This window comes from Papaver somniferum, chromosome 3, assembly GCF_003573695.1.
Source record: "Papaver somniferum cultivar HN1 chromosome 3, ASM357369v1, whole genome shotgun sequence".
NCBI lineage: Eukaryota > Viridiplantae > Streptophyta > Magnoliopsida > Ranunculales > Papaveraceae > Papaver > Papaver somniferum.
In genome coordinates this window covers 211,944,899-212,016,987 of record NC_039360.1, presented here as the reverse complement: position 1 = coordinate 212,016,987, position 72,089 = coordinate 211,944,899, and the positions used below count along the sequence as shown (strand labels likewise).

The following is a 72,089-nucleotide window of genomic DNA, read 5'->3' as shown; positions in this document are numbered from 1 at the left end:
GTTTGTTTCACGCGATTCTCCAAAACAAAAACACATTTTCCCCAAACGAGGATTCCAAAAGAAAAAGAAAAGAGGGTGCTCCACCAAACACGTAAGAACACCAGTGTAGTCCTTGTTACTCTCCGTAGAAACTCCAAGATTCCTTCCATTGGGTAGCGGCACTGACTTGAGATTACTTTCAAGTAAGTATTGGAATTCCCTTAAGTGTATACTCTTTACTTCAATCACTAATTGATTCTTCTGTTGTTTGCTAAACTAACTCTCTAGGTTTTATCCCATTTAACCTAGTGAATTGCAAGATTTTGGAAAAATCTGTTCAGGAATTATCAAGTTTACATTTATTTATTTTTCAGCTCCGAGCTTACAATGGAAGTAACAAATAAGTTAGAGAGTGGTAACTATGCCGCTGATATATCATCGATAAAAGAAGCTCAACAACGGATCAACCCTTTTATACATAAAACTTCAGTTCTCTCTTCCGATACTTTAAATTCAATCTCCGGAAGGAAACTATTTTTCAAATGTGAATGTTTTCAGAAGGGGTGAGAATGATGTTCATTAGAGGTGAAGGGTAAAAAAGAATTTGACTTCTGTTGCTAGCAAATTTATGACGTTTTCGTGATTATTCTTTTCGTTAACAGAAACAACAATTACAATTAAGTAACTAAGGCTATTGTGACTGAACAGCGGAGCTTTTAAATTCAGAGGTGCCTGCAATGCTATATTTTCACTCAAGGATGAGCAAGCAGCTAATGGGGTGGTAACACACAGCAGGTTTGATCTAAGCTCTTTGATACTGCTAAACTACTCATGTTTGTTTGTTAAAAAAGACCTCTAATTATACGTTCCACATTTTTAGTGGAAACCATGCTGCTGCAGTGTCTTTGGCTGCAAAGTTACGTGGGATTCCTGCCCATATTGTTATACCAAAAAATGCTCCAAAATGTAAGGTTGAGAATGTCAGGCGTTATGGTGGGAACGTCATTTGGAGTGATGCCACAATGCAATCAAGAGAGTCTGTTGCTAATAACGTCCTGCAAGAAACCGGAGCTGTTCTTGTTCATCCGTTTAACGATGGGCGCATCATAAGGTAATTTCTGGACTTTTTATTGTATATTCTGTGTTTTGGCATATGATAGCTCAAGTACAAATTCCTAGCTTCTTCACTATCACACTTCTGTGGGTGTAAATGTAACCTTTACAAAAAACTTTCATATAATGCTCCAATGTTTTCCAGATAGAGCTGATAAAAATCTATTAAATTCTGCATTTTAGGTTCTTTTCGCCAACTGAAGAATGGCGAAATTACTAATTCCTTTACCATATTTAAATATAATTGTTCATTTTTTTTATGTCTTATGTTCTAGTAGCACATGGTAACCAATTATTCTTGTCCTTCTATCGAAGCTCTGATTTACCAATGGGCATCGGCGACTAATCCTTCTAAATAACTCTTAGAGAATTCAAGTAAGAAAGCTGGGTGTAAATTTCCTTAAGTTAGCTATAAATCTTTCAACTGTGCAAAATCTTCAGAAACTTATTTTCTTTTATCACCAGGCACTTGGTCTATGTAACAAGGGTGGAGCACATCTTGTTGCTTCCAGAGTGATGGCCTTTGTGTTCCATTTTTGAATAAGTAATGTGTCTGCGCACCACTGACTGTTTTCTCAGTGGCAATGTTTTCTTTCACATTTCACATCTTGCATGTCTCATTCCCAAATAATTTCATATCAGTCATAAACCCCGGATCCAAATCTGACTAATATTATGCATGCATGTTTAAGGAATCTTTGGTTGCTCAAAAATATTTCTCTTAACCTTTTTAATTTTCTTCATTAAGACTCTGTGAATTAGTTTTAGGCTTTTACGCTTGATATTCTGTTTCCTAGAATACTGAACCTACTCCAGGGCGCAAAACTGCACCTGGTAAGGCAGATACATCAAAATAAATTTTCTTTGCCATAAGTACGAGTTCAGAATTTTTTTTTTGAGGTATTTCGAGGCTTCTTACTACTTCTTTCAGTTTCTATTTTCACTTTGGTATCTGCCTGCCCCATAGTTAGCTGGATGATCGTTATTCGTTACCCGAAATTGATTATCTGGACCAAGGAAAACCAAACAGTTCTCCCACTATTACTACAGTCAAGAATTACGTTATGACAGTATTTATGTGTTTTGGTAGTGGGCAGGGAACGATATCATTGGAGCTGCTGGAGCAGATCCCTCAGATTGACACCATAATTGTCCCTATAAGCGGTCAGTAAATCTGTTTCTAAAGTTCAGATTGTCGTCACAATTTTTTTATTATTATTTTTATTATTTTTTTTTTCTTAAATTTTGCATAATGTTGTTTCTTTCTAAATTCTTTCTGAAATCATCAAAATTTGTTTAGGAGGTGGTCTGATATCAGGAGTTGCATTGGCTGCCAAGTCGATCAACCCTAAGATTCGGATTTTGGCTGCTGAACCAAGGGGTGCCAATGATGCTGCTCTGTCCATGGCAGCTGGCGAGATTGTAACACTTCCTCAGACCAACACCATTGCCGACGGATTGCGAGCTTTTCTTGGTGATCTGACATGGTAAGTCTCTGATCCATAGATCTCTCAATAAATAGGTCAGAAAATCCTAGGTCAGAAAACCCTAAGCTTAGCTAGTTAGCTGAATTCGCTAGCTGCTTGAGGACTTAATTCTCACTGTTTTCCAACATGATTACTCTTGGCACTCATTGTAACGTACTGATGAAAAAGCTATCTGTACTAGATAGTACCATTATCCAGACCTTGTCATAAGTTCTTAATTCTTGTTTTTTCTCATGCCCCTGATAATATTGATGAGACTAGCTATCTAATTACCATACATCAACTCTTTCAAAACAGCGTTTATACCATCACCATTTGATTTGGTTTCATACATATCCAAAGTAGTGAAAGTAATTTTTTGATTTTTCCTGTTATTGCATTAAAAGCCATCTTGGGTTCTTTGCTCTTACAACTATTATTTTTTAGGAAAAACTTCTTGGCTGATCAGGTGTACATGGAGTTTTAAAAACATTGGAACCAAGTGACTCTAAATTCTTAGGATTAGAATTTTTGGGTGCTTAAGCACAGCTGAAACTATTGAATTTTGCTTGTTGCGGCAATAATGTTCTGCGTAGCAGGGTTATTTATTTGCATGTGAGGTTACACATCTTTTACATCATAAAGATTAGTTACTTTAAGAGCATCTCCTGTTAGGCACATTGGAGAATTGGATTAACAGTTGTTTGAACAGACCAAGTTTAGGCGTGTTGGCCCATGCTCTTGCGAACTAAGGGTCTAACCATCCTTATTCCTTCACATAATTAGCAAATTTTGGTCATTTAGTAGTCTGTTGAGCCCTTTTGACCTCTTTGAACTATTTTGTGTTAGTGAGTCACAAACAAGACAATGAAGGAGGGGTTAGGGTGGCAAAGACCACAACACATCAACCATAGTTTGTTGCACGGCTAAAATTTTTGTTTTTCATTTTTCGTTTTAGCATATCATGTAGAAATCAGACTTAGAGTAGGTGTAACAATCTCTCACTTTCTGCCATAGGAATGTATAGCTATCTCGATGGGTTTGGTTTAACCAAGTTACAAATGCAGGGTCAGGCCCCAAATGCTTGTTATTTTTCGTCTTGAATTTGCCAATCCTCACGGAACTTGTTAGTTACAGCTCAAGTAACAGCTTCATATGCATTATGCATGCACTGGATGTCCTTACTGACCGACTAATTTAGGCTGAAAACATTACACATGTGGTTAGGATTATCTATTTTATCGTGCAGTTACGAGTAAAATAGTGGTACATAGTTAATACAGTTTACCAATAGTGGGTCTAACATGGTAAGCTGTAGGGTCATGGAAGCGGGAAAACCTAGCAGAGCCTTAAGTTGAAATATGGAATTGGAAACATGGAGTTTAGGGATAAAATGCCTACAGGTCCTATAATCTCTTTGAATAGAAACCCTAAAATTTCCCTCTTTGTAAAAAATATGTGTGAAGTCCTCTAAGCTCCCAACCACGAGACACGTATTTCTTCGTTGGTGGGAATCAGTGAGCATCCCCCAGCCACCCCTAAAATTCTATATCCAACCCAAAAGTTAAATTTTGAAAGGGATTTTTGGGGATTTTTTTAGCCCATCCTACTGTTTTAGGTCACTTAACCTTAGATCCTACTTCCGTCGCTGGTGGGAATGTTTCTGGAATGGATTTTGTTAGGGACATGGAAGGTTCTGTCTTCTAAGGATTTAGAAATTTAAATCATCTGGGCTAAAGGTGTACATACTGCTCTGACTGAGGAAATATCATCAGAGCAAGGTGGGGAGTTTTGATTGGCCACCTCCACAGGGCTATATAGATGTTTTCTGGATTGAGGAAAGTTCGGTTTGTAACATTATATCTTTTAAATGCTGTAAACGATGCTAGTGATTAGCTACTGCGTGACGACAAGAATGCATTTCCATTAATTAGTATTGGCACGGAGAATTTGTGTCAGAATGGCTTTTGCATGTTTTCTGCTTCTTCGGAATTCACTAGTTTTAAGATTTTGTTGTTTTGGATAATTGACATTGCTGAAAAAAGGGACTTTTAATAGTCTGTAAGTTCTTCGGCTGAGTCATTGTGATGCATAGAATAATTTTAAATGGATAGTTATGTATTCATATTATTATGCTCTTTCTGGACAATGCAGGCCAATAATCAGAGATTTTGTGGATGATGTGATTACGGTGGAGGACAAAGATATAATTGAAGCCATGAGAATGTGTTATGAGATTCTGAAAGTTGCAGTGGAGCCCAGTGGAGCTATTGGCCTTGCAGCCGTCCTTTCTGCCACTTTCTTGGAAAATCCGGCCTGGAAGGACTGCAATAATGTAGCGATTATACTTTCAGGAGGTAATGTTGATCTTGGTGTTCTTTGGGAGTCTTTTAATAAATGAAGGTTAAACAAATGCGACTGTTCTTTTGGAATCTTTTAATAATAAGGGTTAAACAAATGCTACTTTTCTGAATGTTGTTGGTCAACCTATTTTTATCTGGCTAAAAAACCGAGGCATGCTGATGCCGTTTTTGTTGGTGAAAACCTTGATAGCTGGTGTCTTGTGTTTATTTTTTGCTTTTTTCCCGAGGTCAGAGCTCAATTGTTGTAGTTCTTCTGTAAAATTTCATAGGTATTGATTCTGATTTGTGATAGTCATTGGTCCCAGTTCCTAAAATCAGAGAAAAATTGAAACAACCAAATACATAAAGTCTAGCAACCTTCTTATTTGAGAACAGAAAAGATAAGTCCTATTTTCCCAAGTAGAATGGAAAGATGTTTTGGGTAGAGATGCCCTACCCAGCATGTGAAGCATCTTCACGGTATGTGTATTCAAGGATCAGGCCTAGGCTGCTCGGCCTGGAAAAATAAATTGGCCCAGCCTTGATAGCTGTTGTCAAGAGTCAGATTTTGTGGTGCAAACATACTATGACTTGAGATCAGATATATTAGTTACAATGCAAATTTCTCAGCACTTGGTAGATTTACATTTTGGACAATGCAAATTTGGAGTCGCGAGACATTTCCGTTATAGGGAAAAGTAAGAGGTAAAAGTATGACTTTCGGTCATGGGTGTCATACTTTGGGGTTCAATGATGGATTTAGGGCAGTTTTTGGAGGGTCATAAAACAAAAATTTAGCCCCAGTAACAGATATCAGGTTACGAGATAATTTTTGGGTTCAGGTTAAATTTTTTTGATCACAATGCATCTTTCAGGTCAAAAATGCAGTTTTGGATCAAAGAGCAGTTTTAGGCTCACAAGTCACTTTTTCAGTTGGGGCAATTTCTAGATTAAGCAGTTAGTTGGAAAATTTTAAACTAAAGTGCAGGCAGAGTAGTCTCCTGGTGCCAAATTCTTGGTCACGATGTAGATTCTGGCAATGGGACGGATTTTAGGCCACAGTGGCATTTAGGTAGAATTTGGAAAATACATAAATGATGTGAGAAGGTGATGGCAATCTTTCTGAATTAATCACAAATTTAACCAAAAATTTAAAAATTACAGGCAGAATCGGAAAACATGAAGAAGTAAAGGCACAACAAACGACCATTGGGAAAACACACATCTAAACAAACGAAGCGAAAGGTTGGAACCAGGGAAACAAAGAAGCAATAAGCGGATAAGAGGCCAGCATTTATCAGTTCATGCCAGTGTATAGAAAAAATTATGCGCATTGGAAACCATATGGAACTTTCTTGCCACAAGTATTTAGAAGTAAACTGAGGGCCACGGAAACGTCAAGGTTGATTCCCAAAACCTGAGCTCTAAGGGCGGTGCATAAACAAACTGCAGCTTCAAGATCAACCAAACCATTAATGAGGCTGCAACAAGGAGTGTTAGGTGGTGTTCCAACAATAAGGTGTACAACACCATTTAACACATCAGCGCAAGCAGCCAGTTTTAAGGTATCCCTTGGGCAAAGAATAGGCTTTGTCGATGGTACTGGGAATTTCGGGGATGGGTTGGTTTTTGGTGGTGTATAAGTTGGAGGTCGTTTAGGTATTGTACTCTTTGGTGGTGGTGGGCATGAAGCATAAGCTGAAGTCACCAAAGTAAAGAACAGTAGGTTTAGAGACAAGAAGAGCACAGTTGATGTTAAAGCCGCCATTTGCTGATATATGTAGTACGATTCTAAAGCTGGTAATCTTAGTGCGTACTGTGAGATAAGCTGTGCAGACGAGGATTTAAGAAAATTGTGTGTTTTTGATGTGGTAAAGCACTGGAGGAGCTAAGGTATTTATAGATGCAAAAAAAAAAAAAAAACATATACAGAAAGTTATCCATGTGAACACCCTGTGTTTACCCGATCCATAACATGGCTGGCAATTGATGCTACATGTAAATCCTTGGGGTTTTAAAACTGATTTGGCATTTTGTTTAGTTTGTCAGATGCGTATTATTGAAAGAATTCCCCCCAACTTGTTCTAATTTTCTGTGATGCCAGACTCAAGTGATGGGCACTACGTCCACTCGTCCAGATAATGTAGAGTCTGGCCTGTCTTGTTTCTGAAACTTAGGTAGCGTTTAAAATCCAAAACTTGATGCTCTGAATTATGCTCGTACATGCACAACTGCATCGGACACAATTTTAAGAGATAAATGGTTTAAGGTCATCCACGTTGTGTTAATTGCTAGTTATATAAGAGGGAAAAAAGTTCAAAATGTACGACTGCGTGACAAGAAAGCAATTATCATCAAGAGCTTATGCACAGGTACAATTAGTGTATAAAGTATAGAGCCTGACCTGTTTCTCTCAGGAAGTTGACCACATATTTTTTAGGCTTTTGGTGTTAATGCATAAGCCTTGGATAATGTTTCTCCTGCAATTCGGTTAGTTAAGTTCATGAACAGGTATTGCACCACTGATCAGTTGTTGGTCCATATTATGATATAAAAGCTGTACAATAAAATATCATTGCCATTGCTGGTCGTTTATTCTGCTTGTCTTGTAAAGACAAATAATATAGAGTTATAAATGTTATCTGAAAAAACGTGGATAGTATTACACGTGAATTCATGTCTAACCAATTATCTTTACCCTAACTTGTCATGCAATTCTATCACGTCCAGCTGCCCGTTGTATTAGTCTTGCCCGAATGCAATGGATACGCGGCAGGTGTACGCTTGTTAGTTAACCATCTTGCTTGCCCGTTGTCTGTCTTGCTTGCTCATTGTCATGTCCATTCTATGTTAGCAAGCTGCCAAGCTATACCAGTTGTTTTGGGCTCAAGTGCCTATATTCATTTGTTTCGAGAAAGAGTTGGTGGAAGGATACACATGGCGAAGAGACACAATTAAGTTAGCACTTGCTCAGACCGACACCATTGTTGATGGGTTGCGAGCTTTTCTAGGGATCTCTTGATAAATAGGTCAAAAGAACCTAACCTTAGCTGGTTTGCTGAATTCGCTAGCTGCTTGAGGACTTGGTTCTCCAAGTTTCCAGTAATCAATGAAAAAGCTCTCTCTACTAGATACCGGAGTTACCAGACATCAGCACTCTTTTAAACAGCACTTAACCGTCATCATTTGATTGGGTTTCATACAAATGCAAAGAAGTAGTAAAAGTCATTTTTCCTGTTATTGCATTAACGGCCATCCTGGGTTGTTTTCTCTTACAATTATGACTACAGTTTGTTGCTAACGGCCACCTTGTCTTTACAATTATGATTATCTAGGAAATACTTAGTGGCTAATGAGGTTTACGTTGGACATTTTAATAAATATTGGACCCAAGTGATTTTAAATTCCTAGGATTACAGTATTGTGGTTATTTTGTTCAATGAATAGAGTGTTAACATGCACAAGCAAGTGAATCATGATGGTGAAAGCACCATCTCCTTAGGAAAGCTGCATGCATGTCTTGTTTGAGTTAAGAGTACTTGAGAGAATTTAAGAGTAAATATTGGTGGTCATTCAACAGTTTGTTGAGCCCTTTTGACCTCTTTTAACTATTTAACATTGATGACAAGACACATGCAAGGAGGGGCCCTAGGGTGGAAAAAATCACAAATCAACCATATAGTTTGTTGCACATGGTTTTTCATTTTTTCTTTTTTTAGCATATCATGTAAAAATCACAATAAAAGCAAGCTCACCTACTCTGATAGGGATGTGCAAATGAACAGCTTCATTCATCAGTTGGAACTACACAACTTCTGGCTTAACAATTCAATCATCTCTAATGAGTTTATCATAGTCCTTTGGGATGTTACACCATAATTCTAAAGTCTAAAGTCTTTCGAGTGATAACTGAAGATATTTAGTCTAAAAGGTTCCGTTGAAGTGGTGAACCAATCTTGTGCCACAACCAACTTCCTTCTGATGTTCAGGTTTAGGCCAAAGGTGTTATCTTAGTTGGTTATCTTGGATCAGGTGCATCCGGTCTGTCTGGCCCATCGGTTCCGCCATGTCTTCAGGTGTAACTCTTTTCGTGTGACTTGTCAATGCATTTATATTGTTCCATGTGCAGTTTGGATAAATGTGCGGGATGCATTTCTACTTTGTCCGTAAGTACAAACAAGCAGAAAGTACTACCAATAAATCACATGATGTCCCACATTATCACCATTTATGTATAATCAACCAAGAGTCCGAGAAAAATTCAAGATCATTTCATCTCATATGGAAATCTTTTGAGTAGGTATAGAGAAATTAGCTGGCTGCCCAAAAGAGAACCAGCATCATGCATGTAGACTATTTCTAGGTGTTTCAGAACAATTATATACAGACTAGGTGTTTCAAAACAACGTTTTATGGACTGTTCTTGGAATAGTAGAAGGTTGTTTTTTCATATGAAATTAATGGGTATGGAATTATTGGGCAGGCGCAAGACAGGATTACGTATATATTGGGCAGTTGGTGGGAAATACTTCCGCTAAATTCAAGGAAAATTGTGAGTAATGATCATTACTTCTGTTAGATATATAATACGTGTATGAATTCTTTGATGTTGCATGTTGATCACTTAACATCAGTTACTTCTGTTCGTTGTCCAGAGTCTCTAGACTGAGAGAACGACAACGGCGATGGGAAAACTATACACAGTAGCTGCTATTCTGATTTTTGCTTCATCAGCTTTCGCTGTGAGGGAGCTACGGCCTAATGTAGAGGTAAAATTAGGAAATACCACAATAATAATATATTTTGTTAAGAAATGGGATTTCTTTTTTGGCTTTTTCGAGTTTCTTTAATAAACCTATTTATATTTTGAAATTAAAAGTATGCTAATATACAAAGAAATCATAGGTAAATTTATTTTAAATGTTAAGAAGTTTAGAAAAGATGGAAAAATAATTTACCGACTGTTTTCTTTTTCTTTTATCGTCAAAATAAAGTAAAACTCTTAAAAACTGTTAAGTTTTGCTTCAAAAAAAATAAAAACCGTTAAGTTTAAAAATAAAAAATAAATAAATTCTGGTTTTGGTTTGTCTGTGTCCAGTCCTGAATCTCTTTGTTTTTACTTTACAACAGTTGGTGTGATTTGGGAAAAAAAAAAGAAAAAGAAAAAAAGAGTTGTAACTCCAATTGAAGTGGGTAATCAGAACTGATCTTTGTCTTGACAGTTAGGGTTACATCTATCAAAATCTTTCTGATCGATGGGTTTTATCCATCTTTAGCTGGCTAGATATCCATGATATTTCATCACGATCAATTGAACGAACATATCCTAAGAGAAAATCAATATAAATTGATTTGATGAAAAATCATTAGAAATTAATTCAATATTCTGAATCATGGGTAAAGCATTAAGCACCCTTGAATCAAAAAGTAAAAAAAAAAAGGGAAATGCTTAGAGAGAAACACTAATTAACTTGGCTAATCAATTGTCAAAACACAGTTCACCCATCAATGATGTTGAAAAACGTCTATAAGAAAGAATAGATACGATGATAAGGGTTGAGTTTAACTTGCCCACAGTTCACCCATCAATGATGTTGAAAAACGTCTATAAGAAAGAATAGATACGATGATAAGGGTTTGAGTTTAACTTACCCACCTAAACTGGGTTTACAAATACTTTAGCTTTGTAGAAATTGACGTTTAGTCTCAAAGTTACTAGGCTTGGGACGCTTTAGTCCTCTCATCTCAGGCCTAGTACTCTCTAGTCCAAAAAAGCCCCGTCTCAAACAATTTAACCCAAATATGGACGAGTTAGTCCAAAATTGTGACAGATCCCGATTTTCCTGTATTTCCAATATCCCGTAACTACCCTTGAGACCATTCCATACATAAAACGAGGATTTGAAATCGAAAATTTCAGATCTCAAACATGAGTTCAAAACAGGGAGCCGGACAGAGAAGAAATTCGTAGGAGATTTAACAGTTTCAGAGAGAAATTGGTTGCGATTCAACTTCAGATTACTGGTAAAGTGTAGTTGCGGGATTATTTTTGGACTAGAGATTTGAATTCACGTCAGATTTCAGAGATAGATGATCCAGAATTCAACTTTACAAGTAACAACGATTTAACAGTTGCATAGAGGTTATGTTGGATTTCACGAATTCCTGATATTTAACGGAATTCAAATTCAGGTTAGTTCTGTTTTTGCTTCACCGTTGAATCTCTTTTCTGATATTTAGTTTTTTTTTTTTGATTTTATCAGTTGATGATATGAATTCAATCTGTTACATCTTATTGTTTGTATGTTATTGATTTGATTTTTGGTGTATTTTAGCTTTTGATTTTCGGGGAATGATTTGGATTACTGTTTTTTGGTATTTGGTGTTATGATGCATGATATGAAATCGAACTGATATTAGATCATATGCTTTTGGTTTATTCAATTATGTGTTCTAGTAAGATTCTGAAGCTTTTGTTATATCTTCGATTAATCGATGGAATAGTTTTGATTTGAAGTTTACTGTTATTTGATTTTTTCCTTCGATTAAATGTGTACTTTCCTGTACACTCTTCAAGTTTTAGGTTATGCGAATCTGAAATTATTATTATATCTTTTGTTATATGTAGGTGTATCAAATATGTCTGAGAAGTTTGTTCATGCTGTTTTGAATCATGGTGAACATTCTTCTGCATTTCGTGTTAATACTTTAATCACCGTTGATGAATTGAAGAATTTTGCTTGTAAGCAGTGGAGGTCTTTGTCCCCTTTGAGTATACGTTTTTCCTATACGGATACTAATCAAGTAGTTTTTATACAAGGTGATATACAACTTCAAGAGTTAGTTGCTCTTGTTATTCAGATGAATAATGAAGATTTCTATTTGAATGTTGATGTGATTCCGAAGCATACTGGTTGTATCACTAGTTCAAGGTCTTTGTCTCGTTCTAATTCTGGTTGTAGCGGTAGTTCTGGTGCTAGTACTTCAAACTCTTGTGTAAGTGAAAGTCCTAAGCTTGTAAGGGTGGTCGATCATGACGCGGACAAGGCCAAGCCTCTCATTATCGATGAATGGTGTTATGTTTTTGACAATATTGGTAGAGAATTTGTGGGTGGTGTTAAAGCTGTAAGGATTGCTGTTGATCAATACAAGATGTGTACTGGTTACAAGATTCTTATTCTTAAAAACGACAAGACTCGTTTTACTGCGAAGTGCGAAGAAGATGGTTGTGGTTGGAGTATTCACTTTGGGCCTGTGAATGGTGACATTTCTCGGTTTGTGCTGAAAGATTCTAACGTTATTCACAGGTTAGTGGTGTTCACTTGTTTTTTTGATCCATGTTATTGATTTTTAGGTTTTAATATGTAGACTTGTTTTAGGTGTACATTGTGGTGCACATTACTTATTGTAGGCTTTTTGGGTGACACTTGTGGTGTAAATTTCATATTCTTGCTTGGTATGTGCTTTCTTTTTGCATGTGTGTTGTTGTTTTTGAGATTTTATTAAATGTGCAATGTGGTGCACATTACTTATTCCAGATTTTTTTTTGTAGCTGTGGTGTTGGTTTGAGGTTGAAGAGTCCTGTGGTGACAACCAAGTTAGTTAAGCATTTGATCGCTGATAGTATACAGGGTGATCCCACTTTAAAACCCAAACATATCATGTCACTCTTTAAGAAGACTTATAGGTCCAATATTAAGTATCATCATGCCCGTAGAGGGAAAGAAGCTGTATTTGAAGATCAATATGGTGACGACGAGAAGTCGTATAGCGATTTAAATTGGTATGTAAAAGCCATTGAGAAAACTAATCCTGATAGCTTTGTGAAACTTGAAGTTGATGAAGAAACTGGAAGATTTAAGCGGATTTTCATCTGTTTCGGTGCTTGCAAGCATAACTATAAGTATCTCAGGCCCATGATTTACTTGGATGCTACTTTCCTCATTGGTAAATCAGGGGTACTTTGATGGCTGCAACATGTGTCAATGGAAATGATGGTTTTTACCCATATGCCTTTGCTATTGTTTTATCTGAAAACAAAGACAATTGGTTTTGGTTTCTGGATAATCTTCAACAAGTGGTCGATGATCGTCCGATTGTTTTCCTTAGTGATCGTCACGAAGGACTTCTGCAGGACATTCCAAGAGCATTTCCTGGTTCATATCACAGCTATTGCTTTTACCATATCAAGTGCAATCTCCCTATTGGAAAAGGTGATGCGAATTACAATGTCGTTATTGATTTGTTTTACAAAGCTGCTTACTCTTACACAACAACGAACTTTGAAGAAGCTTTGCGGGGCATGCATGCAATTGGTTGTGGACATGTTGCTAATTATCTCAGGAGCATTCCAAAGGAGAAATGGGCAAATGCATTTTTCCCTGTATGCAGATATGCTGCTCACTCTTCATCTATTGCCGAGTCATTCAATAACTGGATTCTTGAGTTCAAAAAGCTGTCTGCTTTTGCTCTTATCGATGCGATACGGTGAGTTTTATGTTTACTGTTTCATTCATTTATTTTTTACTGTCGCACACATGGATTTGCTTGATGTGTACATACTTGTACACATGTTATATCTATGATTCTGCAACTGTGTGTACATTGTTGTACACATGTTTTATTGTATTTATTCTATATCATGTTTTGATTTTATGTTCTGTGTTTTTATTATCTTAGTTTGAAGGTTATGCAGATGAATTCTAAGATAAGGGTAGAAGGTATTGAAAATTTTAACACTAGGCTCACTCCCGTATACGAGGATTTACTAAACGAGAACATCAACATTGGTCGTACTTGTACTGTTGTTGATTCTATGGAAAGATTGTATGAATTCAGGTCTCCCCGCACTCATTCTGTAGATCTGTTGGAGAGAACTTGTACGTGTCACAGGTGGCAAGTAAATGGTTTTCCCTGCGCACATGCTTGTGCTTCCATTCAATCTACAAGGGAGGACATCTATTCATTTGTTGAGCCATACTTCACCACTGAATGGTACAACATGACATACCAAGAGATCATCTTGCCAATCCCCAATTATGACAAGCCGCAGTCTTATGATCCTAGTGATAGGATTATTATTCCTATTCCTGTGCCTCCACCCGGTAGACGAAGAGAACAGTGTTTCAAGAAGTCTTGCGAGAAGCAAAAGAGGCCTATGATGTGCACAAAGTGATTCACTCTTGGTCACCACAACAGAGCTACCTGCCCCATGCCTTGATGCTTTTTATTATGTTTGATTTTTTTGAAAGATTCTATGTTTTTTGGTTTTTACTTTTGGTAATGTCTTTTCATTGTTCTATTCATGGATAATTAGTGTCAGGATCTGTGTACCATTATGTACACCTTCCTGTGCACTTCACTTTTCTTACCTGTCTTTTTACATGTGTAGCATTATGTACACCTTGTTGTACAATGAATGCTACTAGTTTATTTTGTTTAGTAATATTCATTTTCTTTTAGTTCTAATGCAGTAATTAGTTTTTATTTTTGCTTTTTAATGATTGATACTAGGTTATTACTTTTTCTATTTTATGTTTCTGTTAGTACATGTGTACCATTATGTACACCTTCATGCACCATTGCCTGTCAGATTTTCTACTATGTCAGAAACTATGCACAATCATGTACACCTTAATATTTCATAACCTGTAATACATACTTTAGTACTGACACAAGTCTATTTTCAAAACATCAATATTGAAACTAATAAAAAACATTAATTCAAGGTCTTTATAATAGTGACAAGTCTTAAACAGAAAGTTGAAAACTTAAATTTGTCTGAAGATTAAAAATGTTTAGAAGAAATTCAGAAAGTGATCTTGAATGAAGATTAAAAACTCTTCTTCCTCTTAAATGGTTTCTTTCCTGTAGTCTTGCGCCACTGATTATGCTCCTCGTCTTTCGCTATATCACACACCTTTTCATACCATACGACTTTTGTCAACATCTTGGCCACTAATTTTGATCTCATTTGCTGACAAATGTCTTCGGCCCTCTACCGACCTTTTTCTATACCTTTTGTTGTCTTCATACTTCGTTTCATAAAGTAACAAGTATATATTAGACAGTCCGGGTTGATTCCTTGTGAAGGGCATGTCATGATGTTTAATTCGTGCTCTTCTATAGGTGGATGACCCTTCAATGCTCTCTTCTTATTGAGTTCCACTTGTACCACATCTGCTAGTTTCTTTGCATCGTCTTTATATGAATGCTCATTTTCTGAGTGTAACGAGTTATACCAGTTCCATTCCTTAGCTTCGAAATCAAAATTCAAAAGCGACCAGTGCAATCCCATCCTCGTTTGATCTGTAGAGTGATTGATAGGGATTACAAGAACTTCCAGATTCTCAGGCATGTCTCGTATGAAATCAACCACAAGCTTTTGCACCTCGCTGGTGACATTATACTTGATATAGTACTGCAATTAATAATTTGTTAGAAAACAAAATTAATTAGGCTCACCTTAATCAGAAAACTAACAAGCATGTACACTACTACAGAAAACTAACAAATCAAACATTGTAGGCCTGAAAACGGACCGTATATCCATGTATGATATACAGGTGTACACCTATGTACACACCTATATAAATATAACAATCAAGAATTAGCAAACCATGTGTCAATCATAGATGCATATTGGTGTACATCTATGTACATAGCTAAATAAATCTAACAATCAACACTTAACAGACCTTATGTCAATCATATATTCATATTGGTGTATATCAATGTACACAGCTAAAGAAATCTAAAAACACATAGAACACGCCATGTCAATTAGGTGTACAACTATGTACACAATATTAAAGTAACTATATATGACATTTCTTATTTGTTTTGAGAAACTTACACATGCAGTAGGACTCATAATTTCACAGCTCAGGTACTTTTTGTCATCTGGATGACGAATGCTATCTCTGGCAAGTGCTCTTCTACGTCGATGGATGTAGAACTGGAGTACCTCTTGGTCCAGATATTTGTTGAACATCAGTTCACGAAGTACTCTTCCAACAATCAAAATATCTTCCTTGACTGTTGGATCATCCAGTCTTGTTAGTTGCCAAGATACAGAGCCGCAGAAACATAAAGGAAATGTTAACATGGTGTATAAAGTTGTGCACATAATTTTTTTTATAAGATTCAATCATGGTGTTTTGTGAACTTACTCCATGCTTGCATAGTCGAAGAATTTTTGTACCCTTTTTTTGTCCTATCCTGGTTGCATAGCATGGTATAGTGGTGATAGACGAACATCTGGCAATGGATTGTGAGGACGATATACATCTCCCTTTCTATTTATTGGGGCGGGATAGCCTGGTTCTTGTCCCACTTTGATCCCCTTGCCTTTTGGATCTGCTTTTATCATAACTCGTTTGGTTTTACCCTCGACAGTGAATTCAGGATCTAGCTTTCTTTTTGCATTTCTCTTTTGTGGTGTCTTGGACAACTTGCCAGCGGCTTGTGTCTTCAACATCTCTGCTTCCTTCATCCTCCCTGCTCTTGTCCTCACTGGAGTGGTCTTCTCTTCTTCTACCTCTTGTCTGCTAAAAAATTCACTAGGATTTTGTTTAATGAACTGCACTGCTTATTCAATGATCCTTTCTCGTACATCTTCATTGGATAATGATTTTTGCGACGACTCTTCTTTTGGATCTTCTTGGCTCAATAATGCAAAGCTTGGACAATCGTGGCGGATCAGGGTTGCCATCTTTTCCTTCACTTCAGATGGTGCTGTTCTGTAACAACCTTTTTCAAGCTTTACGAATACAGTTTCAGACAAGTTATCTAGAAGGTCCTCAATTGATGTATAAGTCTCATTCTGTGATTCTTCTCCTTGTGTGAGTAAAAGGACTTCTTTAGGATCCAACTGACATATGGCTTTAACTGCAATTATAGTAGCTTCATCAATTTCAGCTGTTCGAGTGCCATCCATCACATTCTGGTCATCAAGGTTCACTTGGTCTTGTTTATCTTCATTGATTATACTTGTCTTTGGCATAGAAGTACTGAAAAATGAAATTTTTATGAGAATTTTCAATGGTGTAGAGAGTTTTACACCAATGTATAGGTATGTACACAAATTCAGAAGAAGTCATAAAGGTGTACATCCTTGTACACACATACTGGAAACAAAACAAAATAAAATATATAAGCTGAGATCATTTTCTTTATACCTTTGCTTGTTAGCAGCTTCACACCCAGCTACTTTGTCAATTTCATCAGTTTGAGCAGTATCCTGGTCATTAAGGTTCATATGCTCTTCTTGACTTTCAGGGATTTCAACTTCCTTTGGCAGAAGAGTGCTGGAAAAAAGGCAATTTTTTTAGAAAATGAGAAATAACTAAGGTGTACATATTGGTACACATATATAGAAAATGAGAAGAGTCATTTTCTTCTCTTTTTGTTTCATCTTCCTCAAGGTTTCTATTCACAAAGTCACTGAAGGCATGAAAACTTGACCTATATGGTTTGTTGGTATCTACGAAAATGAACCAAGAAGAATAATACATTCACTATACTCATACAAGTACAAATCATATCACTGCACGCATAAATAGGACCATATCATACAGGTGTATAGCTGTGTACACTCCTACAGAAAACTAACTAAAGCAACATTTGTTCCCACACAACATGCCATAAATCAATGTGCGTGTACAAATATTTACACTCATACAGAAATCTATCAAAAACAGCTTTAAAACACACACAACAGGCAAAATAAAGGTGAAATAGCATGCTGGTGCAAAGATGTGTACACCAGCACCAAAAACGATGGGATAATATGTTGAGAACATACACATTAGTCCATATGAAGATGAAATAGCATGTTGGTGCAAAGATATGTACACCAGTAAACACAAGTGACGGCACAACAGGTTGACAACACACACAACATGTACAAGAAATTGAATAAAAATTGCTCAAAAATAGACATAACTAGACTTGAATTGTTACCTTTTTTTTGAGATAACAGATGTTGAAGGCTTTGAAGACTTTGGAGGCTTTGGAGGATTTGAAGGCTTTGATTTCTTCTTAGCTGGTGATGTTTTTGAAGTTTCTGGTACTGAAATTGATGTTGAATCTTCTGGTGATGTTTTTGAAGTTTCTGGTACTGAATAGCATGTTGGTGCAAAGATATGTACACCAGTAAACACAAGTGACGGCACAACAGGTTGACAACACACACAACATGTACAAGAAATTGAATAAAAATTGCTCAAAAATAGACATAACTAGACTTGAATTGTTACCTTTTTTTTGAGATAACAGATGTTAAAGGCTTTGAAGACTTTGGAGACTTTGGAGGATTTGAAGGCTTTGATTTCTTCTTAGCTGGTGATGTTTTTGAAGTTTCTGGTACTGAAATTGATGTTGAATCTTCTAATGATCTCTTCAATCTCGTTTTTGGTCCTGTTGATTTCCGAATCTCTTCTGCAGCAACTGATGGAGTTGGGGATGAAATTGGTGTTGAATCTTTTAATGCTGACTTTGATCTCGTTCTTGGTGATGTTGATTTTTGAATTTCTTCTACCGCAACTGATGGAATTTCTTCTTCAGTTGATGTTGAATCTTCCACTGTTGGTGGTGTTTTTCTTTGAAACAACTTTTTTTCCTTTCAACATGATGTTTCTGATTGTTCAACCATCTAGTTGTTTTGATTAGTAAGATGTTAGAGTTTTTGATTGAAAGTTTCTGTGAATTGAAAATTTTCTAGGGTTCAAAATGTTGAGGTATGAGTAGTTTTGATTTTTTTCTTCTGCTATTCAGTCTTCAAAAGAAAAAGAAAGAATAAATGATTTGTCCGTTACGCCGTTTAATTCAGTTTTTAATTCAGCTTTTTTTTCCAAGCTACGTGTCACAACTACGTTTATGGTGTCAGTTATAAAACTGTATCCATTCGCTGCACGTGTGCTTTATTAAAAGCGTGCGAAGGATATCAGCGTCTTTATACATTTTTGGACTAATCTGTTCCTAGTTGGACCGGAGTGGACTAATCAGTTATTTTTTGTGCGGTTTTGGACTGAACCGTTTTTTTCTCTTTAGCTTTTGAGTGTGAGTTGCATTTAGCTTTTTAATAGGTTGCATTTAAGAAAAAAAATCGAATACCTAAAAAAAATATAAAAAAGAAAATACAAATATTTCCTTTAACGGTTTAAACGACCGATCCTTATCTGATCAAAAGAACAGAAAAAAATAAAAAATACTCCCTCCGTTCTTTTTTAATAGGCTGGTTTTGTTTTTAGCGATATTTAAGGAAATTAAGAGATTTAATCATTGAAAGTGGTCCTCATGACACTTGTCAATAAAAGAAGTGAAGTGAAATGGTCCTCGTGACACTTGTTAGCAAAAAAAGTAAACTGAAGTGGTCCACATGACACTTGTCATGAAAAAAAGTTAAGAGAAAAGTAGTCCCAAAAAATTAAAGTAACATTTGACTTTCCCAATTAGGAAACTGACCTATTTTTTTGAAACTTTTATATATAGAAACTGGCCTATTAAAAAGAAACGGAGGAAGTAATATTTAGTTTCCTGTTAAAGTAATTTTTCAATCCAATTACTGCATCCCTCACCGTTCCCTTTCCCTTCATGGATTATTGGGCCCTATGATCGGCCCGACGTGGCAGATCATGGGTTACCCACTTGGGTTTGGGACCTTTGGGTGCTTGTCGGCCTCGGCAGTTTCATTCTCCTCGGAGTCTTTGGTTTCTTGGGTGTCCGGACAGGAGCAGAGTTGCGACGAGCATCACCATCAGCTTCCTTACACTCGGCATTGAATGCGACGTTACAGTCATCAGCTTCATTACACTCGGCATCTCCAGCCGCACTACAATCATCCTCATCCGTTGGTTCGAATACTACTCCCCAGTCACCAGTTGGTCCAGGTATGCACGCATTTGTTACTTTTAGAAAGTTTCGTAATTTAGTCATAATTTATTGTTGACGTCATCGTCATGTGTCTATCATTGCTACAGAAGTTTATTGTTGACGTCATGGGTCATCATGATTTCCCTTTTTTTTTTTTCCTTTCTTTGAAGCTGTGAGTCTCCTAACTACAGAGTTAACTAATTGTAGGATTATTTTTTTGATGCAGGTATCGTTTCATAATGCACGATTCATCTTGAAGAATGTTAATTTATAAGTTACAGTGGTATGAACTTTGTTTACACAATGATACAAACTTGTGTGATTTTTCTAATTTATTAGGGTTACTTTTGTATTGTAAATGGAAATACAGAGACCGACTTAACTGATGTAAACTTGCTGTGCTTAAACAATTCTATGATACTTGCACCTTTATGTATCGGTACCCAGTTTTCTCTTGATAACTCTCTATCAAAGTAGCACCTTTATATGATTGAAATGTCTCTCGATAACTCTATCAAAGTAGCACCTTTATATGATTGAAATGACTTGATTAACCGTCGGCGATGGGTAGTTCGTTATAATGATCCCATTGGTGCTGTTGTTTTTCGACTTTCAAAAAGTTCTACTGAAGTTTTGGTTTCAATTAAAATGGAGAAAATGGGCCAAATGGACCGAAAACTAATGAATCTGGTCAAAGTGGACGAGTAAAATTTAGGACGAATGAAATGGATGGGTAAAAATTAAAATACCTGTTTTGGGGCATATTGATTTTTTTTGAGGCATACTGAGTAATGCCAAAATAGAGTCACTAAATAAAAAATACCAACACCCCTTATCTAACCTTTTTGATAATGGCGTAACTACCCATATTTAATTAGTGTTAATAATGTATAATTAATCAATAATGTTAATGATTGATTAAGTTAAGTTGTGAGTGCTATATTAATTGAAAAAATCTGATTTTTGAGTGAGAGTGGGGTTTTTGAGAGAGGAAGAAGAAGTGAAAAAAAAAACAATTAGGGTTTTTGAGATTTCGGAGATTTTTGTGATTCAAAATGGATGATCCGGGAGAATCTTCATCTCGTAAAAACGATATAATACACATCAACTACAACAATGATCCGGATTTGGCCATTTTTTTGGATTATGAGAATGATTTACTTTAACTTTAACTCAACCTCAACCTAAAACTCAAGATGATGGTTTTTATGAGCCAAATCTAGAGAACGAATACATTGATGAAGAACCTTCTCCTAATAATACACGTGTATATTCGTATACGACATCTAATCTCTTTTTTTTCGCTTTAATTCTCCAAAAAATTGAATTTTTACAAACTTTTTCGAAGTTCAGTATTGGTTTGGCTGACATATAAGAGCCGAACTTTGCAACAGGGAAGAACGGTTCTCCTTGTTCGATCCCTTTCATTAGATAACCGAACCTATCGTTGTTCTTTTCCGAGTTACAGTGTAATGTTCGGCTCAAATTATGTCAGCCGAACATTACAGTGCAACTTCAATTTCTACACAAGTCCAAAATTCGGCTCTAAGTGTACATCCATCGAATTAGCCGAACTTCCGAAAGCTTAAGGTTTGTCTTTGGTACAATTGTCATGAGTTCAGCCGAAAATCCACTAGAGTCGAGTCAGACGAACCTAACACAGTGCAATGTTCGGCTCAAAATATACGAGTACTAAAATCGGTCGGACATCATGAAATTTATGTGCCTACTCAACTCGTGTGTTCGGTCGAAAATCCACCAAAGACGAATCATCCGAACCTAATACAGATGTGATGTTCGGCTCAAAATTATATTTACAAAATCAGAAGAACTAATCTTCTAAAGCCTAGGTTCGTCTGATAATTTTGGCCCGAAACTACATCTGTAACCCTAATTTCATCTTCTAAATCATATTCAATCGATTAAACATACTCGAATCTATCACAAACAAGATGAGTTTGTTATAAATACTTTCTAATATACAACTAACAACAGTCGGCGTTCGGATTTCGCACTTCTCAAAGGGAGAAGAAGGAAGAAGAAAAATTAGAAAACAAAGAATGTTGATTGTTTTTGTTTTGATTAGTTTTAGTTTAGGTTTTAATTTAGTCAAAGGGTATTTAAGTTTTCTAATTAGTTTTAGTTTAAATTTTTAATTAAATTGAAAGGCAATTAGGTAACCTAATCTAATTAAAGGGTAACCTAGTAATTTTGGTATGGTTTAGACACCCCTTATAAAGATACCCTAGATGGTACCATCATTTAGTATGCCTCGAAAAATATGAGTATGCCACGAAACAGGTTTCAAAATTAAATTAGAAATTGATAGGGAAAATTAGGCTAAGGCCCAATCCATGGATAACCCATAATATGAGGCCATTAATTAAAAGAAGTTTAAATCTAGGCCCCAAATTATTAAAAGACCTTGACCCTTACGCATATTGTCAAGCCCATAATTAAATAAAATTTAAATTTAGGCCCAAAATTATTAAAATATTATGTGATGATATTCCAACCACCTCCGACCACCACAACAACCGCCAACCACCTCCGACCGCCACCGCCACCAACCACCTCCGAACACCACCGCCATCCACCACCGTCAAACCACCACCGCCAGTCAAACCACCTCCGACCACCACCGCCAACCACCTCCGACCACCACCACCACCAACCGCCACCGCCGCCAACCACCGACCACCACCAACATATGCATGTGTAAAAAAAAGTTACACATGTCATATACATGTGTATCCAGAAGTTACACATTCATATAAAATGTGTAATGCAAAGTTACACTTGTACATAGATGTGTACTCTATAGTTACACATGTGTACGCAGAGGTTACACATGCGTATGGCATGTGTATCTACAAGTTAGACATCCATATGCATGTGTAACTTTTTATTACACATGCTATATGTAAGGTTATCTATAATTTATTCATCATAAAATACATGTATTACTTTAATTTTCATTTACAATAATTTGTCCGTTCATCAATTACTACAATCATAGTAATTGGTTGTTTGAACACAATAAACGAATTAAAACACGAGATATGGAAAGCGAAATCCTATAAATAATCCACTATATCCTATAATAGAAATATTTCCTTCCCTTTTTGTCTTCCTCTTCCAATATATTTGCACATCTGCAAACAAGAATAAACATCCATGGAATTAGGTTGGATGGACAAAAAATAAAGAAACGAAATTATAGAATAATTGCAAGACAAAATTATAGAACATAGATTACATAAAAGGCACATGATAACTTATCTTAGCATGTGTAATCGACAGTTACACATGCATATGATTTGGATACCTAGCATGTGTAATTTTTTGGTTATAAAGTTTTTTCATTATAGCATGTGCAACAAGGAGTTACACAAGCATCTAACTTGTGTAACTAGAAGTTACACATGCATATAGAATGTGTAACTAGGAGTTACACATACATATGACCTGTGTACTCAGCAATCACTAAGTTTAATTGTTCATCTCTAACAAAAATTCCATCTGAGCATCAAACTAACATGGTTCAAAGACCTCAGTGTTTATAATTCAAATTTTTTATGTTTGGATACATCTAAACTAATATGTGGATGCACGCATGTTTTTAGAATGCGAAGAAATGTCTAAGACTCTATGTCTTACACCTAACTCATAAGCAATCAGCTAACTATGCATATAGAACAATCACTGTGAAACTCATCAAACAAACACGATGATGAAGACGAATTGTAAGAGAGATCAATACCTGAAAGAGCTTACTTCACATCTGAATTGCTCCAGTGCACTACCATATAGGTCTTGATCCAGGAACTTCTATACATCAATCTCCTTTCATGCATTAAAAAATCTCTATAAATTACACTAGAACCACATTGTTCAAACCAAATAACAGAACCCTTCCTGAGAAAACATCACATATGTTGAGAATTCAACTAAACTAATACTAAATCAGAAACTGAAGTACAAAGAATTTCACTTTAAATGAATCTAATACTAAACCCTTCCACAAGAGAATCTGTAAGTGTTGATTTTCCTGTAAAAGAAACATAAAAATATCAGCCAAACTAATCACTGTATATACAAACTAATCTAGATGCAAAAGAAATACTGGCAGCATCCAAAAGTCATAAAACAAGCATGTGTAATCAGCTAACTAAACAAGCATGTATAATCATCTAGTACACATAAAAATGCATGTGTAATTTGGAGTTACACATGCATATGAAATGTGTAATTTGGAGTTACACATGCATATAAAATGTGTAATCAACAGTTACACATGTCATATCAGGCGGGGTGGCTGTGGTAGGCACTCCAACAGCTGCAACCATTCTTCCGTATAACACCATCCATCACTCTCTAAGCACCATCACAAGTACCTGCTATTGCACTTCCCTGCCCTAAACATGCATCTAAACCAGCAACTCCAACTGCATCTGCACTTTACCAGGACCAATATGAGCACCTATAACTGCACATCATGTCTAACATCACTGTACACACTTTCAACAATATTTATCCTACCAGCTACAGCTACCACCATGGTTCACATCATCATTCTCTACCAGCATCAATTCCTGTTAAATCCACTGCAACAACAACATACATTGGCAATTCTGCACCTATTTATCCTAACATGCATCTAGACTGCAATATTGAGTTCTCACACTCAAGCTATAACTGACCACATATCAATTCCATCGGAACCCATGTCATGCAACTGCAACCAACGCCAACTGAGTACAAATCTCAGCACCAGCCATGTTCATTTCCTCTATTCCATTACCACTGTTTTAACTGCAGCTGCACCAATACCTGTAATGTTAACTTCTAACATACATCTATCTGAGCATCATTAACTCAAACCATTCTGATTCATCAACTAGTGCATACCTGAGTTATTCCCATTCATCCCATAGCTATATCAAAACAATAACAACACCATTTCATTACAAACCAACGCCAAATCTGCAGCTGTACCACTTGCACACTCCTACAGCTCTCTGTGAACTTTCATACTTTGAAATCAACACTTCCATAACCTGTAATTAGCAAATTCATACATCTTATTCCTATATAAAAATACACACATCAATCTAAATCAAATCATCTTAAATTAACAACTAATTAGCATCTGTGCATAATTAGAACCAGTTCACTTCTTGAAAATTCAGGCATATATGCGAAACTAGTAAACCGATTTACCCATCATTTCAGCTTTACTGAACTATCATACATCAATTGGCATGTGTAACTAGAAGTTACACATTCAATTTGCATGTGTAATTAGAAATTACACACCCAATTGACATGTGTAACTATTAAATACACATCCACATACCTAGCATACTCGTAAAATCCGAAGACATCCATTTCGCAGTTGCACAACATTTTGAACAAATCTGTTTTATGTTAGTTTCACAATTAACTCATCTAAATATAGTAACAACCATGATAAGTTTCTTTAAACCAACTAATAACTAAATTTTGACGCCCGTATATGATGTTCAAGTAGAGCGATAGACATATAGTTGTATCAAACCTGCCCGCACCTTTGCACCCTTTCATCCAGTAATTCTGCTCCATAGGTAATAACTTTGGCTCGGATAGTGCTATTTAACAGTGTGCCAATATTCTGAAAACAATATAATATTTCTTGCAGTCAGCTCTTTCGTTCAATTTTCATTCTGAAAAACACCACCACTAACTTCAAATCCTCCTCTATACCTGCTCCAACACCACCATCTCTACCGCCACCGCCTCCTCATCCTCCTCTAGAACCTGCACCTCCACCACCAACACAGATCATTAATCAAACTCAACATGTGTAAGACAAGATCCAAAATACGCAAAATAAAAACACCAACAAGTCATCAGTTGACTCCATTAGCTAATATTGACAACACAAAACTAAAATTCTCCATTCATTATACGGTAAAGTAGAATTTATTCATATAATTGCAACTATTAGCCATTACTTAGTGCTTGAATCGATTCAAATCTTGCTTCAAAATGTAGTTAAGTGCTTCAACAACAACAAAACCAACAAATAATCTAAACGCATACATAGATTTAAAACTTGTTGATTCAATTAAAAACGAGAGAAATCTTACTGATTTTCAGATATTTTCTCATACGTCGATTTCATTTCTGCCGCTGTTGAAGATCTTCTTAATTCCATTGTTGAATCTGTATAAAAAGTAAGTAATTAGGGTTAAAACGACATTAAAGATCTTCGATTGATTAAAAAAAAATCAGGTTCTTCTTCTTCTCATATCTGAACAGAACCAATCAAAATAAAAATCAAAAACCTAATCGAACTAAGAAAAGTAAGAATGATGAACCTAATCAAAAACCTAATTGGAAATGATTTCTGCTGCTTCGAATCAACTGAAACTTAGATTCGATTCAAAATCTTCAAAAAAACCACTCGAACAAACGAAAACCTAACCTGATGCATCTTAGAACCAACTAAAACCTAGATTCAAATTCATCGATTGAACGATTGATTCGTATTTGTAGATTAAATGATGATTACCTGCAAAATCTATTAAATCTCCTCGTCTTCTTCTTCACAGATCTAAATTCGCAGTAACCAGAGAGAAAGAGAATGGAGAAGATAAAGAAAGAGAAATGAGAAATGAAAATATCTTCTGATATTCCTCTTGTATATATACTAAAGGGTAGTGTTGCCATTATTAAAATTCAGAATAATTAATTATGGGCAGAACTGAATTTTTTTTTGATATTTTGGGCCTAGCAATATCATTTTCCTACAGTATGGAGTTGACAATGAATGATCCATATAATGGGGATTTTATATGTTGAACCCATATAATAGAGGGGTTCTAGTATTTTTCACAAATTGATAATCGTATCCTTCAACCATTTGCTTTTTCTAATTCACCATCTGGAAACCATTAATCATCTTTTATCTTTTTTCACGATTAGAGTATCTGCTCCATCCTTCTCCACCGGACCACCGTCGACATCAGTAAGACTCTCTCTTCTTCTATATAAATCTTTCATCTTCACCACCACCATCATCGCTACCACCACCACCATAAACTATTAAACTCTCTTTTCCATCTATATTTGCTATCTTGTTGACAGTCTCTATCCATATTAGATACACAAGGTATTAGACTTATTGATGTAGTTTTGAAATGGTAAATATAAGTTCGTTTCTCAGAATTGTGAAGATTGATTTTAGACTTAAACTTTAACACTGAAAAAAGAAAATTTAAACAAAGATGATATAAAGATTAAAATAACACCGAGGCTAAGATTCCATTATTTTCCAATTTTCAAAGTGAGTAAATCCAATAATTACAATTATGCAATTCATTTGTTCAATTTGATTCTAAAATATTGCAACAAGTAGATTTTCAGAATGACAACTCTAAATCGAAAGCATAGAACGTCAAAAACCTAAGGCTAAGAATGCCCTATCAAAAGAAATCACAATAGTTTAACAAAAATCATTCAATCAAAGTAAACAATCATAAAAGATTTGCAATAAATAAATAAGAATATACCACTTTTTATTGGAAAATAGCTTCCTCTGTTGCCCTCAACAATGAGGTTTAGCTCCTCATATTAATTACTTGCTCAAAATATTGGTTTATAACTCAAAAGTTGATTAAAAGATAAGAAAAAGTATAAAGCAGGGAATCTGCAACGCACTATAGGCATTACAGACCAAGTGATACAAAGGAAACCCTGTATAAGTGTTGCAAACCGAAGATAAGTGTTGCAAACGCTGTTACCGAACTGTTTAATTCGAAAGATTAGGTCAAGAAAATAACAAACCTACGTCTAAGTATGTCCAAGCCCCAGCGGAAACAATTCCTGCAATTTGATTTTTTCGACTTTGCTCTCTTATAAACTTCCCCAAACTTTTCATAAACCACTTATGGGACTTGGACCACCATTTTATACACTAGAGCAACCCTAGAAACTCAATTAAATCTCATCTTTTCTTCAGCAGGAAGCCCCGGAATTTTCCACTCTCCTATTTCTTTTCTACGCGTATCTGATCTGTACAGATCATTCCAAGCCCTTCATGTGATAGAAACAAATCTCCACAATATTCCTTCTTTATCTCTCCATGCAACTCCCAAAAACAAAACCAACCAATCCCATGAAAGTTCTTCTCCTAAGTTTAGATTAAATCGAAAGTCTTTCCCAAGTTAATCCAATCCAACAACCATACTAGCATTGTATATCCATAACAAGTCTATCCCATGAAAATCAACGATTGAATCTCCTTAAAAGTTGTTCAAAAATCCAACCCTAAATTTGATACTTTGCTGCCATTTTTCCGCCAATTCCAGAATTTGAATTTAGAGAAGAAGTTGGTTTCCCCCTATCCCTGGATGGGGTGTATTTAGCACATATCCTAGGGCTACCTTATCCAAACTGAGGGTTCCTTTAACACTTTTCGAGAAAAGTTTTTCAAAAAAAATTCTTTCCCAAAAACACCTACACACACAAAAAAAAAAATCATAATAAGTACCAAAATGACTATCAATATATAGAATCGAGACAAATCAAACACAAACATGTGTCTATCAAATACCTTCGGAATTATTATTTGTTATTCCTCAAGTTAATCTAACTTAGAAAATAAAATCCTAACTCACTGTCCCAGGCAACACGATTGTACTTAGCTTGTGCAACAAGATTTTGAACCCGTATGAGGCCCTAGTGGCCGAGTTATAGTCGAGAGGTTTTAAAAGAGGTGTACCCATAAATCCTTTACTCCAAACCCTAGCTACATGTAAAGAATCTAGAAATGACACTGTATACTCAAATAAGAGCCATTTTGTTTTTCATCTATTCAACAGTTCAATGTTGTTAGCTCATTTAATGAATACTTTCAGGGGATTATTAGCAGCAAAATGTTAAAAAGGAAACAAACAGCTGTAATGCACGTTTCAGATTCAGAAGAAAATGACACGATTGATTTTTCATTAACCTTAGCAAAAAATACAATCTAAGAGATAAAGTTTATCATCCTTTAATCAAGGATATTATGAAACACTCATTGATAAAAAATCATGTCTCATGGGAAAACCTTGCTTCAAGAAGTTATTGCATATCATGTACCAAATGATAGGATGAAAACTATACATATCTATGAGAGTCAAAATCAGAAGAGTTTCTAGGACAACAACTTCTTGAATCCGAATCTAAGTTATATGATGCTCACTTGAAAATTAGACAACTTGAAGAAATATTAATCAAGACATCTAGATCTAAGACAAGTTTGTGTGCTTCTAGTGCAAAGTTGTCTTGGATAATGATTAACATAAAAGTTCAAACAGCCTGTAAGAATCAAGAGAAATTATTTCAGAACTTAATTCACTAACTGATGTTCAGTTGATCAAATCAGTTTTTAAAAACTGCAGCAAAAGTATTTTTTATTCTAAAAGGCACAAGTATCGGCTGAGGGACAAACAAACTAGGGATTTCCACTCATATAGTTTGATTGTCTATCTAATCCGACCGATTTGGTGAAACAATTTCCTCATATGTTGTTGTCTTCAAAATCCAAAAGAATTGAAGGTCAACTAAAAAGTCGTACTCTGCCTAATGATCAAGAGTTTAAAAATTACACTTACGACTCTGTTCCTTTTCGAAAGACTTGTCGGTTGTTGATATGGTAAAACGTGGGAAGGAGTAACTAGCCCTAATCACAGAAAGTACTCCCAAGGTATAGAGAGGTTTATGAGAAGTAATGGTGGATTAATTTTGTCTCCTAATCATGCCTTGTTTCCCTTTTTATAATAATCTTCCTTTCCCCTTCTTATGGACAAATGCCCATAAGACTAATATATTACAACATTGCCATTTTCCTCTTATCCAAGTCCTTAAGGATTTAGGAAAAGGGCTTCTCCTTTGTCCTGATACAAAGCCCAATCAACTCAAGGCTATCTTTCTTAGACTAGGCTTAATCCATTGTCACATGGAATAAGCCTAGTACCCTTATCCATCAAAGGGGAGACCCTTAATATACTAAGGGGGCACCTATTTTTGGATTAATTATTTTCATGTATCATCATTAGTCCCCTGATTGTTGACTGGTCATAGACCAAGTCAACAGTCACATGTTGATGTACCCCTTAACGATCAAACCTAATAGGATTCCTGGGCGGTTACAGTCACGACCATTGGGATGCAGCGGTTACTATACCTTTTGGTAACTGTTTCTGACTTTTACCCTTCTATAAATAGGGGAGACCCCGCTCCTCTATTTTCATCTACTCTCTCTATTTTTTTCTTTCATCATACTATTTCTCTTACGCAGTCTAATACTATGGCTGAAGAATCGCCTGAAAGGAATCCGCCTAGCAGGCCTGCTTATACACTCGACGAAATGCGTGGGAGTCAAAGGCTTAAAGATCTTCTTCGATCTCCCAAGAAAGTGGATGGATCCATCCTTTTCCCGATGGATGATTATTAGGTTCCTCGTATGCTGAATCCTCACCCCTTCTTTCCATCTTCGTCTGATGGCTGGCCTATTCACCCCCAGGCGGATGTACCTCCAATTTCCGCTTCAGATGAGATGCTTCGTCTTGCTATTCACAGGGGGGATTACACTTTCCATTCTATTATTCTCCGTTCATCCGCCGAATCTCCTGCTGCTTGGGATCCATGGGTGGGATACATTTTTTCTAATCCCGAGCATAAGAGAATCATCCGCTCTTTGGGTATAAAGGTTGCTATAGAAGCTTCCAAATGCAGATATGTTCACCGAGATCATGAAAGCTTATCGCGTTTTTTCTCTCGCTAGATGATTGATCCTCACACGTTCTTGTTCTCTTGGGGTGAAGCAATCCCTATTTTAGAAGATGTAGTGGCTCTTATCAGGCTTCCCATTCATTGAGATTCTTCCTTTGCTGAGTGTTGCGTTTTCATGGCTATGAACCTGGATGATAAGGACCTTTGTAACCATCTAATTACAGCCAAGATAGAATCAATAAATTTCCAATTGTCGGATGAGGTTAAAGCTGCAGCTCTGGAAGAAGAAGGAGACGAGGTGGCATCGATTGCTAAGAAGAAAGGTAAAGCTACTATGATAGCCGCGTAGGGTTCTACTGTTAATACTTCATCTTAACCTAAACTCATGGCATCTGCTATTAAATCTTACTCAAAGAGAGCTACAACCAAAGAGTTTGACGACGTGCAAGAGGTAGGAGGGGATAAAAGGATCCAGAAACCTAAGTCCGGACAGCGTCGGGCTTCATTATCTTGTTGGATAAAGTGTTGGGCTCCTATAACTTCTAGCGAGCAAAAGGATGTCCCTCCACGCGAGGGAGAGACAGATCAGGCAGAACTGGCGGTTTTTCTTCTTTTCTGGTTATGTCATGATGTGTTCGAGCATAGTCCCAGAGACACAATCAAGAATGAGTTGATTCCCTTGGCAGTATTGATGTCTTGCGGCGTCTCATTTCCGCTTGCTCCCATGTTCCTGGGCGGTTTATATCGCCATTTGGATTTGTTGGCGCGTGAAATTCGTCGTGTGGGCGGAGCTCATGAGGTGGAAACTTTTGTTCCTGCAAATTTCATTCAGGCATGAGTCTGGGAACGCTTTCCTTTGTATAGGCCTCAACCAAACCCTCTCGCTCTTTCAAGTAGGGAATAAGTTTTCCAAGATGATGGAACCAAGTGATTAATGAACTTGCCCTGTTCTCATCCCAAGATGGCTCTTTACCACAAGAAGGGTTCTCCTCCTAAGAACAATCTCAAGGATTTCATGGATAAAGAAAATGATTTTAATCCTTTGTCATACCGCGACGGTTGTTCAGGTCCTTTGCATTATAATTTCGTCATACAGTCCCAGAGAATGCTTAGTTCGGAAAATATTATTGACTCTAACGAATTGATATTATCCTAGCTATCTTACCGGGCCGTCTTCCAGGTTTTCATGGAGGTAGGTTTTCGCCCGAAGCATACAATACTATACACGTGGCTTGTCAGCTTGGTTTTTATCAAGGAGCTCCTTATAATCTGCAAGGGGATTTCTAGGATGAGGAGGCGGAGATTCGTAAGAGTTTCAATCGTTTTGTCTTCAAAGAGGGCCTCCACATTAGTGATCGAAAGTGTCATTTTTTTTATCAACCTCTTGAAAAGAAAAAAGTGAATGTTACTAATGAATGGCGTATATACCGCGATGGTGTTGATCGGAATATGTTAAACTCTCTTCTCGAGGAAGCGAACCCTCCTCCATCTTTGACTAGTTCTGATTTTAAAGAGCTTCATGCGTCGGGTCGGGTAAGGATGAGAGATGAGTTTGTTAAGAAGAATAGACTTTATTCAAGCACTAATGGCCGTCCTCTTAAAACCTTAGTCACTAGCTGGGATCCTCTTCCGGACGATGAATCTTCTCAGAAAGGGAAAAAAGGCTGCTCTCCCACTTTGTCTGGCTCTAAGAAAAGGAGGCGTCCTTCTGCGCTGAAACAATTGGAGATTCCTCCCATTAAATCCTCGCATGCTAAGGTATTTCTCTTCTTTCTCATTTTTTTTTCTTTTGGTTGAGTTTTGCATTAGTTCGCTTTTTATTGGTTTGTGTTACATTCTTTTTAGAGATCCCCGCCTATTGGCTGGAAACCTAGGGCCCTTTTTTTTATTGAAAAATATATTAATCTACCCTCTCACGAGTGGATGGCTGATCGTCTAGATAAAAAGATGAAATGAGACGCTGGTATACTACCTATTCCGCGGTTACCTTCCATTCTCCCTACTTATACTTCCCATGCGCTTTCTCCGCAGGCTCCAAAAATGGGTTCGCCTTCCTCTAGTTCATTTATTGATCGTGTTGAACATCAGCTGGGTCGATCAATTAGGAAAAGTGGTTCTGAAGTGATTTCTCCCTGCATGACTCTGCACTCTACCCGACCTCTAGTTGTGAAGACAGTTCCGGATCCTAACCATCCTCTCACACTCCTTCCGATATATTAGGCGCGATGAGCATGGCTGGGTCGGATCATTCTATTCATGACTATTCTCATGATGGCAGTGAAGCTAAGAACGATACTGATAATCAGAGTTCTTCTTTTTCCGAGTCTCGTGGGTATTTCATGCTACCTTTTATTGAGGTTGTTGAATTTGACATTGACACGTGCCGGTCAAAATATTCTGTTGCAATTATTAAATGCACTTTGTGAACTATTTATACGTTCCCATTCCTTATGCTTTATGATATGTCATTTTACTTCTTCATTTCCCTCTTCCTATTGTTTCTTATTAAATCGTCCGGAGACAACTGCGTCGAGCTCTTCTTCATCTTTGCATCAATCGGTTCATTCTCCTGTTAATCACCCCTCTACTTCTAGTCAGGTATGTGTACGCTTCGTTCATCATTTTTTTTTGGATGTTTGTTTTTTCCTCCTCTTTCTTTCCCTTTCTAGGATATAGGAAAGCGGTAAAATGTACGCGGTAAAGGAACTGGCTCAAAATTACAGGCCAAAGGTAGCGAGTGCTAATGAAAAGCGGCAGAAGTCCTCAAAGATAGTTCTTAAAGTCTCGCGCGGTGTGGATGCTGATGCTGAGCTAATGGCTACTTCGGAAGAACCTCAATTCCGATATCCTCGTGTCATTGAGGCGAAGGATGCTGGTGTTGACGATCGCTTCGTGCTAGTGCACGTTTCTAGGTTTCTTCTGCCAAAGCCGCTAATTACCGACGTATAGTGGAGAAGTTCGGTCATATGTGCGTTCATGAGGGGATGTATGCTAGTGTTTTGGTCGTGACGAATGAGGATTTGTTGGACATATCGGATGGTCTTTCTCATGCTGAGGAGGCTCCTATTGACCCGGATATGCTGAGGCGGTGGGAGAGTCTTATTAATACGTCTCTGCTTCTACAACTTCTAATTCAGTGGCTAAAAAATTTGAAGGACACGGCGAAGACGAGTCACAACGCGCGCCATGTGCTGCCCCGTGAGATCGAAGAATTAGATCAAGTGTACGCGCGTTTGCTCAATATTTCCCATGCCAAGAAGGAAGCGTATGATCAGCTGATGAAGAATGTTGGTCGTGCTACAGCGGAGCTAAAGGATGCCCGGACTGCTGCTGAAGAATTTTATGCGCGCCGTTTCAGGAAGAGAACAGGTCTTACTGCTTTGGATGTTTATTTAATATTTCTTGCTTTATGAGTAGTCTTTGAAACAGTAATTTCTTTATTTGTGTGTTCGGTTAATGACTCTTACTCTCTCTTTCTTTTTTCTGTGCGTGGCATTGATTATTATCTTGGATTTATTATATTATTATTGGTTATAAGTAGAGGTGGATGAAGTATGTTTAGTAGTACTTTATTTTTCTTTCCTCACTCTTTTCATTCTATTGTGCTAAGACTCCCCCGATGGCTTGCCCCTTGCATGGTTATGTATTATCGTTGGATTCTGTGCCGATGTTGGTTACTCCATTTGGGAAGGAGTTTGAATTAACCCTTTTGTTGCTTGTAAGAGCTGAAGTGGAGCTACTTAGGGAGATAAGGACAACGAACCGGGCCTGTACTCGTGCGTGATTTGACGAGCAGTATGAGACATATTCGATGGCTCGAAATGCACAGGCGTCCGGGCGAGTGGCGTTTGAAGTTCAACGCGTGTTAGATGATGCTGTCTCCGCTCGCCATGAGGCTGATCGACTGTTTCAAGAATCCTCCATTATGATGGCTGATATTAATCAGGTGATAGCTGATTGTTGCATTCATGGTACTCAACGACCGCTTCCTCGCTTGTGTGGGTGTGTGTTAACTTTATGTGTTGTGTCCGCTCTCGTACATCCTTTTGATAATCAGGTGGAGTTAGCATGGCTATTGGTGTAAAAGGATGAAGCGGGGGTTCTGCAGACTCATAGGTTAATTAGCTTTGATAATGCACGCAAGGCTTGTGAAGAGCAGAACGAGACTCTTAATATGGCGCGTCAGACTCGTGCATCCGAGAGGATTCTATGTGGGGTGCATCAAGTACTTGGGGAAATGCAGAGTGCTTTGTCCATGGCTACAACTGAGTATGATGAAGCGCTTCTGATGACGTAGGATTTGGACCAGGACATTACACATTGCCATGTTCGTAGCCGAACAGTCTTGATTTATTTTATTTTATTTCATTATTTTTTTGATGTTCAAATTTATGGTATTTATGAATGTATTTTGGATTGCGTGGAGTGTCGTTTCGGAAATTGTGCCCATTCAGGTATTTATATGTTAGCCTAATTTTACTTTGTATTGAGGGTGTGTGCTAGATAATCCTGGTTTAACGTGTGTATTCTCCATAGGCAGTTTTGATGGCGCATCGTGTATGGCTAGTATTAGAGATAAGGCATCTGAATCGGCTATTGGATGTGTCACATATTGCGCGTGACACATTTAGTATATAAAACTCTTGTTGGCATGAGCAGCTAATAGGTGCTGATCGGCGGGTAAGGGAGGCACGTAGCAAGGGTAGATTACCAGGAGTGGTGTTTCTTGAATATCGCGGCTATTGTCGCGAGCGGAGTCTCATTTTCAATATGTTGGGGCGGAGCAGTCCATAGAGTCCGTCATAGTAGCACTTGGTGATTGTCATGAAGCTCTTCGTGCGCTCCCCTAATTTATATATATATAAACGTATCCAAGGACATTATGGCTCAACTGGTTGGTGAATTGGCTGTGTTGCTAAAACGACACAAGTTAGAGCTGCTTCAAGCCACCGCGGTTGGGAATGCTCGACTTATGCAGGAATGTGAAGATAGGTTTGATGCTAATCAGGCACAATATTTCCAAGCAATGGACTTGTATGCGGACCCGTTGGGTGCTTATCAAATTGCACCCTCGGTAGAGACCTCCATTGCTTCTGCTGAAGCTCTAGAATTTTTTGTTAACGCTCGTTCGCTAATGGAGTGCCCAGAACGCGGACTAGCCATTGCGAGCGGACGGCGGAAACGCGCGCATTCTGTATTGTTGTCACAGATCGAGTCATAATAGTCTTATGTAATGGGGCAAATGCATATTTTACTCTCGGTGATTGTCTGATATTTTCTATTTGATGCTCGGTTCTAATCGTGTGTTCTGTGTAACGTAACTCTACGCTCAATGTTTCGAAATCGAGTAACTGGGCCTTTCTTGTACTGTGTGATTTGGTCATACTCGAGACTCTTTTATGGATGTACTTGAGACCTGGTCATCCTTGGGATTTACATGTCATTTCACGTGTACAACATAATCGTGTCCGGGACTGTTCCAAAGTGTTTGACTTTGTTCGGAGCTTAGCTTTGCCCGAGGCTACTTATCATTTTATGGCTATACTCGCAGCCCAGCCGTATTTGTGGCTTTCCTTTTTTCGTGCACTTCATTGGCCATGCACGGAACCTAGTCAGATTTGGGGCTATAATACACTTCATTGATCATGCATGGAACCTAGCCAGACTCGGGGCTATAGTGCACTTCATTGGTCATGCAAGAAACCTAGCCAGATTCGGGGATATTGCTTTCTTACGAGACATGATTAAGATAAAAGGACTTGCTATTATTAATGATAAGCCATCCGGCATACACTAAAACATTACGCGTAATAAGCTTTAAAAAGGAGTATTAATACGGGATCCGTTCATCCGTCTACTATCCGCTTTTCGCGGCTTCGCTGATCATAAAAGGACCTTTCCAATTCGCTGCAAACTTTCCGGCTTTTGTATCTCTTTGAACATACGGGGCAATTTTTAGGACTATGTCATTTTCCGAGAAGGTCCGTACCCTTACCTTCTATTTTTTTTTTTCCTGAATCACATTCATTTCATTGATAATCAAAGAGAGTTACATCAAGAGTTTAGACTTTTGACAATACTAAAATGAAGAAAAGCAAAACAAGGCTTGTTTCATAAGACCCATTACAATCATTTAACATAATCTATAATACTTCACATTTGGCATTTCAACTCTTATCAGAGATAAAGGTCTTCCTGTGTAAAGTTGTCTTTCACCTGGAGCCAAGTTTGCACCTCTCTTTGCAACAGAATCTGCTGAAAAATTAACCTCCCTATAACAATGCTTATATCTGATTTGTGATATCTTACTCACTGCCTGCTTCCATCTACTTCTGATGAACCATGGAACTTATCCATGAACAAATTCATTTACCACTGTTTGGGTGTCTGAGACAATTATAATCTTTTCTTTACACCACTTTGTTGCCAATTCCATTGCACAAATAATTGCATAAACTTGTGCTTTGTAGTTAGAAGCAATACCAATTCCTCTAGTGAGAGTACCAAGTACTTGACAATAGTGTTCTCTGACTACAACTCCAAATCCTGCAGCACCAGGATTTTCTAAAGAAGAGCCATCACAGCAGAACATTGTGAAACCAAAATCTGGAGGGAGCCACTGACATTCCCTGATTTCTTGAAATTTTGAATTCCTAAGACCCAGGTTAAATACTGCAATAATACTCAAATCATAATTCTGATTCCATTTGTTTCCTGTTATTCTCAAACCCCCTTCATTTACTAATTTCATGATTCTGCACTTAAAGCTGTGAATGTTAGGCTTGATTTCTTCAAAAAAATTCTTGTTTTTCTGGAACCATAATTCCTTGAGTATAATACAGGCTGAAATAAGCCATACCTGCTTGATCAAAGGACTTTTATTTTTAGCATACTTCCATATATCATTGAAAGACATAGGCTGAGGAAATTGGAAGAAAGAGCAAATCCATTTCCAAATTTCATCACTGAATCTGCATTTCTATAGCAAGTGCTCCATACTGTCTTGAGCTTCCTCACAAATACAACATCTTGATGCCATTTCATACCCTTTATTCACCATAATTGTATCATCTATATAGATACCTTGAATAATTTTCCATACATTGCTAGCCACACTAGGGTGGATAAAAGCATTCTAGATATACTTGGTCCAATGAAGAGTATGTTCCTTGAATATGAGTTTTTGCACTGCTGCTTGAACTGTAAATCACCAATCCAAATTAACTCATCTTTCCCTCTTGCTTCTGTTGGCATTATTGTAAATTGAAGTATTTGTTGAATGAAGTCAGGTAAGGACCACTCTCCATCCTTTAAAATGTCTGAAACTTTTAACAAAGCATTGTTTTTAACATATGATGTAAATCCCACTTGATCAATCAAAGGTTTATCACCAATCTATGTATCAAACCACACAAAGATTCTTTTCCCATCACCTATGATCCACCTTATATCATCTTTGAGAGATTCCCAAGCCCACTTCAATACTGGCCACACAGAAGATAACTGCCAATTTGCGTTCCATTGACCATATTTGTTTTGGTACTTAGCTCTGAAGAATTTTGCACAATCATCCTCTGAATTTTGAATCTTCCACATCATCTTCATAAGAAAAGCCTTGTTTATGGTTTCTAGTCTTTGAATTCCTAAACCCCCTTCACCATAAGGAGTACAAACTTTTCTCCATACAAAAGAAGTGTGTTTCCTTGTGTCACTGTCTCCAGACCATATGAAATTTCTTATAATCTTCTCACAAATCTTAATAATTGAAGCAGGCCACTTGTATATAGCCATATTATACATTGGGATACTACAAAGTACTGATTTAACAAGAACTATTCTCTCTTGAAAGGATAATAATTTTCCTATCCATGTAGCTAACTTTTGCTGCATCATTTCTACTATTGGCCAAATAGTACTAGTTTTCACCCTTCCAGTTGTAAGAATAACTCCCAGGTACTTATCTGGAAAACTGCTTAACTCCATTTGCAATATGTTTTTAATCAAGGTTTTCCTTTGATCAGTAGTGCCATCAATGAATAATATGTACTTGCTTTTATTGATTTTTTGACCTGAACTTTTCTGATAATCTTCTAGTAACTTCATAAGAGCTATAAGACTTTTTTCTCCCATATTGCAAAAGATGAACACATCATCTGCAAAGAACAAATATTTGGGATGTATGTTTTTTCTTATAACCATTGGTTCAATATGACCCTGATTGACACATTGAGTGAGCTTCCTGCTTAGAGATTCTTCCATCAGCACAAACAAAATTGGAGAAAGGGGATCTCCTTGTCTCAATCCCCTCCCTACTGAGAAGAAACCACAAGGTCCACCATTCACCATGACAGAGACCTTTGCTGATTGAAATAAAATGTGTAACCATTCACACCATTCTTCAGAGAAACCAAATTTAATAAGTACCTGAAATAGGAATTTCCAACTCACTGAGTCATAACCCCGAGAGATATCAATTTTGATGCCAACATTTCCACCTCTTCTTTTCTTCTTCATTTCATTAACCATTTCTGAAGCTAATAAAATCTGTTCTTGTATACTTCTGCCCTTCACATAAGCTGCTTGTTGAGGAGAAATTAACTTATGCATTAGAGTACCCATTCTTGAAGCAATTATTTTAGTAAAAATTTTGAAACTGACATTGCTAAGACCAATTGGTCTAAATTGATTTGGATTTCTTGCTCCTTCAATTTTTGGAAGAAGTACTAGGAAATTTGAGTTTAAACCTTTCGATATGAATTTCCTTCTCCAGAAAAGTTGCATAACTTTAACAACATCTTTAGAAATGATATGCCAACAAGCCTTGTAGAACTAACCAGCAACTCCATCAGGCTCTGGAGCACTATTGAGATCCATACAAAAGATAGTAGATTTAATCTCCTCTTCCTCTGGAATTTGCTGTAACATTTCTTGATCTTCTTTTGTATTAATTTCAGAAATAACATCCAACAGGAATTCATAAACTTCTACTTCCTGGAACTTAAACTTGTTTTCAAAGTGATTTACCAATGTATTTGCAATGCTTTCTTGATCAGTAATAATATTTCCATTATTGTCTTCTAATTCACAAATTGTATTTCTTGCCTGTCTGATTTTAAGATTGGCATGAAGAAAGCCAGTATTAGCAACTCCCTCTTTAATCCATTTGATTCTTTCCTTATGCTTGAGGATTGTACTTAATTGAATTTCCTTTAAATTAAGATTGTTTTGAGAAGCAACCAAATTGTTGAGATATTCTTCATCAAAAGGATTTTCATCAGAAATAATCATGGCTTCTTCAACTTTTATCTCAGCATATTTAATCTGATTGTTTACATTTCCAAGAACACTCCAATTCCATTCTTTGGGAATATTTTTCAATTTTTTCATTTTTTTGGTGAAACATAAAAGCAGGATCTCCTTGAATAACTTCAGACCAACATTTATTGACAACTTCTAAAAAATTTGGATGAGATAACCATATCTGTTGAAACTTCATAGGGTATTTTTTGTCTTAGGATATTGTGCACAACCTCCTAATAATGGAGCATGATCAGAAGCTACTCTCAATCCAACTTTATATCCCCAAGAATCATATTTTTGCATCCACATTTGATTAACCACTGCCCTGTCTAAGTTACAAAGTATTCTTTTGTTTCCTTGCTGACAATTTGACTAAGAGTGAGATAGACCTGTTTTAGGAGCCTGTATAAGTTCACACATGTCTAAACAAGAAGTAAAATCCAACATTGATCTTTTATTGGGACTTTTTCCTCCAATTTTTTCTTCTGCTGAAGTAATAACATTAAAATCATCTATAACAAGCCATGGCAAGTTAAGCATCTTAATTTGTTCCATCTCAGACCATAGATACCTTCTCTGAACATCTCCCACATGTTCATGAACTCCAGAAATAAGAACATCACCAATTCGCACTGTGATCATCTGAGTGGACATAGAAATTACTGAAGGAGTAGGTAAATTATTTTTCCAAAAAAAACCATATATTACCTTTTTTATTTGAAATAGAATTGTGAGTGACCATGCTCTGCATACCTGGTAGATTCAGTTTATTACAAAATGAAGAAGTACAACTAACTTTAGGTTCAGCAACCCATACCATTGAAGGATTAAACTGATTAGTAAGACACTTTAATTTATCTTGAGACTTAGCTATCCTTAGGCCCCTTATATTCCAATAGATGACTTTCATTGTTTGGATTGGAGGCCTTTTGTGCCTCCTTTCCTTGGATTCTTCCTAAAGTTATACTTACTTAGATTTGGTGTAGCTACTGACACTTGAGATTGATCAATTTTGGAGGTTGTTACTTCCTTATCCTGTACATGAGTGCTTGAAGAAGCAGTTGAGTTAGGCTTTTGAATTACTCTGGACCATGAAGTAGTTGGAATTCTTTCTTCTGAAATTGAACCATCTTTACCATTGTTATATTTAACCATACTCTCTTCTACAACATTTTCTGATACTATCTTTAAAACTTTTGCAGGCTCAATAAATTGTTTATCAATAATATTTTCTTCTTCTGTGGTTAAGGATCCAAACATCCCTGAAGTAATATTTACTGATCCTTTTGTCTTGTTAATTGATGTGGATGTCTGATGAATTTGGGTGACTAGAGTCTCAAAAATGTCAAACTTCTCTCTTGTTGTAGGAGAATGACTACCACCATTTTGTCCAGTGGAATTTTTACTTGCACATTTGTGAGCTTCCTCAGGCGGATTTGTTTTAGGAATGAATTTTGGAGTGCTCTGAACTTGCTGATTACTATCACCCTCCTTCTTTGCTCTGCATTCAATTTGAAGATGACCAACTATTTTGCAGTGATTACAGAACTTTGGTGGCTTAGAAAGAATTAATTGTTGCATAAAACCTCCTAAATTGGTTTTAATCCATAGATTGCTTGGAATTTTCCTTGCTAAATCAATATTCACCAACACTCTAGCATAATAACCATTCCCATAATTGAGAGTAGCTTCATCAACTTTTACTGGATCTCCCAGAGCTCTACATATGGTGAAAAGAGTTTTCTCATCCCAATATTCTAAACTGAGTCCAGGAAGAGGAACCCAGATCATTGCAGATGATGTTCTGTGATTTTCAGGCATAAAATTTGGAATCCAATTGCGAATCCATAAAACTTGATTGAACAGTTCCCATTTCCCTGCTTTGATATCGTTTCTGTCTCTTTCATTATCAAGCTTTATAGTGAAAAAACCTTTTCCCTGAGGGATCATCTTACATTGACCTTCAAGTTTCCATTGATTTTTCAAATTTAACACAACATCAGAGAATTTCAGATGAATTAAATCGAGACGACCAATTAATGAGAATTTCCAAGCATCACATCGTGCATCAGAATCATTAATAAGATCAATAGATGTAGTTTCTACCGGTGAGGTAATCATATCTACAACTGATGAACCCATTTCCAGATTCAAATTATTCTCCATACGAGAGAAAATATTGCTCTAAGTATAATTAATTAATATAACACAACGAAAATAAAAACCTAATGAATAAATCTAATACCAATCATGAAATTCACCTGAAAATTCATCTGAGTTTAGTGAAGGTTTGCGCAGAAAACGAAAAATCGAAGAAATTTTGGTACTGAGTTGGTCGCCGATCCTCAGAGCTTAACTCAGGCCGATCCTCAGATCCTACCCTTATATTCTCGTACCCTTACCTTCTAGTTATAATATTTCGCTGTCCTTTGCCTGTACTTTTCTGCAAATCGTTCGGCCTTAGCTCTTCGCTCTTCCAAAGTGTCAAGGTGGGTGAATCGGCTAACTTCTTATGGAGTGGTGAGACTAGCTGTGGCCACTCGTGCCGAGGGAATAACAATCTTTGCTGGTAATATTGCATCCTCTCTATATACCAAGGAATAAGATAAAGCTCCAGTCGAGCTCCTTTTAGAAATACGGTATTCCCAGAGTGCGAGTGGCAGCTGTTCATGCCAGATCATGTGATGATCGTGTACTGTTCGACTTAATATCTCCAGCAACGTTTTGTTAGTAGCTTCTGCCCGTCCATTCCCCTGGGGGTAATAGACGGTCGAAGTATGGAATTTAATACCATACTGATCTAACAATTCCTTGACATTTGGTTGACAAAATAGGTCCCATTATCTGAGAGGATGACCATTGGTGCGCTAAATCGACATATGATATACTCTTTGATGAATGCCGAAATAGTGGCTCCGGGTAATCGCTTAGAGGAATGGCTTCGACCAATTTTGAAGAATACTCGGTTTCATTGATGATATATTTGTTCCATCCTGATGAAGTCGGATTTATTTTCCCAATGATATCGATTCCCTGACTATGGAAGAGCCAGGGAGTGACGACATTGTGTAATAGTGTATGCGGAGCCCGGATTAATGGTCCATGACTTTGGCATTGCTGGCACTTCTTTACATGCTCGGCTGTATCGAATTCTATAGTGGGCCAGTAAAAACCGCCTTCATAAAGTTGTAGGAAGAGCTTCCTCATGTCATGATGCTCCGCATTATGAGATGTAGCCATTACTACCTCCATTCTTGTTGTGATAAACAACGTAATATCGCGTTTCCGTAGCTTTTTCTATATAGATTCCTTTACTTATAACGAATCGACCAGCCTTCCACTGGATCTTGAGCACGTCTTTACTATTTTGTGGCAGACGTTCATGTTGTATAAAGTCTATATACGGTTGTCTCTAATCTTCTATCTCTGTACTGCATATTTTCGTTTGCTGTGGAGGAGCTTGGAAATATTCACACTTATCTTGTACCACTGCCGCTTGAACTGCCATATTTTTCCAATAGACACCCATCCTCTGTAGACGGTGGTATAGGCGGAATTTCTCCTATTTGTCCGCAAGATTCTCCATGAACGCTGCTTAATATTTCTTGTGCCTCTATTTTACCTACACATCGCGACAGAGCTCCTCCGGGTGTTCGACAATATAGCGCTCCTCGTACCATGACGAATTGCTTTAGTAATTTAGTAGGTAACAACTATTCGTCCATATTTCTGGTTAGGTCCTCAATGTAAGTTGTTCTCCAGTCGTCCTTTCGCTCGAATACCGCGTCCTCTTTTCACATGCTTGGCGGCGTCCTTTTCTTAACTACCACTGTCCCTTCGTCCGCTTCGTTAAATCGCATTTTCGCTTCTAAAGTGGCTAATGCATCAACATGGCGATTAGTGGTTCTCCCTATATGCTGGATGATAATACTCCTTCTTTTTGCTATCAATTCCTGGACTTCCGCCCGGTAGGGAGCTAGGTGCGCTTCTTTCACTTGGAATTCCCTTGATACTTGATTTGTAACAAGTTTCGAATCTCCTTTAATGCCTATCGCACCCAAATTAAGCTCTTCCGCCCTACGTAGTCCCAAGATTAATACTTCCTGTTCCGCCACGTTATTGCTACACTCGAAATCCAGCTTGAATGTGAATGATAATAAATCACGCTTGGGTGTTTCAAAAACTATACCGGCTCCCCCGTGAGAACCATATGATTATCCATCGAAAAACATTGCCCATCGTTCGTCCTCTTCAGCTTCTACCACTTCTCTAGGTATTTCTTCACTTATCTCCATCATATCTGTTCCCGGAAATGCAGCTAGTAGATCCGCAAATGCCTGCCCGCGAACTCCTCTGGGTCGCTGATATTTTAGTTCAAACTCGGATATCTGTAATAGCCATCGAGATGTTCTTACAGATAAAACTGGTTTCGTGGATAGATAAGCGATCAAATTAGTAGTTTCTGTCACTATGGTTTCATGAGCGAGCAAATACGATCGTAATTTATGTGTAGCATATATGAGTGCCAAGCATGCTTGTTCCGATTTTGAATACCTGAAATCCGCGTCTCTAAAGCCTCTACTGATGTAATGGATTGGACATAGCTGATCATTGCCGAGGTTCTGGGATAACAATGCTCCGACTGCCAAGATGGTAAATGCATATACAGATAGAGGGGCTCGCCTTTGATCGGTGGTCGTGGAACTCGTGTACCGATTAGGCATTCTTTAAGTTTTTGAAAAGCTCGCTCCTGATCATATCCCCATTCATATGGTTTGTTCTTTTTCAATAATGGTGAGAAGACGGATAGTAATTGGGCCCATCCTGGGATGAACCTCTGGACATATGATATTATTCCTATAAAAGTTTGAAATTCTTTCACGTTTGCGGGCGACATCATAGTGGTTATTTCCTATACCTTACCCGGATAGATTTGTATGCCTTTGTTCCTGACAACGAATCCCAAAAACTTTCCGGAAGTAACGCCGAAAGTGCATTTGAGGGGGTTCATCTTTAGGTGATATTTCCTACTGAAAAAGCGGGGTCCAACAACACCACCCAATATTTCGCTTAACAATCTGTGTGGACTAACTCCGATATTCTTTCTAGCGAATCAACTAGACAGTCAGACTCAATCTAGGTAAAAGTATCTCAAGGAGTTAATATTTCTCTCTCCTGATTTGATTTACTCAAGCTAATAGAAATCAACGAGTCTTTAATCAAATACAAGGAATAACTTGGATGGTACCAAAGAACAATATCCAAGTGTCAATCAATGTAAATAAACAACCAAAAGGTCGGATATTCTAATTGATTAAAATTCAACGCACAACCTGTATTATTTCAATTATAAAGATAAACAATATAATGCGGAAATAGAAATAACACAGACACCAGAATTTTGTTAATGAGGAAACCGCAAATGCAGAAAAACCCCGGGACCTAGTCCAGATTGAACACACATTGTATTAAGCCGCTACAGACACTAGCCTACTCCAAGATAACTTCAGACTGGACTGTAGTTGAACCCCAATCAGTCTCCCACTGATCCAAGGTACAGTTGTACTCCCTACGCCTCTGATCCTAGCAGGATACTGCGCACTTGATTCCCTTAGATGATCTCACCCACAACTAAGAGTTGCTATGACCCAAAGTCGAAGACTTGACAATAAACAAATCTGTCTCACACAGACAAGTCTATCAAAGGATCAATCTGTCCCACAGAAAAACCCTAAAGTTTTTGTTCCGTCTTTTGATAATAATCAAGGTGAACAGGAACAAATTGATAATCCGGCCTTATATTCCCGAAGAACATCCTAGATAAATCAATCACCTCACAACAATCTTAATCGTATGGTAGCGAAACAAGATGTTGCGGAATCACAAACAATGAGACGAAGATGTTTGTGATTACTTTTTATATCTTGCCTATCAGAGATATCAATCTCAAGCCAATCAATCTGATTGTACTCGTACGATAGAAGATGTAAGATCAGATCACACAACTACGATAAAAGTAGTATCGGTCTGGCTTCACAATCCCAATGAAGTCTTTAAGTCGTTAACCTAGTTTTAGAAGAAGAAAACCAAAGGTTAAATGAGAAATGACTCTAGAACGCAAACTAGTATCACACGTGAGGTGTGGGGATTAGTTTTGCAGAGTTGCTAGATGTCCCCTTATATAGTCTTTCAAATCAGGGTTTCGCTTTGGTCACAAAGCACACAATATCCACCGTTAGATGAAAACCTAATTTAGATTCAAGCTAATATTTCTCAACCGTTAGATCGAAAACTTAGCTTGTTATACACAAATGAAATGCGCGCTTCTAGGTTTGTTAGCCGTACCCGAACGTGTACATTGTTGGTTCAACAATAGTTAACCAAAAGGTTAGGCATATGAGCATTTCATACCAACCATATTCTTCTTCACCATAATTAGTTCAAATGACTTCAAGATGAACTAGTTAGAGAGTTTTTCAATTGCAAGGAAATCTCATGTACTACACAAGACACAATTGAAGCAAATATGATTTGATTCACTCGAATCGGTTCATGAACTTTATACCCACGGTTTTCACATTGCATTCCTTAGTCTTTATAAGTTTAAGTTCAGAAATCATCTTCATATATATAACCTTCTTAAGTTCGCACACTAGGTTCGTGGACTTAAACAACCGGGCAGAGTTTACAAACTCCAGCAGGAAATCTCGGCAAAAGACCTTCCGCCGGTTCGCGGACTGGTACTCACACAACTAATTTGTCAACAAGCTATTCTTCCGGTTTCTCTTGATCAACAAAGTTCGCAAAGTTTGGTTCAAGGGATATGACTTATGCACATATGTGTTTCCACAACAATACTTATGTATATCATTGGTTATGTAATCTAAACTCTCATTCCAATCATTGAAACATTCTTAGAGGACGTTATATTGTTGTTACACCATTTCTCATCAAAGCAATTTTCAAGATGATTGAAACATATCATGAATTTTGTCACTAGGTAAAGATAAACATGGTCGAAGCGAAAAGCTTACCAACACATATTTCGAGATATAGATAGGCGAGGTATACTCGGCTCGAAATACCAAATGTGTATAATCTAAGTCTATATATATAGCATACGACTTTTTGTCTCAAGAAGTAGGAGATAGAGTAGATAGACTTTTGAGTGACAGATAAGTTCAAGTCTTCACATACTTTTTTTGTCGAGAAGTTCCACCGGTTCGTTGAGTAGTTCTTCTTCTTGTATGATGAATCGCCATGAAGTCCTTGAGCTCAACTACACTTTCTATCCTAGTCCGAGACTTAGCTATAGTAGCCTAGAAATCAAGACTTATAGTTTTGATCACTAACATTGACAAACATGCTTGAGATAGCAACGCATGCGAGTTCGACCGAGCAATGCTCTAACACCTACATCTTTCAAAGACATGATTCAGGTGATCCAGATGATCTTATCGCTCCCTATACTTTACCACATATCATCTATGTACACCTCCATTATTTGATGCATCATATCATGAAAAATAGCCACCATTGCCTTCTAATAGGTTGCGCCAGCATTCTTCAATCCGATAGGCATTATGACATTGTAGAAATTCCCGTACGGTGTTTGGAAGGATGTTTTGTGGGCGTATTCCGCTGCCATCCTCACTTGATTATATCCGCCAAACCGTCCATAAAAGAGAACATCTCGTTCCTGCACGTGTTATTCAACATTATGTCTATGTTTGGCACCTGGAAGTCATCTTTGGGGCATGCTCGGTTCAGATCTCGGTAATCGACGCAACACCGAACTTTTCCATTCTTCTTGGCTACTGGCAAAATATTGGCTAACCATACGGGATGCTGGATCGACTTGATATACTTAGCTTTGAGTAGATTCTCCACCTCTTCTTTGATGGCGAGCTCTATCTTCTCCGGAAAGCTACGACTTCGCTACTTAACTGGCTTATATTCAGGTGAAATGCTCAGTTTGTGCGCGACTAAATTTCTATCTAAGATGGGCATTTCTTCATATGTAAATGCGAACACATTTTGATAATCACTGAGTAATCCAATCATTCGTTCCCTTTCTTCTCCTTGCAAGCGTTTGCTGAAGCGCACACAACGGGGATGATCCGCTGAACCGAGGTTTATTTCTTCTAACCCGTCAAGCGTTGCGTCGGCTTTTACCTTATCTTCAGGTATATTTTTCATCACTTATTATTCTGAGACCAATACATATGTTTCCTCTTGTAACTTTTCCGCTGTTAGGGTCGTCTCCGTCATTTTTTTTCGTCCTCCTTATGGACGAGAGAAACGCTTGAATTGAGTTTTTTTGGTCTCGTCTACTGCCATTTTATTTCCCGCGGCTGGTCCCATCTGCGATGGGCTGACCACGGACTTGGATTTTTCTTTCAGTTGTTATGTTGGTTGGAATTCTTCCCATTCCGGGAGTGGTATTAAGGGCCCCGTTTGCTTTTCTGGGTCTAAGAGGGGATGCGTGTAGAAGACCGTGTCGGCCATGAAGGCTTCTTCTGGTCCGAACGGGTTGCTTGTGGCTGAGATTTGGTACTACTTTCCGCCAATATTGGTTTTGACACATGGATGATACGTATATGCTACCACTTTGTGATTTAGGAGCCATCCTATTCCGAGTAGTACGTGGAATGTGGTGTCATCCTCAAGGACATAAAAGGGTGTAATGGGCCCAATTTTTATCATCAAATGCACTATCCCCATTGCTAATAGACGCATTTATGTGTCTATTTTGTTCTCAATGTTCTGTATTGTTAGTGCTCGATATTGTACTAATTATGGTGTTTTATATGTTTCTAGGTATTTTTGGGGAATAAACATTTTTGGAAAATTCTCCTCGAAAAGTTGATAAAGGCACCCCGGAGGACAATTGCAAAACGAACCCCCATTTTGGATAAGGGGCACATCAGTTGATAAGGGGCACCCATTTTCTATCGGCACCCTATCAAGGAAGGTATGTGTCTTGGATTCGACTAAGAAGGAAGATACGTGGGAATCTCATGAAACAGAGGTTGTTATTATTCTCGGATATTTTGTTCTTTATTTTGGGAACTGTTTACGTGGTTGTAGCGTATCTGTTGTTGTATGAGAAGAGGATGGAACGTGTTTGGAGTATTCTGACACGAGAAAACAGCCTGAGAAGATAAAACAGGGAAGAAAACTCGAGAATATTTTCCTTTACTGCCGAGTAATAAAAGAATTTTTGGAGTTATTGCGGTGATTTTCTTGCTGCTGAATGGTATAAATAGTGAAGGGATATTCCAGAAAGAAGCATGGAGTGATAGGGGAGCGAACAGAGAGTTGAGGATGGAGAAAAATCAAGTTGCAGATATGAACCAGTTCTGCTGGTGAAGAAGAACACGAAGAACATTAGACCATAGAAGACAGTCGTATTGCTACGGTACCAGCGACACTTCATATTTATCGTTCTCTGTTACAGTTCGGTTTGTAACAAATAAAATTGTTACAAACCCGGTTTTAATTATTTTTCTCCCATTTCATTATTGTGAACACCCTTTGAGCAATAAAAATGAATTTTCAGTGTGTTTGCATCATTAGAAGCTAGACCCCATCGCTAGGACAACGGAGGAAGCAACTTTTCATGATTGCGGTAAATGAATTAATTCTTTTATTGACTTTTTGCATTAATTAAATTGCTTTATGATTTCTATTAATTACTTGTTATTTTGTTTGATGTCGCATGCTTAGTTTAAATTAATTTTGATGCGTCATGCTTACAACTTACAAATAATGTTTTATGAATTTTTGGCAAAGAATTAGAGTCAGAACTTCTTCTGTTTGAGCTATATTGTCTAGAGTTAATGACTAAACCAAAAGAATATGAAAAGTAGTGAAATCCTGCGTCTCAGTGCCTCTTCATCTTGTCACCATAATTTGTATATTTTTTCTCGTTTAAATATTTTTGTTTATTAATTATTAAAATAAATCTCATCATGTCCGAGTGAACGACAACCTTTCTTACCACTATCTAAAATCCGATCAATTTTTGGCGCTACTAACGTGGACTTGTTTTTAGATTTGTTTTTAGGTTTTATTTCTATTATTTTTGTTCTTTTTACGCGTTTTGGTATTTCTTGTTTGCTTTCAGATTTAGAGCTGAGCTAAAGAAAAAGAGAGAAATTGCTGAAAAGAAAAGCGAAGCCAAAGAAGGAAGGAATAGAGGAATCCAAAAGGAGTGAAGAAGAAGATTTTGTATATAATTGTTTTATTTTATTTTATATTTAGATACTGTAAATAGGATTTTATTTTTATAATGTTTCTTTTTATTTTTGTACTTTATTTTTGGGACATTCTTTTGGGCGTTATTTTTAAAAACCCTAAGGAAGGGTTAATTTAAATAAAACTGCTGCAGGGAAGGACGAAAATTACGATACTGTCTCGGATCCTCAGGTTCGTACACTGACATAGGAGTCGGTGGCCTGAGTCGACTTCAACGGTTCATCGCCCTTCTGGTACGGGAGGTAAGACTCTATCCACCCACGAATCCCCTGTCAGTGGGTTTATTTTGTGTTGAGAATGTCGAACTGGTATTACAATAGAAAATACAACGACTATCCGATTAATTTTCAAAATGGACATTACTTTGACCATAGTGTGAATAGTGGTTGGGAACATCAACCTTTTGAAGGTTATGGCTCATACCATATTGAACCCAATTACTATCCACACACCCACCGGTCATACGAGCAAAATTCTGATAATTCCTATTTACTAGAGTCAACACGTAAGTTAGCTGAGTTGACACGTAAGTTGGCAAAAATAAATAACTTAGTCATGGATGAAAGAAACACAACGTGTGAACCTTATTTCCTAGATAAAATCAGGAAGTCATGTGAGTCGACTCAGAAAATTTTGTTAGAGGTCCGGAAAAGAACTGCTCGAAATAATCTTAATTTCCAACATAGTATTTCTGATAGTACCCTTGAAAATGAAGATAGATATTCACATAATCAAGATGATGAGGTTATAATTGGTAGCACTACTTGTTTAGATAAGGTTCAACCATTTTCATGTTATTATAATGATAATTATGATGAGGATAGTGTTGATGAAGAATCAGACACATATAGGCATAGTGATCAGGAATTTTTTACTCCAATTGAGTTTTACAATGATAATAGTATTTCTTGTTCAAATCCAAATAATTTTAATAATTATTCACCTATTCAAAAGGACAAGGATTTGACTAGAAGTATCCCCGTTTTAGACGACGTAGTATTTCCTTATTACAAAGCCAATGATGGTTTAGAGGAGCGGGTATATTTTGAGTCTAGCGATTTAGAAACAATAGACTTAGAAAAACAATATGAACCCGTCGATATGAGTGAGGATGTACCTGACTTATAAGAATCAATTGACCATTTTCAAGAATCTGATGACCTTGAAACTAGGGAAGTTGTGACTAGTCTTTCTAGAGACACTAAAAACTCTAAGTTTGGGCGTGATTATTATTCTCCATGTGCTTTAACTCTTAGAAAGGTCCCTCAGTTGGGACTTGATATATGTGCCTCAACCATTGTGCCAGATTACCTTCATACTAGCTCTTCGAACCTTATAATGTCCAGGAAGAAGTTCAGTTGTTAAAAACCCATCCTCTGGTTAATGTGGTTAGCCCAGGATACGATACCTTGATTGACTTTGTTTTCCCACCAAAAACTTTCTTTCCAATTGTGGGAACTTATGAAATTAAATGTGTGAAATATTAAGTTTTGAGACTGAACCTACGTACTTTAGGAGGTTGGAATCGACACATTTTCCTAAGATTGACCACCACATTCATCGTGGTCAATTGTCTGAGTCAAAACTGATTGAATTTAAGGATCCGCAGTTATTTAGGTTATTATTATGTGATTCTAAGTTTATAGTTGAGTTTTTCCAGACTCTAACACCTGAATCATATCTTAGCTACAAGGAAATGCAGTCCATGAAAATATTTTATCTAGACCCAGTTATAGAACCTGAACCTGAACCACAGCTAGATGTAGTTGTCTTAAACAGGAAACTAGACAAGGGTGTTTTTGTTAATTTTCTTGGCATGTTGCAGATTCCTTTTACTTGTGATAGCCCTATTTGGTTTTGGTGATCCGTATTTATTCCAGCTATTACTTTATGTTTCTATAAGGTGACTAATCCTTTCTTAGTATAGCTGAAGACTTTAAACTTAGCACTTCTTGGGAGGTAACCCATGCTCATGCAACACAGTAATATCTTTCCTTAACTCTTTTCTTCAAGTGGCAACAGTTTCTCCTTGTTCATTCTTTTAATTTCATCTTTAGAACATTGAGGAAAATATTAGATTTAAGTTTGGGGGTATGGGAGAAACTTTTTAGTTGAAGTATAAATAAATAAACTCCAGAGCCTAGAAATTTATGCATATTAAGGATATCACCAACCAATCTAAGTGGATGGAAGCATCTTGGTTGTAGGAGTTGAGGAACCAATCTTATTAGATGGAAACATCTAAAGAGTCTATTCATAAAAGCACAAAGCTCAGGTGTTAAAAATGACATTGTAGTTTCACCGTATCTCGGAATCATCTTATTACTTCTGTTTTTGTATTTGAAATTTTTTTATGTTGATGTCTGCTGGGTTGAAATAGAGTGATTGAGTTACTTTGAAAAAAAAAATGAAATGAAAAAAAAAATATCAAAAAAATATATATATGTGAGACCAGATCATCAGACTAACCGGAATAAATTCAATAAAGTCGACCACTGATACCCTTGTATATGCTAGTTTTGTTGACCTAGAGTTAGGATTATCGACAACTGGTTCCCTTATATATGCCAGCTGTATTGATATTAGTCAAGACCAGTATCTTAATCCATTAGGTCATAGGGTTCATCTTGGCATTGACGTCCATTGGCAACCATCTATCTCTATTTCCATCTTATTTCTATATTCATGTGATTTGTTTGATTCCGGATATTGATGTCCATAGTGCGACTATCTGAGTAGAGCTCTGTCACTTATATATGAATTTTAGTGTGTGAGTGCAAACTCGTGTACAACAATTGGAATTTCGCATCAGGGTACTTCCTCCTGTAGTCAATGAGAGTATGCCAACCAAGGAGATTATTTAGTGCCTTTCAAAGTTCAGCGTAGATAGCTAGGGTCTGGAGTAAAGGTTTTGTGGGTACACCACTGGTAAACCCTCCCGAGACTATAACTCTGGGCCACTTAGGGGTTCAAAGGCTTGTTGCACATGCTAAGTGCAATCGCGATGCCTGCGACAGTGAGTTAGGATTTTATTTTCTAGATTAGATTTTCTCGAGGACTAGAAAATAATAAGTTTGGGGGTATTTGATAGACGCATTTATGTGTCTATTTTCTTTTCAATGTTCTGTATTGTTAGTGCTCGGTAGTGTACTAATTATGGTTTTTTGTGTGTTTGTAGGTATTTTTGGGAAATAAACATTTTTGGAAAATTCGGCTCGAAAAGTTGATAAAGGCACCCCGGAGGACAATTGCTAAACGGACCCCCATTTTGGATAAGGGGCACATCAGTTGATAAGGGGGACCCACCTTCTATCGGCACCCCATCACAGGATAAGGGGAGACCCTTCCTTCCCCACGGTTTGAATAGTTTTTGGCGGGAAAACTGGTTATTTCCTGCAGACATTTTCTCGTCGATTCTGGACATGATTAAGGGAGATTCAATGGATGAATTTAATTGGGTATTCTCTATTTGATATAACAAGTCTGTTGTGGCATTGAAATTGATAAAATTGGGCTGGATAATCATGTTGAAGAAAACAGGGAAGAAGTGAAAAATATGCAGATTTTTGGAAGTAATTTGGGAAAGATTTCTTGAGATTTCTTCATGTGATTTGTTTGGTATCCACCTGTTTCACTAAAATAGGGAAGGTATGTGTATTGGATTCGACTAAGAAGGAAGATACGTGAGAATCTCATGAAACAGAGGTTGTTATTATTCTCGGATATTTTGTTCGTTATTTTGGGAACTGTTTACGTTGTTGTAGCGTATCTGTTGTTGTCTGAGAAGAGGATGGAACGTGTTTGGAGTAGTTTGACACGAGAAAACAGCCTGAGAAGATAAACTAGGGAAGAAAATATCTCGAGAATATTTTCCTTTACTGCCGAGTAATGGAAGATTTTTTAGAGTTATTGCGGTGATTTTCTTGCTGCATAAAGGTATAAATAGTGAAGGGATATTCCAGGAAAAAACATGGAGTGATAGGGAGCGAACAGAGGGTTGAGGATGGAGAAAAATCAAGTTGCAGAGATGAGCCAGTTCTACTGGTGAGGAAGAGCACGAAGAACATTAGACCATAGAAAGTCATATTGCTACAGTACCAACGACACTTCATATTTATCATTCTCTGTAACAGTTCGGTTTGTAACAAATATAATTGTCACAAACCCGGTTTTAATTATTTTTCTCCCATTTCATTATTGTGAACACCCTTTGAGCAATAAAAATGAATTTTGAGTGTGTTTGCATCATGAGAAGCTATACCCATCACTGGGACAACAGAGGAAACAACTTTTCATGATTGTGGTAAATGAATTAATTCTTTTATTGACTTTTTTCATAGATTTAATTGCTTTATGATTTTTATTAATTACTTGTTATTTTGTCTGATGTTACATGCTTAGTTTAAATTACTTGTGATGCATCATGCTTACAACTTACAAATAATTTTTTATGAAATATATATTTGGCAAAGAATTAGAGTCACAACTTCTTCTGTTTGAGCTATATTGTCTAGAGTTAATAACTGAACCACAAGAATATGAAAAGTAGTGAAATCCTGCGTCTCAGTGCCTCTTCATCTTGTCACCATAATTTGTATATTTTTTCTTGTTTAAATATTTTTGTTTATTAATTCTTAAAATCAATCTCATCAAGTCCGAGTGAACGAAAACCTTTCTTACCACTATCTAAAATCCGATCAATTGTCGTCTGAGTTTGTCCTCCAAATCCTTTGACAGTTGTTCCGTGCATCTTTATTGTCGATTGCGGTACTCCCAGAAACTCCAGTGTATGTAATGAAATCAAGTTAACCGAAGCTCCCCCATCTATAAAATCTCACTTTAGTGGTTGTATATTAATGAGGGTTGTCAGGTATAAGGGACGAAGGTGCTCTCCCGGGTAACATATATCTTCATTCGTAAAAGTAATAGCTCCTTTGATGGATCATATGTTTTCCCATATGCAATTGCAGTTATGGCTCTGGATGCTTCACATACCTGATTTTCACTAAAACCAGGGGAATCGAAGAACTGCTGGGACATAATAGTCTGAGCGAATTTAATGGAAACTCCATATGTATCCGGGAAATCCATCGTTTCGGATGCCTCACACGCTTCTTATTTTTCTCCTTCTGTATCTTCCCAAGGCCTCCAGGCTTCTATATCAGCCGGGTCATGTGAAATCATCATAACCTGGTGTTGAGGGAGCGTGTCTTTGTTGATATTTTGGTCCCCTATTTCCAACTTGCATCTGGATCGCTTCCTATGGACCATGTAACAGAGAGAATATCACTCTATGGTCGGATGAGGTACTCTTCTATAGTAGTGACAATATCGCTCGTGTGCTTTATTTGCTACGGTAGGTTCCACGGATACTGGCGGTAATGCTTCTTATTTGCTTTCTAACCATTGCTCTAGGAGCCCTATTATTTTTTCTTTATTACATGGTATTGAGGGTGGAGGATTAAATCTTCCTCCATCCGTTTTTCCACCTCTTCTTCCGGATTGCCCTCGATAAGATCTGAAAAAGTGGGGGTCTAACAACCACACCCAATATTTTGCTTATCAATCTGTATAGGCAAACTCCAATATACTTTTAAGAGAATCAACTAGACAGTCAGACTCAATCTTAATAAAAGTATATCAAGAGTTATATCTCACTTTCTCGATTCAATACTTACTCAAGCAAATAAAAATCTACGAGTCTAATTGAATACAAGAGAAATCACTTGAACGGTACCAAAGACCAATGTTCAAGGATCAATAAATTTCAATAACCAACCAAAGTTTAGATTTCCCAATTGATCGATTCAATGCACAACCTGTGATATTTCAATTATATAACAAAATATAATGCGGAAAATAAATAACACAGACACAATAAGTTTTGTTAACGAGGAAACCGCAAATGCAGAAAAATCCCGGGACCTACTACATATTGAACACACACTGTATTAAGCCGCTACAGACACTAGCCTACTACAAACTAACTTCGGTCTGGAATGTAGTTGAACCCAAATAAATCTCACACTGATTCAAGGTACAGTTGCGCTCCTTACATCTCTGATCCCAGCAGGATACTACGCACTTGATTCCCTTAGCTGATCTCACCCATAACTAAGAGTTGCTACGACCCGAAGTCGAAGACTTTAATAAACAAATTTGTATCACACAGAAAAGTCTACGGTAATAGATAAATCTGTCTCCCACAGAAATGCCTACGAGTTTTTGTTCCGTCTTTTTATAAATCAAGGTGAACAAGAACCAATTGATAACCCGGACTTATATTCACGAAGAACAACCTAGAGTTATCAATCACCTCACAATAATCTTAATAGACTAGCGAAACAAGATATTGTGGAATCACAAACGATGATACGAAGGTGTTTGTGACTACTTTTATATATTTTCTATCGGAGAAATTAATCTCAAGCCAATCTTATGATTTTACTCAAATACGATAGAAACAGCAAGATCAGATCATGCAATTACAGAGAAAATAGTTGGGTCTGGCTTCACAATCCCAATAAAGTCTTCAAGTCGTTAACCTACAGGGTCTCGATAGAAATCTAAGGTTAAAGGAGAATCGAATCTAGCTGATACAACTAGTATCACACATGAGGTATGGGGATTAGGTTTCCCAGTTGCTAGAGTTCTCCTTTATATAGTCTTTCAAATCAGGGTTTGCAATCAATGTTAGCTTAGTAACAAAGAATTCAATATTCACCGTTAGATGAAAACCTGATTAATTCAAGCTAATATCTTTCAACCGTTAGATCGAACTTAGCTTGTTACAAACAAATGAAATGCACGTTTATTTAGGTTTTTGTAACCGTACCCAAACATGTACATTTAGTTGGTTCAACAGTAGTTAACCAAATGGTTAGACATATGTGCACTTTCATATCAACCATATTCATCTTAACCACAACTAGTTCAAATGACTCAAGATAACTAGTTAGAGAGTTGTTCAATTGCTTAGATCTCATATAAGTATACAAGACACAATCAAAGCAAAAACGATTTGATTCACTCGAATCAATTCATGAACTTTGTAGCCACGGTTTGCAAGTATGCATTCCTTAGTTTATATAAGTTTAAGTTCACGAATAATCGTTTTTAGACCCAACCCACTTAAGTACGCATAATGGTACGCGGACTTAAGTACCCGGAATGAGTTTGTTTTCAGTTCACAAACTCCAGCAGAATTTCACGGGATGTAAACTTCCGACAGTACGCGTACTGGTACGCGGACTTCAGTTTCGGTTTTCCTGAGCAGCAAAGTACGCATACTTTGGTTCAAGGAATAAGGACTTACACACGTATGAGTTATCACGCAATGTTTATATCCTTTCAAGGTTATATTCTAAACTCTCATTTCAATCATTGAAACATTCTTAGAGGATGTTATATAGTTGTTCTTCACAAGCTATTTTTCGTAAAAGCGATTTTCAAGAAATTGAAACTAATATGACTTTCGTCACTAGTAAAGATGAACTTTGCCAAAGCAAAATCTTACCAACACATATTTCGAGAAATAGATAAGCGGGATAAACTCGGCTTGAAATAGTAAATGTGTATAATCATATTCTATATAGGAATACGACTTTTGTCTCAAGATAGGAGATAAAGTAGATAGAATTTTGAGTGATAGATAAGTTCAAGTCTCCACATACCTTTTAGTCGATAAAGTTCCACCAGTTCCTTGAATAGTTCTTCGTCTTTGTATGATGATCGCCATGAAGCTTGAGCTCAACTACACTTTCTATACCAGTCCGAGACTTAGCTAATAGTAGACTAGAAATGAAGACTTATAGTTTTGATCACTAACATTGACAAACATGCGTGAGATAGCAACACATGCGAGTTCGACTGATCAGTGCTCTAACAATCTCCCCCTTTGTCAATTTTAGTGACAAAACTATCAATACACATGGAACACAAAATAAATAAATAAAATTTTGTAGATTCTCTTCCACACGCATGATCTCCTTGGTTCTTCAACATTACTCGAAATTTTCATCACTTCCAAGTACTCCAATGATTCCAAATGTTGTAAGTTTAGCATCATCGTTGTTGAAAATCCGTAGCTATAACAATGAGAAAACAAGAGTTCTCTATCATTGTTACACAATGTCAAAGTTCAATTGTATCATAACTTCGACAACAATACTATGGTGATATGTATCACTCCCCCTTAGTCAATACTCCATCTCACATGGAAACCACTCCCCCTTACATAATGATTCGAAAACCATATGTATTTGTAGTGTGAACTACACATTAATTCTCCCCCTTTTTGTCAATAAAATTGGCAAAGGTACGAAAACTAGTGGGATCCTAATCAAATTTCCATAGAGACATTTCATGACCAAAAAAAACACATATCAACTTTTTGGATGCCATCATATAGCCGAAGTTAAATGCATTCATCAAGGAGTTTATAAAGATACAAGATAACCCCTATAATATTCCACAACCGCACTCCCCATAAATATTTGGCAATTAAGCACAAGTTCAATTAAGAACTCTCCCCCATAAAATATCATTCCCGAAAGAATGACAAGAGAGACCTTATTTTCACAAGAAAAGAAGGATTTCTTTGGACATAACAAATCACATATGAATATTAATTTGAATCCAAAATACTCAATTAAATTAACCACAAGAAAATCCATGATTAATTTAATCGAAAATGCTCAACATAAGAAAACTTATGGAGCCGCACAGTATATACATAAAAATATGGATCAGGGAAGATCAATACTACGGAATAGACAAGGATTCATTCTATTTTTTCCATCACTATTTGCACAATATCATACAATATACATAATCCTTGTAAACAAAAGTTCATCCTATCTTCCATCAATATTTGCATAATGATATACAATAGGCTTAACTTTTGTAATTTCAAAAGTTCATTCATTCTTTTATCAATACTTGCATATCGACATGTGAAAGACTTAACTTTTGACAATGCATGGGACAATCATAGTTCACGGACGCATACACACATATCCCATAACACATTCCAATATATAAAACCATAAAGATTAATACTGCAAAAATCATCTTCCAAACAACTTTTAGAATTTAAACAAATACACCTAAAAACAATGAAGATGAAAACGTTGGACATAGCTATGTGTAATCACAATAATGGATATTCCAAACTCTAGTTATTCTTCCTAATAACACAAGAGTAAAATTCTCATAAGAAGATTTAATAGACATTGAGGCCTCTGAAAAATTCTTTATCGTCCCCAAACTCCTTGTCGTCAACAACCATGTGTACATATAGTTCGTGAAGAAAGGAGTCAATTCCAACAAATCTTCTAGGCTGAATATGTCAAACCAGGGCCTTCTGAATTTCAAGAGTTCTAAAAAAAAAGCCTTTATTTGCTGAATCTCCTTCCTTGTCTCCTTTAACTCTTCAAGAACATCAGAAAACTTCTGAGAATTTGAAGGAAAAACTCTTGGCTTCCTCACATTCCTTCTTTTTCTTTTCAAAGTTGAAGATATCAGAGATTTTTCTTTTTCCTTCTTGATTGATGGCTTAACAATCATATTAACATCTTTTCCATCAGAAGACATGATGCTTGGAGTATCCATATGCGTATGAGTTTGTGAGAGGAAATCACAAAATAAGCTCAACAAGCAGTCTTCGATTGAAAAGAGTTTCAGAAAAGGAAAAGATATGTAGGGTTACGAAACCTATAAACACGTAGGTTCGTGGACACAAAACCCTCAACCCTATAAAAGGCAGAATTATCTATTTTAACCCTCTTTTTATTGACTAAACAGGGAAGTTCTTTCCAAAATCAATCAGATGTGAAAAGAAACGTGAATTCCATACTTTGTTTAAACAAAAGAAAAATATCAAGACAACTAAAGATTTTTTTTTTCTTAAAGCCTGAGGTGTGCAAGATTTTGTCTCTTTTTAATCAGGCACATGAGACAAGATGCATTTACCAACACAATTTAAGTTGTGCTGGGATGAACAATAATTTGTCCATCATATCCCTTTTGATCGGAATTCATAGAATCATGTTTCTCATACTTCTTAGACCACAACTTTCTTCCCAATGGTCTTATTTTATCCTTGGAAACTAACTTCTTAGACGAAAATAAAATCTTACATACCTCAGCGGTCTTTTGAGCAAGCTTGAGCTTGTTTGCTAATCGATTTGCTTTTCGTTGAAGTTTGTTGACATGCCTCAATTTGTGTTTATACTTATAACACTTTGATAGTTCATGACCTCTGAGTGAACAATATGATCACGTTAATCTTTGATATAATTCAGGCATCTGAGATGTGCAATCTGCTAGACACAAAGTGGAACCTGAAACATTACACAAAGAGTTTCCAATAGGAGGGTCAATTTTATCTTCCAGATTGGCTGAGTTTTCTTCTGAAAGAATATCAAGATTGATGCATTTATTGCTACAATTATCAAAATCAATATTTTCACAAAGAAGTGCAATACTTGATTTTTCGTTTTCATTAGAATCATAATTGTCAGATATTTCATCAAGAGTTGCAGCAAGACCTTTGTTCCCAGTGTATTTCTTTCCATCTGGACACTCATTTGCAAAATGACCAAAACCTTTACACTTAAAGCACTGAGGCATATCCTCGTCATCAGTTTCATCATTATCACTATTTTTAGGAGGAACAAGATTATGGGGTTTATCCGATGACCTGGATTTATTTTTGGAGAACCGTTTACTTCACTTCAAAAGAAGATCTCTAAATTGTCTTGTGATCAACGAGACTAACTTGTCAAGATCTTCATCTGATGAATCAGCCTCAGAAAAATCATCTTCAGAGATGCAAACACTTTTACTTTTATCAAGTAATTTAGTGTTCTTTAGTGTTTTAAAAGCAACATCCTTAATAGACTTAGACGTATGCTCATGATCAAAGATCTTTAACTTCCCAACCAGAGTATCTCTGGAAAGTGTTGCGAGATTATTTCCTTCAACGATGGCATGATTCTTAGAATCGTATCTGGATGGCAGTGATCTGAGAATTTTCATCACAATGTCCTTTTCAGGAATAGTCTTACCCAATGCAAAACATGCATTAACAATTTCAGACACTTTGTGATTAAACTCATCAAATGATTATTCATCTGCCAGACGAAGGTTTTCCCAGTCAGACTTTAGGTTTTGAAGCCTAGATTCTTTCTCACTGGTATTTCCTTCAAATATGGTTTCTAAGATATCTCAGGCTTCTTTAGACTTTGTGCACGTAGTCACATGGTGCTGAAGATCTGGGGTAATGGCATGTATGATAACATTTAATCTGTCAGAGTTGTACTTTGCAGCAAGGATTTCTTAAGGACAATATCTATCAATATCCTTAGGTATAGATACATCGTCTTCTGTATTAACCGGAGGATCATAGCCATTAACAACACGTACCCATGTTTGAAAATAACGAGATTGAAGAAAAGCACGCATAACGATTTTCCACTATAAGTAGTTTGAGCCATCGAAGACTGGTGGTACGTTTATGGAGATAGAATTCATGTCCATAGAGTCTGATCGCTACAAACACAGAGATATAAGGTCTTTGAATGTGTTTGCCTGCTCTGATACCAATTGAAAAAGCGACGGTCTAATAACCACACAAAATATTTCACTTAGCAATATGTATGGATAAACTCCAATATACTTTTAAGAGAATCAACTACACATTCAGACTCAATCTTAATAAATGTATATCAACGAGTTATATCTCACTTTGTCGATTCAATACTTACTCAAGCAAATATAAATCTGCGAATCTAATTGAATACAAGAGAAATCACTTGAACGGTACCAAAGACCAATGTTCAAGGATCAATCAATTTCAATCAACAACCAAAGGTTGGATTTCTCAATTGATCGATTCAACACACAACCTGTGATATTTCAATTATATTACAAAATATAATACGGAAAAGAAATAACACAGACACCAGGAGTTTTTTTGAAGAGGAAACCGCAAATGCAGAAAAACCCCGGGACCTAATCCAAATTTAACACACATTGTATTAAGACGCTACAGACACTATCCTACTACAAACTAACTTCGGTATGGACTATAGTTGAACCCCAATCAATCTCACACCGATTCAAGGTACAGTTGCGCTCCTTACATCTCTGATCCCAGTAGGATACTACGCACTTGATTCCCTTAGATGATCTCACCCACAACTAAGAGTTGCTACAACCCAAAGTCGAAGACTTTAATAAACAAATCTGTATCACACAGAAAAGTCTACGGTAATAGATAAATCTGTCTCCCACAGAAATACCTACGAGTTTTTGTTCCGTCTTTTGATAAATCAAGGTAAACATGAACCAATTTATAACCCGGACTTATATTCCTGAAGAACAACCTAGAATTATCAATCACCTCACAATAATATTACTCGACTAGTGAAACAAGATATTGTGGAATCACAAACGATGAGACGAAGGTGTTTATGACTACTATTCTATCTTGCCTATCGGAGAAATTAATCTCAAGCCAATATTACGATTTTACTCAAATACGATAGAAAAAACAAGATCAGATCACCCAACTACAGAGAAAGTAGTTGGGTCTGGCTTCACAATCCCAATGAAGTCTTCAAGTCGTTAACCTAAAGGGTCTCGATAAAAACCTAAGGTTAAAGGAGAATCGACTCTAGATGATACAACCAGTATCACACAGGAGGTGTGGGGATTAGGTTTCCCATTTGCTAGAATTCTCCCTTATATAGTCTTTCAAATCAGGGTTTGTAATCAATGTTAGCTTAGTAACAAAGCCTTCAATATTCACCGTTAGATGAAAACCTGATCAGATTCAAGATAATATCTTTCAACCGTTAGATCGAACTTAGCTTGTTACACACAAATGAAATGCACGTTTATTTAGGTTTTTTTAACCGTACCCAAACATGTACATTTAGTTGGTTCAACTGTTGTTAACCAAATGGTTATCCATATGAGCACGTTCATATCAACCATATTCATCTTAACCATAACTAGTTCAAATGACTCAAGATAACTAGTTAGAGAGTTGTTCAGTTGCTTCGATCTCATAGAAGTATACAAGACACAACCTAAGACAAAACTATTTGACTCACTCGAATCAATTCATGAACTTTATAGTCACGGTTTGCAAGTATGCATTCCTTAGTTTATATAAGTTTAAGTTTTAGAATAATCGTCTTTAGAAACCAACCCACTTAAGTACGCATACTGGTACGCGGACTTAAGTACCCGGAATGAGTTTGCTTTCAGTTCACAAACTCCAGCAGAAATTCACGGGATGTGAACTTCCGAAAGTACGCGTACTGGTACGCGGACTTCGGTTCCGATTTTCCTAAGCAGCAAAGTACGCATACTTTGGTTCAAGGAATAAGGACTTACACACGTATGAGTTATCACACAATGTTTATATCCTTTCAAGGTTATATTATAAACTCCCATTTCAATCATTGAAACATTCTTAGAGGATGTTATGTAGTTGTTGTTCACAAGTTATTTTTCGTCAAAGCGATTTTCAAGTAATTGAAATTAATATGACTTTCGTCACTAGTAAAGATGTACTTGGCCAAAGCGAAAGCTTTCCAACACATATTTGGAGAAATAGATAAGCGAGATAAAATCGGCTCGAAATAGTAAATGTGTATAATCATATTCTATATAGTAATACAAATTTTGTCTCAAGATAGGAGATAGAGTAGATAGACTTTTGAGTGATAGATAAGTTCAAGTCTCCACATACCTTTTAGTCGATGAAGTTCCACCAGTTCCTTGAGTAGTTCTTCGTCTTTGTATGATGATCGTCATGGAGTCTAGAGCTCAACTATACTTTCTATCCTAGCCTGAGACTTAGATAATAGTAGACTAGAAATCAAGACTTATAGTTTTGATCACTAACATTGACAAACATGCTTGAGATAGCATGCGAGTTCGACCGAGCAGTGCTCTAAAAAGATCCAAAAGTGGCTCCATTTTTTTTTCCTTTCGTTTGTTTGTAATTGATCATTAAGGGAAGGTGCGGATGCAGAGTTAACAGAGTGCTGCTTCCAAGCGTGGCCGATTCCTCCCGAGTACATAGCGTCAGCACAATATGAAAACTAGAAAACAGAACATACTAGAAACCATAATCGAAGAAAATATCTTCTCTAAATTATGCACAAGAAAACTATTACAATTCTCTCTTTGTTAACAATCTCTCTAAACAGTGGATCAAACCTTAAACTGTTTGCTAAGCTTGCTTTTACAATAATTAATTACCTCACAAACTTATCTCTAGGTGATTTGTCTCACAAACCTCCTTTCTTTGATCTTGGTGAGTCTGTATCACAAACCACACTCTAGATGTCTTAGCTATGAGCTAAACTGTTTGGACCATATATATTTGGAATGGGCTTAATAGGGTCATCATCTCATTAGCCTTAAACAGAAATCTTGGTTCATGGGTTAAAGCTTAAGCCCATAAAAAGTTAAGAACCAAATCTGTTAGCCTTTAGTAAAGGTGACTACATTCATCGTATCTTGAAAGGGGATGAATCTGTTCAACCCAAGAAGTTAGAATTAATCTAGATATATATTTGGTCCAAGTATATTGTTAACCTGGTCACCCTGAAATGAGGGAATGGATAAAGGTTAATTATTGGGCCAAATACATTTCTAAATGTCTAGATACATAATTCTTGATTTAAATAATGATGAAACTGGACGGTATTTGGTCCAGGTGCATCATCAAAATGAATGCAGACAGGTAATTTATTGGATGCATACCTTCTATTACCTATAAATAGAGGAGGGATTTCGACAATAAAGGTACACAATTCTAATCCCTTTCTCTGCATTAAAACCTGTTTAGAGCTCCTTACTCATTGAGGCATCGGAGTGTCTTTGCAGGTATCCCCCTCCTTTTCTACATTCAGTAAGAGTATTAGAAAGCCAAGAGCATTGAAGAGATGAGGAGGATTTTTCCTATCATCAAGGACGCATCACGAGGAAAAGCTCCATCGGGTATTAATCTTACGCCATCCAACGGTTAAGATTATATCATTCTGTACAAATCTCGAGGAGTGTTGTACGAACATTTTTTCTACAACATCTTTTGTAAGAGAAAATTTCCATGGATGTTGTTTATGGAAATAGTCCTATGCCAACACAATCAACATATTCAATTCACACACATTCTCTTAGCCTAGCCTCGCAAATATCAGCAATCTCAAGTTGTATCTCACAACAAATCAGAGGAAACATCTTCATTACATCTCTACTCCAATTCCAGAGTTACTTGCTTGCATATTCTCCCTTGGTCCATCAGATGGATACAACTTAAAACTTTCACAGGTTTAAAACAAATGGAGCTACACAGCATTGCGAGTTTTACTCACGATAGTCAAACAGCTGGGGGCGTCTGGGGAAGACCATACCTGATAGATAAGAAAGCAAGAGGAAGTTATATTGAGTGAAGAACAGCAAAATGGATCCAAATAGGTCACAATTGACTGCGGAATTCATATTTGCGATGTTGGATCCATTCACGCCTCATAAGGTAAACCTAAACGATTGCTTAATTTGTTTGCAATATTCGTATTTCATAGTCCTACAACAAATGTATAATTCACATACAAGTGCACAATTCATAAATAAATGCATGATGCACACACTTCGATACTAGCCAGAGTCGTTTAAAAATAAAACTCGCATAGCTAAGATCGGACATAAACTCCGGACATACTGGCCAGAGACGTCAGGCAATGACTCTCGCATAGCCAGCACCGGTTCCAACTTGACTTTGATTAGAGGAAACATTTTCCTTGCACGGTCTTAGTCAATACTTGCGCAATTTGCGAGCAAGCTAAACGGGTTTAGCTCAGGCTCAAAAATAGCAAGGACCGCGTTCCATGGGCAATGGAACCCCATCTTAGGGCAGTGAGAACTAAACAAATTGTCTTTGATTAGAGGGAATATAACCCTCGCGTAATCTTAGTCAATCTTGCGCGAATTTATAAACAAGTTAATATTAGCGCAGGCTTAGAATGAGCAAGGACCTTGTTTCATAGGAAATGGAACCCCGTTTCACGGTAATGAAAATTCAGAATTGGAAAGGCTGCACAGTCTATAAAAAATAATTAAAAAAAATAAAAATAAAATAAAATAATAATTTTATTTCAACAAAGATTCCTAAGGAACAAACCAAAAAAAATGAAGAAACTTGGATGGAGTAAAAAAAAAAGCATGCAGAAACTTTGTAGGAGCAGGAGCGAAAATAGAAATATATATATATATTTTCAAAAGGAAGCTTTACTAGAGCGGCAGCGAAAGGAGATAAAAAAAATCGATTATTATATCATGAAGAGGCTTTCTTGGAGCTGAAACGAGGAAAAAAATATATATTTGCATGAAGAGGCTTTGTTGGACATGGATGCAAAAAAAAAAAAAAAAAAAAAAGAGGAAAAAAAATTAAGACATACTGAAGCATCACTCGAAAAAGCATCAGAAGAACATCACTTATCAAGCTCTCAATGCATGAGCAGTTGTGATATTTTACAACCATCTAAAATGTGTAGATAATGATTTGGAATCACCATCATTATTGGAACATCAATCGGAGTATATTTATACAATATCATACGGATCTAAGCACAATGGTCTATACTCCACAGAAGAAAAAAGCCAGTTTTTTCAGTATTGTGAAGTTATACAACTATAGTACGAGCAGAAAGTATTTCGTTGTGTTGGCATCTACGGCCTCAAATCACAAGTGAAGAGTTAAGTCTTGCACTCATCGCAAGAGCAAGATTTCACCAAGTTTTGCGCCAGTGCAACACGAACTCTTGTCTCAAAAACGAGATACAATTATCCAAGAGACGTGTCAACATTTATAGCAGCCAGTGCAATAGCTGTCACAACGAAAAAAATAATTTGTTGTGCTGCAAGCAAGAAGACCTATTACAGCAACAAACACATAACTTGAAACTCGTGATATACTCATGAAGCATCGTTCATATTCAATTATGGAAAACTCTCGTCCGGCAACACCAAGAAAAACCTTGTTCGCAAGCATACTACCATACTGTTTCAATACGTAGCTTGGGGGCGTCAGAGTACAACTATGATACAACTGATCCAGGACACTCTTCTTAATCCACTAATAAATTGGGAATTAAGAGGGGGCGATGTTTGGACCATATATATTTGGAATGGTCTTAATAGGATCATCATCTCATTAGCCTTAAACAAAAATCTTGGTTCATGGGTTAAAGCTTAAGCCCATAAAAAGTTAAGAACCAAATCTGTTAGACTTTATTAAAGGTGTTTACATTCATCGTATCTTGAAAGGGGATGAATCTGTTCAATCCAAGAAGTTAGAATTAATCTAGATATATATTTGGTCCAAGTACGTTATTAACCTGGTCACCCAGAAATGAAGGAATGGATAAAGGTTAATTATTGGGCCAAATACATTTCTAAATGTCTAGATACATAATTCCGACTTAAATAATGATGAACCTGGACGGTATTTGGTCCAGGCGCGTCATCAAAATGAATGCAGACAGGTAATTTGCTGGATGTATACCCTCTATTACCTATAAATAGAGGAGGGATTTCAACAATAAAGGTATACAATTCTAATCCTTTTCTCTCCACTAAAACCTGTTTAGAGATCCTTACTCATTGAGGCATCGGAGTGCCTTTGCAGGTACCCCCCTCATTTTCTACATTCATTAAGAGTATTATAAAGCCAAGAGCATTGAAGAGATGAGGAGGATTTTTCCTATCATCAAGGACGCATCACGAGGAAAAGCTGTGGATCATCTCAACGGTCTACAAATCATCCATCAGGTATTAGTCTTACGCCATCCAAAGGTTAAGATTATATCATTTCTGTACAAATCTCGAGGAGTGTTGTAGGAACATTTTTGCTACAACAGTCCTTTATAGCTTTAGCGGTTTCCCAAAACCTTCTAGGAATCTATTTCCTTATATAGGAATAATACCTTTTCTAGGTATATTTCTTTATCTAGGTATATTACCTTGTCTAGGAAGTATTCCTTTTCTAGGTATATTTCCTTATTTATGAATAATACCTTGTTTAGGAATATTTCCTTATCTAAGAATACTGCCTAAAAATCAGTATTCCTTCCCAAATTACATTTCTATCCTCAATCGGTCTTGAGGATCATTAGTTCCCGGATAGAGGAAGATATACATGTATCAATTCCCCTGATACAGATTTCCACCAGGCGTTCCTCCGGTATGTCTTCGTGGAATTCCAACGTAAAATCTCTAAAGCGAGTAATATAATTTCCGATCTCTTCTCCTACCCTTTGGGTACACCTTCCTAAATCTATTGCCGTAACTCTCCTCTGAGGGGAATAGAATTTCTTCAAGAAAAGTTGCACCATAGCGGACCATGAGTTAATGCTTCCAGGTTTTAGGTTGTCATACCAAGTAAAGGCGTTGTCCGTCAACGACTTCGGGAATTCTCGCATACATAGATTTTCTTGAGCGTAGGAATTCATTGTTGATATGAAGCGGCTCACATGTTCTCGCGCATTACCTTTCCCTCCGTAAGTATTGAATACAGTGAGGTGTAATCTTCAGGGTACAGGTAGTCAGCGATCTCCGCGAATATGGTGGTCTTAACGAATCACAATTGTTGTGCTTCGTGATTCGGTAGTTTCTCTCGAGATATTTTGCGATTGCGTCTTTCGTCATTCCTTGAACATCATTCTTCGCGCTAACCATTCTAGAAGTTATCGCGTTTTGCTCTCTCGCCCTCTTCATAAGCCCGCGTAATTCCTGTTGCCTTCTAATGGACGCGTCTAACTCCTTTTGCATCTTGGACACCTCTTGTTCGCTCGTCTTAGCTATGGTATTTCCCTTTGAGGTCTCCCATTTCTTTTGAGATGCTCCCGCGCCTTGCACAATAGGTGTGGTGACCACTGCTCGGATCCGTATATCTTCGTCGCTTTCTCCATGTGCGTCTCTCATAGTACCATTGTCCAAGTTCGGGAGTACTCCGCCCGCTGGTACTTCCTGGCTCGCACTTGGGAGTATCATGCTGGAAAAGAGGCTAAGAACCTCCCACTATGGTCGCATTGTTCATAGGGTAAAACTTGGAAATGAGGAACTAGTCTTAATCACAGAAAGTACTCCCAAGGTATAAAGAGGTTTATGAGAAGTAATGGTGGATTAATTGTGTCTCGTAAGCATGCCTTGTTTCCCATTTTATAATAATCTTCCTTTCCCCTTCTTATGGATAAATGCCCATTAGACTAATATATTACAACATTGCCAATTTCCTCTTATCCAAGTCATTAAGGATTTAGGAAAATGGCTTCTCCTTCGTCCTAATACAAATCCCAATCAACTCAAGGCTATCTTTTTTAGACTAGGCTTAATCCATTATCACATGGACTAAGCCTAGTCCCCTTATCCATCAAATGGGATACCTTTAATATACTAAGGGGCTACCTCTTTTTGGATTGATTATTTTCATGTATCAACATCGGTTAAACCAGATCCTTTAAGTCATGACTAGCAATGTTAGGAAACAACCACAAGGAGTCGACCCAGAAAGAGGGTTGTCCGAAAAAATAGGCTTACTAAAAGTCTTTTTGAGACTAAACATGTGCTTAAGGATTGAAACTATAATCATTTTGGTAATATTAACACTCAATTTACCAAAATTCAGACCCAATTAGCTTCCCTCACTAGCAAGGTTGTGAAATCGTGAAGTGACTGGTTTTTCTAGTTTGAGAATCGAATTGTATGTTGAATCATGAATCGCTGATTCATGGTTAATTTTTGTAGAGTAGAAATTTATTATACCTCAAATAATTATCAAGGCTGGGATATTACAAGCATATTGATAATTGTGATATAGTATATTCAGTAGACGTTCATTAGATATCAAAAAGCATGCGGCTGGCACAATGGATAAGGGGTCACTCAAGTGCACGAAAGGTCTGCAGTTCGAATCTTGGTAAGTGTTTTTTGAGAAGCTACTTAATAATAGTAATGAAAAGGAGGGAAAACAACTTCAATCCTGGTAACTTAACAATAATATGAAAATGAGGGAAAGCAACTTGATTCTGATATTCGTATTTTAAATTCATGGTTCGTGTAAATTCGATTCACCCTTACGAGTCGAATCGAGTTGACTGAGAAGTTTAAGTTTTGGTATGGTGCTGAGAAAGATTTTTTAAAGCAAAGAAATAGAGAAGATCAGTTAAGTTTAAATGATATACATACTACATATTTTTATCAAAAATCCAATTTTAGGAGGAGAAGAACCCAGATAGACTCCATTCAAAATAGTGTAAGTGTCTGGCTTACTGAGAGAACAAAAATAGTTGATGAGTTGTTAAAGCATTTTTTTCTAACACGAGCAAAACAACCAATCCTAATAATCCTGTTAGGTATTTAAACAATGTTCCTGCTTGTATTACATCTATTGATAATGCTATGCTCATTGCCACTCCTACTCATGATGAAATTAAAAAAAAAATGTTTGATATGAAACCCTGGACTACCCCAAGGCCTGATAGTTTTCCTGCTGGTTTCTACCAGTTAATATGGGACACTGTAGGATATGATGTAGTTAATATGGTTAAGTCTTTTTTGAGTCTCATCATATATTGAAACAACTTAATCATAATTTCACCACTTGAATGAGGCTTTTTGCTACTAAACTAGAGTTTTTCTAAAGGTGTGGCCACTGCTTTAAAGGTTAAGGTCACTAACGATCCAGTTAAGTACCTTGATATACCCCTTCAATGGGGAAGAATCTCCATTAATAACTTTAATGAGTTAGATGACAAACCTGCTAATAGAATGCAGTGATGGAAAAGTAAAACTTCAAATATGACAGGTAAAACAACTCTTATTAGATTGATGCTAAATCCAGTATCTAATCATGTGATGTCCATGCTAAAACTTCCACAAGGACTGATAACTAGGCTTAATAGATACAAAAAAAAATTATTTGGGGCGGGTGGGTGGGTGGTGATAAGGATAAAAAGAGTTTATACAAGGTGAAATAGGACAAGGTATATAGACCTATAGAACATGGTGGGTTAGGAGTGAGAGACCTTGATCTTAATAATCTGGCTTTATTAGCGAAAATGGCTTGTGATTTTCCATCCGGAGTCCGAGGTTACTAGATTTTTAATGGCCAAGTACTACGCAGATAGTGATTTTTGGTTATGTGATGCTAAAAAGAGATGCTTTACTAGCTGGAGGAGTATCCTCAAAGGGTGAGATGCGGTTAAAGAATGCTTTAGATGGCATATAGGAAATGTTGCATCTATTGAATTTGTGGGATGACCCTTGGACGTCAAATTTGCAACTTTTTGTTATTCCCAATACTATTAATCTAATTGTTCCTGCTATGAAGGTTAAAGATATTTTGGATACACCTAATATATGTTGGAATTTGACTGATATAAAGGGAAACATATATTGAACACACCTAATATATGTTGGAATTTGACTGATATATTTTGGACACACATAATGTAAAGGGAAATGGAATTGGTATTGATGTTGGTGATAATGTGAGTTGTTGAGAACTGGAATGAGCTGCAGTTTGAAATGATTTTGGTGGTGATTTGAGGTAGTTGTGAGATGAGTTATGAGGTTAAGAAGAAAGACGGTGTTATTTTGATAGAATGGATGAGGGATTGCAAGTGATTATGAAGATGGTAGTGCTAATATGGTTGTTCTGGTAGAGCTGAAGTTGGTGTTTTTGGTTGTACAAATGTTCATGGGTTCTAGTGGAGTTGTGCTGCTGCATATGAGCTGTTGACTGAATATAACAACTATGGTTTGCTGTGGATGAGTTACAGGGAGGAGCATGCTTGTATGTTTAAATTGTAGGAAATGTTAAATGATATTTTCGGTACGCACTATGTAGTGGGGTGTTGGTGGTTTCTAATGATTTTGAAATCAAAATGGTCTGAGGCAGTGGTTGAAT

At 36.9% G+C, this 72,089-nt stretch overlaps 3 protein-coding genes across 4 annotated transcripts; 1 reads left to right on the top strand and 2 right to left on the bottom strand.

Moving 5' to 3' along the window:
* Nucleotides 1–48: 48 nt before the first annotated feature.
* LOC113362076 (serine racemase) lies at nt 49–5,031 on the top strand. Of its 2 annotated transcripts, XM_026605073.1 has the most exons (7): nt 49–182; nt 354–542; nt 688–774; nt 860–1,090; nt 2,183–2,256; nt 2,393–2,579; nt 4,713–5,031. In XM_026605073.1, the coding sequence occupies exons 2-7, from the start codon at nt 367–369 to the stop codon at nt 4,957–4,959; spliced, it is 1,002 nt and encodes a 333-aa protein (XP_026460858.1). In that variant the 5' UTR covers nt 49–182; nt 354–366; the 3' UTR covers nt 4,960–5,031. The 2 variants fall into 2 exon arrangements, with proteins under 2 accessions (XP_026460858.1, XP_026460859.1); XM_026605074.1 differs by lacking the exon at nt 49–182 and having other exon boundaries at nt 426–571.
* A 977-nt stretch (nt 5,032–6,008) lies between these two features.
* Nucleotides 6,009–6,749, bottom strand: LOC113362075 (14 kDa proline-rich protein DC2.15-like). The gene has a single exon (XM_026605072.1). It carries the CDS (start codon nt 6,666–6,668, stop codon nt 6,225–6,227), a length of 444 nt encoding a protein of 147 aa, XP_026460857.1. The 5' UTR covers nt 6,669–6,749; the 3' UTR covers nt 6,009–6,224.
* Nucleotides 6,750–36,887: 30,138 nt separating this feature from the next.
* On the bottom strand, nt 36,888–37,792 carry LOC113360600. Its single transcript, XM_026604096.1, has 2 exons — nt 37,622–37,792; nt 36,888–37,457 (listed from the first exon to the last, which is right to left on the bottom strand). Exons 1-2 carry the CDS (start codon nt 37,790–37,792, stop codon nt 36,888–36,890), a joined length of 741 nt encoding a protein of 246 aa, XP_026459881.1.
* Between the last annotated feature and the right edge of the window lie 34,297 nt (nt 37,793–72,089).

Bases quoted from the DNA above. Each gene is read 5' to 3' on its own strand.
- LOC113360600 (XM_026604096.1), bottom strand. From the start codon at position 37,792: ATGCCAACAGAAGCAAGAGGGAAAGATGAGTTAATTTGGATTGGTGAT. The intron at 37,458-37,621 runs GTATCTATATAG...CAATTTCCTCAG, and splicing joins TGTATGGAAAATTATTCAAG to CCTATGTCTTTCAATGATAT.
- LOC113362076 (XM_026605073.1), top strand. From the start codon at position 367: ATGGAAGTAACAAATAAGTTAGAGAGTGGTAACTATGCCGCTGATATA. The intron at 1,091-2,182 runs GTAATTTCTGGA...GTGTTTTGGTAG, and splicing joins AACGATGGGCGCATCATAAG to TGGGCAGGGAACGATATCAT. The intron at 2,257-2,392 runs GTCAGTAAATCT...AAATTTGTTTAG, and splicing joins CATAATTGTCCCTATAAGCG to GAGGTGGTCTGATATCAGGA.
- LOC113362075 (XM_026605072.1), bottom strand. From the start codon at position 6,668: ATGGCGGCTTTAACATCAACTGTGCTCTTCTTGTCTCTAAACCTACTG.